General features: G+C 42.5%; 3 long non-coding RNA genes across 4 annotated transcripts; 1 reads left to right on the top strand and 2 right to left on the bottom strand.

Annotated features, from left to right (window-relative positions):
- Window positions 1-22,545: 22,545 nt before the first annotated feature.
- LOC143420740 (uncharacterized) lies at window positions 22,546-32,032 on the bottom strand. 2 transcript variants are annotated; one of them, XR_013100444.1, is made up of 4 exons: window positions 29,888-32,032; window positions 27,430-27,792; window positions 24,006-25,694; window positions 22,546-23,680 (listed from the first exon to the last, which is right to left on the bottom strand). It is a non-coding gene; the product is annotated as an uncharacterized LOC143420740 (long non-coding RNA). The 2 variants fall into 2 exon arrangements; XR_013100445.1 differs by lacking the exon at window positions 27,430-27,792.
- An 18,921-nt stretch (window positions 32,033-50,953) lies between these two features.
- Window positions 50,954-56,027, top strand: LOC143420735 (uncharacterized). The gene is made up of 3 exons (XR_013100440.1): window positions 50,954-51,230; window positions 54,939-55,061; window positions 55,656-56,027. It is a non-coding gene; the product is annotated as an uncharacterized LOC143420735 (long non-coding RNA).
- LOC143420738 (uncharacterized) lies at window positions 54,144-62,671 on the bottom strand. The gene is made up of 3 exons (XR_013100443.1): window positions 62,616-62,671; window positions 54,465-54,508; window positions 54,144-54,170 (listed from the first exon to the last, which is right to left on the bottom strand). It is a non-coding gene; the product is annotated as an uncharacterized LOC143420738 (long non-coding RNA).
- Between the last annotated feature and the right edge of the window lie 9,418 nt (window positions 62,672-72,089).

The raw sequence follows: 72,089 nt of genomic DNA, 5'->3' as shown, positions 1-72,089 counted from the left end.
TAGTTGCAGTGGATTGAGCTGTAGTTTCATCCTCAGGTTTCACAAGAACTTCTTGCAATATTGCTCTTTTAACATTCTGTGCTTCTCTCCTCTTCTGAGTCTGCTCCAGCCACCACTTAGCAACTGCTAACTGCAATTCCTTCCTCTGCTTCGCTTTACCTGTTTTACCTGCTACACTTACAGCTATTCTTTCTACCAGCATTTTACACTTAACTTCCACTAATGTCCCTTCAAATCCATATTTCTCACACCAACAACCTACATACTGCGTGCTGCCTGGTAAAACTTTCTGCATAAATTTTACATCTCCTTCTAAGGCAGACTTACACATTTTATTCTCCATTACAAGACAACAATCAGCCACACTCACGCAGACCACGTCTGGCCCGCACACACACACAACATAGGCCTATCGCTTGCGTCTGCACGCACAGCTAGCGCCTGCACGCACAGCTAGCGCTCTCTGTTGAAAACTCTCAAACGCCCCATATGGCGGAGAATTCAACCTTCGGACACTCTCTAACGCCCCCAAATGGCGGAGATTCCGGACACTCCTCACGGCGGAGCTACCGAACCTAGGTTATTTCCACGCCCCAAACGGCAGAGAAGCCTGTGTCTCTGTTACGCGGCTAGCGCGCTTCCGTTACCTGCGGTCAACGCAGGGTCACGTAGCCGCTCTCTAAGGCTTCTGTACTAACTGTTTGTTTACGTTCATGGGAAGAGTCTCTGGATCCCGTCAATCGTCATCCATCCCGAGGGGAGTTCAGGCGCAAACTTCCCGGCCTGGTGACAAAGCAAAGTGAAACACCAGGGCTTTACGTCAATCATCCCAGACGTTGCGGTGGCGTCCTCTCCCTCTCCTCGGTGGATGCAATGTGTTAGGCTCCGGCTCGGAGGACCAAATAAATGTTGGGTCTGTGTTTCCACAAACCCCGCTAATTCTAGAGACTTATTCATCATGAAGAAAACAAGACAGTCGATCGATCGATTACTTGTGCAAGGGAGGCCTCGTCTGTGTCCACCACGAAAATGACCCCGATGGTGGCCTCCTCTCGCTGCCTTTTATTGACAAACTTCAAACAATAGTTTACTAAACACCTCCCTTGCAACCCCCCTTTGGTTACAAAGACAAGGCACTGTATGTAAATGTATACACTGAGTGTGTATGTGTGTGTGTGCGCGCGCGCGCGTGCGTGCGTGTGTGTGTGTGTGTCAGACCTCCTGCTGACCAAAGGGTCGTAAACCCAGGAAGCTTACATCAAAAGAAACAGATCTTTCAGATAGGATGTATCTACAATAAAACCTCCCCCAGCACAGAGTGGTTGGAGAGGTGGTCAGGATCAAAGGAATGGCTTTGATCCTACTGCTTGAACTAATGCTGTACAAATTTAAGAAACACAATGGCAACATTCATCAGTTTTCAGTGAAAACGCCGTTTACGTGTGGATGAAAGGCGCAAACGCTCAGAAAAATCTGCGTTTTCAAAAATCCCGATGTAAGTGTGGGCGTGGCCTTACTCAGCTTTGATGCTGCCAACGTGGTCACTGGATAAAATGAAGTAACCGGTCAAGGCAGCAGTGGCAGAGCAACCCTTATATTCGGTTTCTCATGTTTAAAAAATACTCAGTTACAGCGTATGTTTAAACAGATGATCTTTGTAGGTGGGATCAACCTGCTCTCAGCAAGAAGGTCGTGGGTTTGAATCCATGTCTGATTCTCTCCTGGTACCCTGACATCCTCCCACAGGTTAACTGCTTCTTGCCTAATAACAGCTGGGATAGGGTTACACACACACAGTCCTGTTTTCATATCTCCGTGGGGACATTGATGTAATGCTTTACCTAACCCTAAAAACTGAATGCCTAACCCTAACCTTCAGCCCTAAACCTAACCACAACCTAATCGTACCTCTGACACTAAAACACCATGTTTAGTCTCAAAAACGCCTTCAAACTCTTGGCGACCAGTGGAGTCACGTTCCAGTTTCTGTAAACATGGTGCAAACACACACACGACCCTGAGCTGAAAAGATGGATGGATGTGTAAAATCCATATTGCTGCTGTTCACAGCAGGACTTTGTTTAGCTTCTGTTCAGAATGACAGGAGACAAAAAGCCCAATGGGTCATATATTGCACTTACAAATGAGAGGATGCCTCGCCTAGTCGTTGGCACAGGTTTTTCAGTTATCCTGATTTTGAATACATCTGTCTCTGTGCACCAGTTCACTCCTAGGACTCTTTCATCTGGTAGTGCATCATGTCTTGTTACCACAGCTGGAGTTGGTATACGGCGAGCTGTGAGAGGACAGAGATGGAGAACGCACATTTAACTCTTTAACAGGAGATACGTTACGACTAACAGACGACTGCTGTCTACATGATGTCTTTGCAGCCCTTATGCTACATGTTACACAACTTTTCTTCATGCCAACAAGACTGAGGTGCCACATAGTCGACACATACAGCTGATTATGATGCATGTTTTACTATTGCTATGTTCACATCATCTGCTTGGCTTTATCACTGAAAGCCTGGAGATCCTCTGACGTGTGCATGGCTGATGTGAAGTATGATTAGTCCTACATGACATCAACAACAGAGGCAGTGAAAGCTTTGTTGTTAACAGGTTGTAGGTAAAGTCAAATGTCTACTTCTACACTTGTGTTGGGTAAAGTTCTTTTCCCTGCAGCAGATTTATATCTGTGCTTTCACAGGGCGTGATGTGGAGCTCAGCGCTGAGGTGCAGGTCTCCTTGGAGACGGCATCCTGGCTGAAATATTATCATGCTTCCAAAACATTTCAGCTTTTATTTTGAAAGAAACAAGACTTGAAAACGAATCCCCTTCTTCCTCTTGGTCTTTGTTCTTCAGAGGAGTGTCACCTGGACAAACTCAGGGCTGTTCTAGAGCCTTTCTTATTATTTGACTCCATAGAAATAAAACTGAATGGAATCAAACAAAAACTCCCAAACAGCTAAAACACTTTGCTTTATTCTCTTTTTTAACAAATACGTTGAAGTCCATCCACAACAACACAGCTGAGATCTCCTTTGTAATCAAGTGTTTACATCCTTTGTACAGATCTGCATACAAAACAATCATTTACGTCCCACAGAAGTCTAGTTACACGTAACTATACAAGAACTGGTAAATGACAGAAACATGAGACACATGATCACAGGTGATAACAAAAAGAGAAAGAATTCATGTGTTAGTGATGTTTTTCAGCCCTGATGGCTCATGTTGGAGAAACAAGCTGAGGTACGTGGAAAGTTCACACACACAAGTGGGCGTGAGCGCACACACAGAGAGAAACACAACTGAAGCATCTGTTTGCTGTTTCTGCTTTCATCATCTCTGCTGCTGTGTCAGGCTGGGGTCTCTCAGTGACGTGGTTGAGGTGAAGTATGACGAGTATCCCTGATTCAGTCCATCGAGACAAAGGGCAAAGAAAGCTGTTGTTAACAAACTCTATGGTGATGTGGCGTTTAGCTCTGACTCTACGCTCTGCTGAATCCTTTGAACCTGCTGATCAGTAAAGCTCTACGTGCTGCAGCAGATTGACCTCATCTGTGTTCACAGGTGTGGACCTCAGCGCTGAGGTGCAGGAGAGTTTCATTCAGTTCTCCCTGCAAACAGCATCCAGCCTGGAAATACTGTCATCTTTCCCACAAATGGTGCTCTTATCTCAGAGAAGAAGTCTGATGTAAATAACTGCAATCAACAGTGATGTTCTGCACAGATCACTTTTCCATTTTGCTCTCTAGATGAGTCCCAGCTGCCTGACCTTGTGTCCAGGTGATCGTCTCACTGAGGAGCTTTTGTTCTGAAAATCTCACGTCCATCACCTGTTTCCTTTTTACTATCTCTGCTCTTTCTTTATTCACAATGCTCATAATATCACACAATTATATTCATCACCTGCATGTTTTTATCCAGCTGCTGTTAGAACCAAACAAATAAAAAGGATGAAAAGCCTGAAATCCTTTGATTTATTACATTTGAAACAAATATGAGAGCATCCCTAACAGCACAGCTGAGACCTTTGTTTTAATCAAGCCTTTGTATCGACACACTTGTAAAGATTCATATACAAAACATAATAGAATAAATCAATATAAAATACACATAATCACAAAAATGCAGCCATGTTGTGAGTTTGCATCTAAAACATGCATGTTTCCCTTTGTACAGGCAGATTTACAGCAGACAAAGCAACACGCTGATCGACTTTGACCGCTGCAAAAACAAAACACCCACCAAGTCTGAAGTCGATCAGAGGAACTGTTGACAGACTGACAGACAAACAGATGCTTGATTCATTAGTGCGATTAAATGTTCTTCTTTAGCAGCATCACTTCATGTGTTTGTGTTCCAGGAATAAAGGTCTGTTTAAACTGGACGTCTCCTCAGCATCACTCGTGCTGTCATGGTTTCAAAGCTGTGCAGAAAGAATCTGAGGGATGATACAGAGGTGACCAAAGTTACAAACATCCAGCTGTGCTGCAAATGTTTGCAGAGCTCCAAACTCTTTGGCTTTCTGCAGAGCAAGTATGGAAGAAGCACCTGAGCTAACTTCAGTTTAGACGATATGAGGAAAAATGCTGCTTCCCAAAGTTTCCTACAAGTATCCAGTTTATATTTAGAGAAGCGAAGGCTCTTTATCCTGACAACTACTCCCTGGTGGATCCCTGTCCTGTGACAGCAGCAAAGACTGTGTATCAGTATCATCAAAGCCACTTCAATAACCAGTGTTTAAAGCTCTCTAGCAGATGGACTTCAGTGGCAGCAGCCTCTGTCTGCTGTGTACAGAAGGTTCTCTGATGAAGCACACAGCAGATGCTGCACTACAACAGCAGCAGCAGCTCAGCTTCAGTTTGCTTCGACGCCCTTTTTGACCTGTGAAACAGCAGAAAATGAAACATTTCAACACCCGTTTGTTAGCGTGAGCTATTCTGCTGTTTTTCATCATTTCACAGGTGAAATAAAATCACATTTACTTCCTGTAGGAGTGATCGTGTCCAGCCTGACTGAGACCATGTGCTCCATCCTGCACAGGTAATAAACCTCTGACATGAAGGGCTGTCAAGTAGTTTTAGACAAATGGGGGTAAAAGAGACGCTAAAAGCTTAAAGAGAAACTACATTTTCTAAGAACTGTCTGACGTTCACCTCTCACTCTCAGAAAGTATACAGACTTTCTTTGATTCACTAGTGAGATAAAATGCATTTCTTGGACAACATGACTTTGATATATTTGTTTTCCAGGAGCAAAGGTCTGTTTATGCTGGCGAGTGATGCAGGCAGGAGGACTCTTTACACTGTGACTGACTAATCAATCTCTTCATCATGACTTCTGCTGTCATGGTTTTAAACCTGCGCAGTGGAGAAAAGAAGCTGAAAGAAGCTTCCTGCAAGTATCTGACGTGTTTTTAAAGAACTAAATCCTCCTCATCCTCACAGACACTCCCTCCTTAACCAGTTTCTTAAACTAGCTAACAGGTGGAGCGACACCACTACGTACCAAAGGTTATAAAGTTAACCACACAGCAGACACTCTCGGTGCGTCAGCTGTGTGGAATCAAGTTGTTCCTGCATTAATACACATACTGAAGTAACTGCCCTGAGAAAGGTGAACTGAAGCTTTGATGCTAAAGTTAAGAACCTTTTGTTCACACTTGTCACGGTCCCCATGCCTGCTCGGCTGGCCCTGTGTGGCTACATGTTATGTTTTGTCTTTTCTCTCTCTCCTCTCTCTCTGCTCGCTGCCTGGGCGGAGCTCATTGTGAGCTCCCGGCCTCCACCACCTGTAGGCAATCACCTGTGGCTCCTCACCCTGTTTGCTCCCGCTACTTAAGGCAGTGACTGAGAGCACCTCGCCGCTGGACTATTGAATAACGCTCGTCAGTGCTACTTTAGCCTCAGCCAGTTTTGAGCTCTGTCCGTAAAAGTTCCGTGCTAACCCTTGTTCTCTGTATGCAGATTTCTCGTGTTTTGGTTTGGAGACTCTGGACGCTTTTCCCGACCCCGCTCTGCACCCCTGGGAACCCTGGCCCCCTTCTCCCTCACCTGTATATAGTGCACCTGGAGTGTGTAAATAAACCTGTTTTTCTGAGACTTCAGTCTGCGCCGAGTCCTCCCTGCTCCTCCGTGACAACACTGGCAAGTGTTCAATGTTACCATTTATGCCAGTTTATTAATAAAGTACTTTTAAAAACAGCAGCAGGGCTGACAAAAGTGCAATAAAACCAAAAATCTATGAAACAGCAAATAATGAAATATTTTCATTTCAAGACCTTTTTATTAACTCTTCTCCGGCCTTTATAGCACATTTACTTGTCTTACACTCTTTCAGTTGATATGAGTGACCAATATCTAATTCATTAGCTCACTAGTGCTTTACTGTTATATTCAGTCTGCTGACTGAGATCAGGTGACATTAAAAAAATCGCTCGTGAATGAAATGTGAAAAGAAAAATCATTGTGATCAAAGCTCTCTTGTTTGCTCTGAGGCACTAAAGCTGCACAGGTAATAAGCTTCTTGGCTTTAAGTGAGGATTTCCATTCGTTTGCAAGCAAATGAAGAAACAAAAGTTTGTACGGACTTTAGAGCCCTGTTGTCCTCATGTGTGGACGTCACATTTTGGGATGTTTAGACCAAAATACAAAGTTTTGCTCCACAAGGACCTGATTTGCACTTACGAGGTCATTATCCTGCCTCTGTTCTGTCGACATTTAAAGCGAATATCCTCATATGTGGATCTCATTTCTCTCAGAAACAAAGTTCTGGTAATTCTTTGTTTGTACATGAATCAGGTCCCAAACAGCCCAAATAGCAAAGAGACTTTAAAAATGCATGAAAGAGTTCAGGTCTTAGGAGGTTAAAGCTCTAAAAGAGAAACTCCAGTGAAACAAGTTGAGGTGACCACGTGTGTCGTGTGTGTTGTTGTCACATGTTACTCTGCACGCCAGCAGGTGCCGACAGGTTAATCTGGCCCTGCTTTGTTTGTCCTTTTGGAGCAAAAAGCCTGTTTTTCTTGTGTTTTTAACTACATTTGATCATCACGTTGCTGATATCGTCTGATCTGCATCCCAACTGCTAAGTTTGTGTTATTTAGGTTGTTTCTTTGAATGTTTCTCTTGCTAACTGTCTGAGGTTCACCTCTCACAGAGTGAACATAATTCTGCCCTTGTAGGATTAATCTTTGTGGTTGCAAAACCGTCCATTTGTTTAGCAGAACTGACATGTTTCTGAATCCATCCCAGAGCCGAGGGTTTGTGTAAGTGGGTTTTTAGTGTGGGTTTTCGTGCTGGCAGGGAGGCAAAAGGTGATTTCAGTGTCTACTATATAAAGAGGCAGCAGCTTCCAGATCTTCATCTGTGTTCTCCTCCATCATCATTTCACTCATCACATGGCTTCACATCTCAGCCTTCTGGGAGTGGTGCTGTGCTCCTCATGGTTTCTGCTTCTGAAATCCCACCTCAGGCAGACTTTGATTTACAGGCAGCAACAGTCATCCATAATGGTTCTTATTTTACCGCCCATCTAGTTTCATAACCACATGTCCAACTTAGGGTTGCAGGAAGGGGAGCTTCAGTACATGTTCATGTACTGTGTTGTGTGATATACTACAAGTGTTTGTCCCATAAGTATTTGGACAATGAACTCTGCTGTAGCTGTGTCTCTGTCCAAAGTAAAACTATCAGGATGTGTTGAAGTGCAGAATCAGAGTTTTAATTCGAGGGATTTAACAAAAGAACTGCTTTAACTGCTTCCTGGCTGCGTTCAGCTGTTACTCACAGGGCACCACAGTGGGTGACTGTTCATGTGTGATTGGACACATTTTTAGGCCTGATGCCATTTCTGACACAACCCCAAAGAGATGTTTTGTCTCCTCCTGAGATTCAGCCGCTGAGCTTCCACTTGGTAGGCAAATGTGTAAAGAACTATATTCAGGGGCGTTTTTAGCCCGTTTTGGGGGGTGCTTCCCAAAATGGATCAAAGCACCCCCAAAGATTTCTTACTTTTTTGACAATATTTGGTGTTTGTGTGATACACTACAAAAAATATAGAAAGTATACAGTACTTGGTTGAGATCTTTTAACAACAGAAGTATAGATAACCCCCCTCCCAGAATGGTTTGTTCCAGCTCTCCCCTGCTCTGGCTCTGGTGCCCTTTGTGCCAGAGAGATGGTGGCTGAGACGCAGCAGAGCGGAGGTGGAAGTGCCTGGCTTAAAACAGGACATGTTAGCTGCATTTAACCTTCAGTTACTCTTTATATAGCTGGTAGGAGTCAGACCATGTTTCTGTTTACCTGAAAAACATTACACCAGGTAACCTGCTGGGTTAAACGTGTTTTCCGACGATGTTTGCTGCCCTACAATCCGTCCTGCTCTGTAGTGAAATCAGAGACATTTGACCGTCCTGTTGCTCCCATTGAAATGTATACAGCCTGTTTAAAATCTAAAACTTAAAACTGTCCGTAGCTGCTGTTGTTGCCACTGTCCTGTTAGAAAAGGAAGGAATGAGAGAAGCTGCTCATTTTGTCATATGTGCCGATATTAAACCCAAGGTACTTACCAGCTAACTGACTGGATTCCCATTAACCTTATAACTCCTGTTGTGTGTGTGTGTGTGAGGTTCATAATGGATATAAGGACGTCTTTTCAAAAGAAGCAGCAACATTCAGGTAAAAATGAAAGAACAAATGATCCGTCAATAAAGGATAATGTTGGATCAGTGTTTCAGTATTTATGTCTTTTATTTGATGTTCATGTGTTTGATTTTTTGCCTTTTGGTTGAAAGTACACTGAGGGAGGACTTTTTTATTAGTGATTTCAATAGTATTTTTTCATATTAATGTAATTTTTTCATCTAATACAATCTATTTGTGTAGCCACTAAGACTGGTGGACCTAAATCTTCACCTCCAAGTCCGTTCACATACAAGAGGAAGGGGAGTGAGCGGGTCAGCGCTCAGGGCACAGAAACTAAACTGGCTTAAAACACCATTTATGTCCATAAAAAAAAAAAACACAGCCAGAGTCACAAATACAAGATAAAATTCCCCGTATACAATAAAAATATTGTTGCAACCCGCTAAAAACCCTGCCGGCAGAAATAACTATACACTATTAAAACAAGGCTAAAACATGTTTTCCATATGCTAAAATTACCCTCCCACAGTCCCATAATCCCACAGTCAAGTCACACATGGGCGAGTGGTCCTTATATGAAAGAGACAGGAGAGGAACTTCTCTTCCAGTATGGTAAGACTCGTCAGCAGCAGACCAGGGAGGAGGCTCCTATCGCAGACCTGTCTCCTGCTGACAGCGCGTCGCCGCACAGTCCCGCCCCACTCCACACCTGAACACGGACTCCCTCGTCTCACCGTCAGATGCAGGCAGAGGGGCATCCCTGCCCTGTTGTGCATTGCAGCCATCGCCACCCACTGTTGCTGTTCCTGCGTTGGGAGTGGATCGCCGAACGACTCGCGGCACAGTCAGGCCGCAGTTCCTTCCACACACGTGCGGGCTTGCACGCGTTCCTTTTTCTCCTGCTCACCTTTCGTGCGTCGCTCCCCTTTTTGTCTCTGCGCTCACTATCCCCTTTAACAGGTCAACCTGGCGGCTGATAGGCCACCTTGGGGAACGCCCCCACCTCACAGGTGCCTACAATTGTCTGTTTAGTCCACAGTGGATTAAAGGAACATGGTACAACATTAACACACATAATATAAATATGAGGATAAAACCATGCCGTATAAATATCAATAAACAAACATGCAATATAAATATCACAATAAAATCATGCAAATAAAATCAACACTATGTACCAATACACAGATTGATAAAACATAAAAACACAAATTTCCACTGTGTGACATCTGCGTGTGATTATCAGTTCAAAGAGGGAGAGAGGAAAGAGGGGAAAGAACAAGGTCAGGGAGAATCAGGTAAGGAAGCAGACAGGGAGCAGTGACAGTTACAGCAGAAACTGTTAAACTGCTTGAGAGAGTTGATCACCAAACACTGATAGATTTGCCAACCTCGAGGTGAGGTGACGTTAAAATAAAAGAAACAATCTGCAGAGCCATGTTAGTCGTGTCTGCAGTGAAGAGCTTTTTATACATTGTACCATAGGCACAGTTGCCTCCATTTTTATAATTGTTTAAATTAATATTTTGTACATTTGTACATTTCAAGGACTCTATTTTTGGAGTGTATGTTTATGTTTATGTATTATATTATACGAACACTTTAAAAGTCTGTCCAAAAATCACTCAGTTTACTTTTTACTCACTATGAGCATCATTCATTATTCTCCCCAGTAATTAAGGTCAGGATATGTATGTTTTTATTCCAATCCATTCTTCTTTTGCAGCGTTTAAATAACCTTGATCAGATTTGATGGTTTTGTTACAAACTTTTCAAAAACTGTTTGATTAGAGTTTTTTTTTTTAATTGAATATTGATTTATTGATTAGCATTCAAATATCTCAGTGAAAACAATAAAGATCTACCACAAAGCAAGAAACCGAGACAAGGCTAATCAAAAGGTACTGGCTGAAGCATGTTTATTAAATTGTGTTAAAATGTACAAAACAGTGATGTCATGTTTTGAGACTTGATGAATTTAAGAATCTTATGATTTAATAAAGACATTTGCAGACTTGCACAGAGAGGGTAAAATTAGGATGACTGATAACGGAGACGAAGACAACAGACGACGAGGACAGGAAGGAACAGGGGTTTAAATGCACCAAGGAGACAGTCAGAGAGAACTTGGTACAACTGGAGGCATGTAGGGATGCAGGGACTGACAGAGACGGGGAAGAAGTCTCATCGTGACGAGTAAAGTTTATCTTGCCTGGCTGGGCAGCTCTCTGGGTGCTCAGCACCCCAAAGCTCTGATCCTAGAATCGCCCCTGGTTGAGACGCATTTTCTCTAAACACCGGGTCTCTGTGGCTTTTAAACACCTCAACACGCTGCACCAAAAACTGGTCCACCCCAAGGATCGGGTCCCCCGACACAAACAGAGTAACATAGTGTACGCTGTTAAGTGCAGGAGGATTGTCAGGATTTATACATCGGGGAAACCAAACAACCTCTGGCTAAGAGGACGGCACAACACAGAAGAGCCACCTCGTCAGGCCAGGACTCTGCAGTCTGTTTACACCTACAGGCCAGTGGACACTCTTTCAATGATGAGGATGTGACATCCTGGACAGGGAGGAACGCTGGTTTGAGGGCGGAGTCAAGGAGGCCATTTACGTGAAAAGGGAAAGACCATCTCTGAATGGAGGAGGGGCCTAAGGGTCCATCTGTCACATCTTACATGCTGTGACTGCAGCCATTCCCACATCTCTGTGAATGGGACTCATGGACATGGATCAGTGGTTGTTGATCAATGGTCATGAGAATTTGCATGATTAAGATGAAGGAACTGACCTCAGCCCCAGTGGGCTGGTTTCAGTCATTATGCAAATGTCCTGTTTATAAGATTGAAACCTGCAGCTGAGACTGAAGACGTCACCTGATGATGACGACACGTTTCTCCCACAAAACGCTGCGTCCAGATGAACAGAACCAACTTTTGGAGACTCGTCTCTTGTACTGACTCACAGTTTTGTGTCTCTTGCAGCTGTTTCATCGGGCATGTTTGTTGTGACCCAGAGTCCAGATGTTTCTGTCATGGAGGGAGAGACCGTAAGCATCACCTGCTGCTGGACAAGAAAGTTTGAAAGATTCAGAGTGGCCTGGCTGAAAAATCAAACAATAATTAAGAGAGAGACCAACGCAAATCAATCTCCAAGTGTCTGAAAAAGGAGGCAAAGACTCATCTTTGAACATTTCAAACATCAGAGGATTCAGGAACACACATCTGTAAAGTGACTGTGGAGATTCCATCTTTAACTGTGTCTAAAGGAAATGGGACCATCATCACAGTCAGAGAGAAGACGGTGAATAACAACAACCACACAGACTCCAGTGAGTGAACACGTTCAGTTTGGTGACCAACACGCCTCCAAAATATGTGAACATGTCACCTTTTACAGATTAAACGCTGTCACATGAAAGTCTAGTCTGTCACGTGTCTGTGCTGTTACCGTACACGTGGCAGCCTTTGGTCGTCTGAAGGGACGATTAATAAACATTGAATCCTCCAAACCAGAGCGATGAAACTACCTGAACGTCTGTCAGCTGAAAACCTTCAAACTTACAGACGTTTGTGACGACTGGCTTAGAAAAAACTTTACAAACTTGTTCAGCGTTTTTGGTTTTGTTTTAAATTTATGTGATGATTCCAAAAACACTGCTGATTAAAAATGAATGATTGACTTTTGACTGATTGTCTCATTTAATGAATTAATTAATACTTATCATAGTAAACTCCTCTGGGTTACCATAGTAACACGACCAGTAAAGATGCTTTGGCATGCAGACTGGAGCAGCAGGGATCAAACCACCTGTCACGGCTGCACAGCAGTTGTGTGGTGTATTGAAAAAAGGATCCAAAATGCAGGTACCGGCTGGGGTGCGAGTGAGTGTTTATTTACAGCGGTGAGAAGGTGACAAAACAGGAAGAGCAGAGCGGGGAGTAAACAAACCTAAACTGGGAAAACTAAAGAACAAAACTTAAACCAAACACTCACGGGAGGAGGAGCGAAATGCACAAAGAGAGATGGCAGAGAGATGCAGAATGAATACCAGGTAACAGAATAATGCAGACTGACATGGAACTAAACAGACGACGCGACAGAGAGCACAGGAAAACACAGGGCTTAAATACACGGGGAGTAATCAGGGAATGGGCCACAGGAGGGAGACACAGCTGGGAGCAATAAGGCTAACGAGACAGGGGAGAGGTAAAACTGAACACACTGACATGAGACATGAACTTTCAGAATAAAACAGGAAACTAACAGACACAGAATCAGACAGGACACTGAACATGACAGGCAGACTCATGAGCAGACACAATAACACCATGGACAGACAGAGGGAACACAGAGAAGTGGGAGCAGGCAGGCAAAGAACAGAAACCTAACAAATGGCAAAATCACAACAGAATACACACTCGGAATGAACAAAAGCATAAGGAAACACAAAACACTGAGTCCTCAGACTCAGGACCATGACACCACCGACCTTACTATTGTCAGGTGACCTGCTCCACCTCCTGAGCCCCACTTCTCATGACAAATGACTTCCTTTTCTTTTATTCTCACTGACACTTGAGGATTGATCATGTTTGATTAGAGCTGCTGCTGATTCTGCAGCCACAGGATGTGCCGAGGCTCAGGGAGGGGCAGCCATGTGACCAGTTCGGCTGAGAGAAAGAAGACATCAAAGACGTGCTGTGGAGGAGCCAGATATGAATAATAACTCATGATTAAACACGTAGAGGTGTATTAACACAAAGTGAGTGAAGAAGAAACACCCAGTGCATCATGGGAGTCCCCCAGCAGCCTACACCTATTGGGTGGATGTTACATGTACAAGATTCAAACTTGTGATTTGAACTAAATAATTTCATGTTTCTGTGGTGAACATAATTAAATCATGTAGCATCTGCATGAAATTCAGCAACTTAATTCTTGTTCTTGTTGAGATGACAGGATACAATCTAGTCAGAGTGGTTCGTTACCTGGACTCACGAAGTTCACAAGATCACATTAGATGTCAAACTGCAGGAAAATCACTGGAGTTTTCAGCAGCAGACAACTACGCCCACAACAACAGATTTCTTTGAGTGTAACTAAGGGAGGATTCAGGGTCACCTGGTCCAGCCCTAACTATATGCTTTAGCAAAAAGGAAAGTTTGAAGCCTAATCTTGAAAGTAGAGATAGTGTCTGTCTCCTGAATCCAAACTGGAAGCTGGTTCCACAGAAGAGGGGCCTGAAAACTGAAGGCTCTGCCTCCCATTCTACTTTTAAATACTCTAGGAACAACAAGTAGGCCTGCAGAGTGAGAGCGAAGTGCTCTAATAGGGTGATATGGTACTATAACAGGCGTCCCCAACTCCTGGACTCCGGTCCAAATCCAGACCCCAAGAGGATTTTGTCCGGATCACAAAGCAGTTTCTCATTTATTGCGTAGTTGGATAGTTTCTTCCTGCCGGCTGCCGTGGCTGACTTTTGAACTGGCGCGACACGCAGCTATGCAGGTTAGCATCATGCTGGTCCACTCTCCCAGCCAGCTGTTGGCAGTAATGCACCACCAACTGCCAATAAAACGACAAAGAAGAACAAGCTATGTGGGTATGTGAGTTGATAGGTTACTATGTTGGGAGCTTGCTGAGTGGATGAGTAAAAGAAGATGGCTTTGTCAAAAATACTTATAAAGTTATCAAGAGTGGAAATCTGAAGAGCTGTTATGAAATCAAACATAAGAACTTCAACCAAAGCTGTGCGCCTGGGTCTGACGGTAGAACAAGAAGAATAAATGAGGTATGAGCGGCTACACGGCTGATAACAGTCTGTGACAGCACAACAGCATACGAGTGTTCACTGTGAGCACGGTGGACTTTAGGAGGACACAAAAAGACTTTCACTGACTGGAAAATGATAAAGAGTGAAAGGAAGCTGCAGCAGAAACACTTTTTAGTTTGGAAGAGAAACAATGTAACACTTCTAGATGGAAACAAAGTAAAGTGCAACAATTTACCTTCAATAAAAAATAAATTACATCCTTAATAAAACTATAAACATTTGAACCGTTTGATACTGAAACATAAAATGAAATAAACTCCATAAACAATCAAAATGAATTCAAACTGATCAGCAACATTAACTCAGGAGCACAATATATGAAACACTTTAACCTACAAAACAAAAACGAATCAAACAGTTTGTGCTGATTTCTTTCTTTGATCAAAATAACAAAGTCAGCATTAATGGCTCCGACGAGCACGTTTTGCAGTGCACAGCTTTTCAAAGCAGCTTTGAAGCAGGATCCTGCAGCTCTCAGCTCCTGCTCAGTGTTTAGCTGGGACCTGGACTTGGTCTGCAGCAGCAGCAGAGAAGCCTCACAAAGATGAGACTAAAGGAAGAAGAACGCCCAGAGCCTGCTGCCCTCAGAGTGGATACTGCTTCTCTACACTCAGCCAGAATCCACTCAGTGTCTGTGATGTGAACTGCAGTCTCAGTGTGGAGTCAGACGTCAATGAACTGGTTCTGCTCTGCAAAGCTGAAACCAGTTGGAGCTGGTCATGCTGGGAACTGTTTTCATGGAAGTCCTTTTAAAAGTATCCCATCAGTGATGAAATATGCTGCTTGATATATGGAGTCACTGAGGCGGCATCATCGTCAGTAGTGTCAACAAATTCATGCAGGTTCTCCAATGAATCTGTGTCTCCTTCATCGAGTCTCCTGCCCCACACTGCAAGCTTTCCAGTGACAGAGCTGATCTTGTGACCTGAGGGAGGTTTTTATCTTTCCCTTGAAGCTGTAGATTTACTTCATTTCCAAATATGTCACACAGGTAGGCCAGTTTTGCCAGGAAGCTCTCATCACTAACTCTGCGACTTCATACTTGTGCTCCTGCTCCAAAAACATCTGATCTGCTCTCTGAGCACAAAAACTCAGGACAAGACTTTTCCTGGTGACAGCCGCCTGGCTTCACTGTGAAACAGCACAGCTTGATGTTCGGCTACATCTCCTCACAGACAGCAGAGACACTCTTGTTTTTACTGGTCTGGTCTTTATAAAACCGACTAAACCAATAATTTCAGTCATAACCTCACTGAATTCAGAGGAAAGCTGCTCTCAGTGTGAAACACTCCAGCAGAGGGCGCTGTTAAGTCCTTATTGTAACACAGTTACTGTGTGCAGTTAGACTTCATACATAATCTGCACTTATTTCCATCAGACATGCTGTCAGTAAATGATTGGTTTCTATTGATTCTACTTCCTGTTGACTCGTTTGATGACAGTGAAACAATCACAGCTGATTGTGTGATGATGTAAACTGTCACTGTTACATTCAGTGTGTGTGACATAATGTTAGTGCAGGCTGATAACAGCCTGGTTCTGTTAGAAACACATGAACGTGTCCATAGATCAGTGTGTGTTTAACATGAGAGCTTCAGCCCTGCTGATGTGTTAAATAAAGACATGCAGGAAAACTGATGAGACTCTGAAATAACTCTTTATATTTATAATGTAACTCTGCATCAAAAGAACAACAAAGGATCCCAGACAGGTTTCTGTGAACAAAGACCATTCTGATGTTTCTGTGTTTCTAACACTTTGACATTATTAGTAAACAGACTGCAGTGAGCAGCATTTATAAAGAGCTTCTATATAAAGATATGACAGCTGTTTGACAAGTTTATCACTCTGTGTTTGGACCTGATCAGTCCAGCTGTTTACTTGAAATATGTTCATTTTGGGGTGGGTACAGTTTCCTCTGCGGTGGGTAGGGTGGGCTGCCCCGGGTCCTGTGGGGCTTGGCAGTGCTACCGTAGGCCGCGGTCTGGATGGACCTGGGCTCCCTTGCCTTGGTGGGTACCAGAGGACGGGGGTGCCTACTGGGGTCAGCGGGGGAGCTGGCCCTAGGGAGGGGCATCCTCCCCTCCCTCCTTTTCCTCCCCATCCCCGGCTACCTCCCTCTTCCCGCTCCACCACACTCACCCATACAGGTAGGGCCTTGGGGTGCGGGTGTGTCACAGGAGTGCAGGTGAGACATCCCCCCCCCCCCGTCCCCTTCTGGCCACCTGTGCCTCAATTTTATCTCACAACTTAGACATCCACATTACTTACACTCTCATAACACACACATATATATAGGGCCTTGAGGGTGGGCACGTTAACGGCGTCCAGTGGACGGTCTGTGTACTCAAACCTACCTCTGGCGCTGGTGCCCACCTCTCAATTTTAAATCCATGTAGACATTGAGGGTTCTCGGGAGGGGCCATGCTAACACCTGCTGCTCTCTGGCAGCAGCACCATTTTTTAGTTTTAAATGCACTTTAGAGCAACACGCAGCAACACTACACATGAGCGGGAGGAGGGAGGTATGGGGTCTTCACACACCCCCGTTCTCTGCTAGCCATCGGGGCGGGGGGGCTGGGAGGAGATGTTGGCTGTCCGATTGGCCTCCCTGCTGCTGCGGAGCCTGGGACGGTCTGCTTGCCTCCACCCCGGGGGGAAGGGTAACATCTCTTGGGTCTGGGTTCTGCTTCCCCCTCTGGGGGCGAGGGTACCTGGACCCGGGGTATAGAGTATGTTTGGGGAGTGTGATTGTGTGTACATGTCCATTTATGTCAGTCCTTACGTTGGGTGAGTGCTGAGTGTTTGTATATGTGTGCATGAGGGTGGGAACGCATGTTTGTGTCTGTGTGTGCCTGTTTGTCTGTGTCTATATGTCAGGTCGGGTCTTAGACTCCACCTCTCTGGGAACTCCCAGGCCCTCCAAGGCCTATCTCCCCTCACCACACTCCCTGTTGGTGACTGATGCCCTCAGGGGTCGGTGCATTGGTGGTTCTTGGTGTCCGGGGCTGGGCGCTCAGGTATGTACCGGCTCACTCCCGGTGGCTACCTGGCGGGGCCTGGCGCCTGTTGCTCGGTCAGGCCTCCTCCGGGGTGTGGGGGGCCCTCGGGCCTCCGGCCTCTGGGCCTGCGGCTCGGTTCACTCTGGCACAGCCGGCTGCCGGCGGAGCCGTTGGGCACGCTGGTGAAGCCCCCTCTAGCTTCTGCTCGGTGGCTACTGGGTGACGCCTCGTCTGGGGATCCTCAGCCCTTCCCATGAGGGTGGCACAGATGCCCCTCCGGTTGTCCTCCTTGGGCTCTCGCACTCTGGGGCCTGGATCTCCTCCATGCCTGTTTCATGCCCTGGGGGACGGGGCTATGGCTCGCTACATCCTCTTGCAGACCATTACATGTGGAAACCATTTGAATACAAGCGCGCTGATCCACACAGGTGTGCACACGGGTGTTCACTGCTCGTAGACTTAAATTACACCTTTCTTGGCTGCTACTTCAAAGCACATTGTGCGCTGTCTGTCCTGCGTGCTGCACAACACATTATTTGACCACAAGTGTCTGTGAAGGTTCTCAGTCATCCAGGTCATCGTAGTCAAAGGAGCCTCTGTCAGCTAGAGCTGGGCGATAGAACGATAACGATATGTATCGCGATATAACTTTTACTCGATAGAGAAATTAAGCTATCGCGATAGACCTCGCCGCTCTTGTCCTCTTAAAAATAAAAATAAAAAAAAGGTCAGCCAATCCAAATTAAGTAGCGCAGAGCCGAACCAATCACAGCCGCAGCGTCACGTCACGTGACTTGTTACGTACAGCACAAGTGCCAAGCCGCACGTGTGTTTGTTTGGGAAGCAGCCAGTGGGTAATGGAGGAAATGAGTGTGCCGACTAGAAAATTCAACCGAGCGTGACCGAAGAGAAAACAGATGATGGTTCCAATGCCGGAGAAATTCTCGAACAGAAGAGCCACAGAAGCTCCATAGTGTGAAGGTATTTCAGCTATTTCAAGTCTGACAAAAACAGAGTAGCGTGCACTGTAAATTGTGCCGAAAGCAAGTCTGGAAATACAATAAACTGGTGCATGCGTCACACTGTGCGCCACGTTATTGTTTCGGTGAAATGAATTTCTACAATACTGTTAATTCTACTCTCTGCAGTGTTTAAATGCTTACATATACACACAGTTACTGTCCCTCCACACATACGACTCGGTTCTGCTTCTATGCCCCAGCTTTGTTTACTTTTTCCCACCGAGGCTTCTAGACTTCTGATTGGCCAACATTTCTGCACGGTTAGGAATCTAGCTCCACCTGCTGCTTTGGCATGTTCATAGCAGCGTTTTCCTTCATTTCTGCCTTTATGTGTGGACGGGATTATTTTTTAAAACGAAAACGGAAAATCTCCGTTTTCAAAAACACCCGTGTACGTGTGGACGTAGCCTCAGTCTCTGACTGGAAGCGCTAATTCGTCATTCGGCTTTTGTCAGACTAAAGTAACTGTTAAAACTGTTTGAAAAGCTAAGCTATACAACAAGGAGAGATTGAGAATTTCCTTTTAGTTCTCAGTTTATTTGATATTGACAAAAGTTAGTCATTTTTGTCTGTTCTTCTGTAAAACAAACTAAGATTTATTTTTAGAATTAATATTTTGTTTCTAAGTGGAATTGACAGTTTAGTCTGTTTCGTTTGTTCTATTTTGAAACTTAAACACTTTAGCGGCTGCCTTTTGTGTAGTTTGCAATATTTGCCTTTATTTATCTGAAAAAGTCTCATGTTCCTTAAGTACATCTACCCTGTTGAACTTATTATGGGAAATAAATATTTAAATCAAAACAAGCTGCTGATTATTTCACATTTTACTTGTGAGCAACGGCACATTTAAATCTTACAAATATAGTTATTTGGCTTATATCGTGATAGATATCGTTATCGCCTGAAATGAAAAAAACATGTCGTGATATGAAAAAATCTCATATCGCCCAGCTCTACTGTCAGCAAAGAGGCACAGAAAAGAAGATCAGACACCAGCGAGGGAGGATAAGAAGGACAGACGCAACAACATTGTCATCCCCTATGTAGCCGGTGTATCAGAAAAACTCAGGAGAGTTTTCTCCAAGCATGACATCCTGGTGTATTTCAGACCCAGCAACACGCTCAGACAAAAACTGGTTCACCCGAAAGATAAAACGCCAAAACACAGACTTAACAATGTGGTGTATGCTGTACAGTGCAGCGAGGAATGCCCAGACCTCTACATTGGAGAGACCAAACAGCCACTTCACAAGCGCATGGCACAACATAGAAGAGCCACCTCCACAGGACAAGACTCAGCAGTCCATCTGCATCTTAAGGACAAAGGACACTCCTTCGAGGATGCCAATGTTCACATTTTGGACAGAGAGGACAGATGGTTTGAAAGAGGAGTGAAAGAAGCATCTATGTCCACTGTGAGCGACCATCTTTGAACAGAGGCGGGGTTTACGAAACCAACTCTCTGCCATCAATAATCCAGTTTTGAGATCCCTTCCCAGACGCCTTAACGCCCACTCACATCCTGGGCCATCTGATCTCAGGAATTCGCATGATAAGGTGGGGCCAGGTTTCACAATGAACTCACCCGAAACTCTGGCTGATTGGGACCCACACCCAGTTTCACACCTTGGCTCAGGCGATTAGAGGATCATCAGGGGGTCCTTTTGTCCCTCTGTGGGGGGTCACTCCCACTAGGTTTATATCTGGGACTCTCCACCATTTGACCTTAGAACTGAAGAAGCTTCTCGGATGAGAGGTGAAACGTCTTCAAGCAACTTAAAGAAGTCCAGACGCTTTTCTTTGCAAGCTCCTTTGACATTTGACCACAAGCAATCTTTTCTGGTTTGACGCCGTCTTTGTAGCCAGAAACCAGCTCTCTCCTCGGCTTCCTCCACTACACGCTTCCCCACGCCAGTCTCCTCCGTCACTATAAAGGGGAGAGTCATGAGCTCCATCACCCTCACCTGTGCCGTCCAACGTCCCGCCACCAGCCTCCACTGCAGCAGGCCAGAGACCACACCCCTGCCACAATAAGTAAAAGTATATCCTTGCTGTACCCTTAATGCTAAATGTGCTAAATTAACCGCTGCCTTTGCCCCTTTGGGATTATTCTTATGTCACTGGGATGTTGACCTTTGACCTTCACATTAGAGAGATGGGCAGACATAATTAGTGTATGAATTTTAAAGTAACAGGTAATAAAGAGAGTGTAGCAAATGTAGTCAGGTTTATTACTCTGTATCACACATGAGTGCCCGAGGGAGGCGGGGCTGACTGGGGAGACACAGGAAACAGAGAGACAGGGCTGACTCGACATGAAACGATGAAACGTGGGACACGGGAACAGAAACTAAACACAGGCTGAAATGAACACTGAGGGAGGGAGAACTAAGATTACTGAGAGCCTGATAAATAAGAAGAACAAAAACCAAGAAAAACAAGAGTCAAAGAAAACCAAAAACACAAAGCATTGGGCCAGGACCCACTGCTGTGACATTTATATGTGATAAAAACATTAAAAACTGCTCAGATGTTGAAATCTTTCTACGTATACTTTAGGTTCAGCTCTGCAGCCTGGCATTTGGTTAAGCATGATTCAAACATTTGATTTTGTTTAACTGGTTTTAATTATAGTTACTTTTTGTGAACATTTGTTGCAGCATTTAAAAATACATCATTTATTTTCAAACTTTTGTTTGATTTAGAGCATCATATTTGACCAACGTAAATGTTTTAATTTCATATAAAATAACTGAAGCAGTGAACTAAATATCTGAAATCTTTCCTTCCTTAAAAGTTATAATCCTACTTAAGTTATAGTGCAAACGCTTAAGCAACAAATATACTTGATGCTAATTAATTAATATTTCCCTTTGATGTTGCAACTATGCGGTCACTTCTGTCTTTAAACAAAATAATATTTTCCAGTTACAGAAATCATAAAGTCCAAACTAAAGTGCTACTGTTGCTATATGCATTTTATATAAATCATGGATGATGGTCCTGACATGAAGGAAGAGAAAGTTACAGGTTGCATCCTTTGACTTTGTCTCCGTGCCTTTGGGCGATTTTCAGAAGGACAGATGTTTCTGTTCAATTCTTAAATCAATTTTTTCAAACACAAACACTATTTTAAAGCTTCTAGAGAGTAAAATATTCATGATAATTATAATAACAATAATAAAAACAAAAGCTCTCAGATCCATCAAACCAAGCAGCAGAAAGAACAATAACTGAAGAGAAAACTTTAACCTTGTAGACTTCATTATGTTCCAGCTGCTCTACAGACGCTGTGACCTCGAACTTAAGCAGGTCGTAACATATGTGCAGCTCAATAACAGCTCAATGCTCTCCGCAGGAGTAGTCCAGCAGTAGAAATCAGTCCAATAACAAGGTGTGTAACATCTAGCAGGGTGACAGAAAAACCCAGGGTAACTTCTAAGGACCTCAACGTCTCTCTCACATTGTGTTTTTTAAACATGCTTCCATTTGTCACTTCAGTCTTTACTCTGAAATACAGGAAGAGAAATCATGGCTGAAACAATTTCTCATGAAACCAGGGGTGTGGTCCAACAGTCAGTTTGGTGAGGAAGGTTCCTAACTGAGAGAAGTGACCCAGAAGTATCTGTGTAGCAGCCACAATGAATCCAGACCATGAGCTTTATTAACTGATCAAAGTCTCTTCTTTCATCTTCTGTATCATTTAGTTTGCATTGGTAATGCCCATTATTGTAATGCTTTTTTAAGACGAGCAAAACTTTATTTCACTTTGGGTTAGCTGGGATAAGTGATGGATGGAGGGAATTTTACTTCAGCCACAGAAATCCTAAACAGGAAGGAGGAGCAGAGTTACAGTGGATCACTATCCAGCAGGGAAACAAGGTTTATTTCAATTTCTTGGCCATGAGTGAGATTTACTGAGTGGGCAAATTAGGGAGACGACACCATCAGATCCCGAGCCCTCCATGTGTTAATCAAGAGACGGCTGCTGTGCTACATCCATAAATAATGAATAAATTAGGAGCTAAAGCTGAAAGGACAGTTTATTTGTACCATCTTCACGTGAACACATTCAAGAACATCACAGATGAAGAAACATTAAAAATTTCCACACTACATAAAGCAAGAAAAATAGTTTTTCTTTCAGGTGGTTTCAGAAAAACAGAAACATCAAACATCTCCAAGACTCTCTTTGAAAGAACTAAAAACCTTTGTTCTCATGGTCCAATCATGAGTGAACTCCCCGATGAAGCCTTGTGTGCTAAAACATGTCAGAGTTTTAAAGGTTAAACATGAGTTTCCAAAACGTTTTGCTGGAGAACAATGAACTATTTGACTGAGTTTCAATCATTTACAGACGAGCAAAACCAGGACAGAGAAAAAAGGACAAAACTGACTCAGTAAAACAACAGAAAAGAAGATCCCATGTAGATCTGTATTATGTAGAAGTTCAGCCCAGCAACCAGTTCAGTTCAACACAAGTTTAAATGATTCTATCTGAACTCTGTGGAGCCTGATCTCAAGCTTTTTGAGTCTGACACAGAAACCAGAGGATCTTTCTGTGTCTTCAGATTCACTGTGATCCAGTGATGGGAGTGATTTCAGCCCTGAGTGATCGCGCTGATGTTTGCACAGAGCAGACAATGAGGTGAATGTTTGGGCACATTGGTAACAGTGAAACAGTTTATTAGTAACGTGGGATCGTTTGTGTTCAGAGTATGAACTGAGATTCCTGAAGCTCTTGTCACACTGGTCACAGCTGTAGTTTCCTTCCATGTGTGCACGTTCATGAAGGTTACGATGACCTGACTTTGAGAAGCTTCTCTCACAGTGTCTGCACTTGTGTGGTTTCTCTCCTGTGTGGACTCCTTTGTGTGATTTAAGCTGACTTTCAGTGGTGAAGGATGACCCACACTGATCACAGAGGTGCTTTTTAACCCCACTGTGAATCAGTTCATGTCGTTTTAACTCACTTGGTGTGGTGAAGCTTCTCCCACATTCTTTGCAGTATTTCAGTTTGTCTCCAGTGTGTCTACGTTGATGTACTTTTAGGGTCTTTTGCTGACTGAAAGTTTTTCCACAGAGGTCACAATGAAAGTCTTTCCCACCACCACAGTGATGACAGGGTTGAGAACTGGATCCATCTGTGTCGCTCTGCTTCTAAACAAAGACACAAAGACAGTGTAAGTCAGTCCTTCAACATTTGTATCCTGAACGTCGCCTGAAATAAAGAGCATCTCTGCAGACGTCCAACTACATTTGACTGTTTCAGTTAACACACTCAGTTTACTGGGCTGCAATAACTACAATACTACCACCATAATACTACAGTAATACTAAAATCATAACTGAAAGGAAAATCTGAATAATCACTCAGAGCTGCTTTTCCATGCAGTAGAATTGCTAACATGCTAACACAGTTTAATGAGCAGAGTTGTTCCAAACAGTCAGGCTAAAATGACAAGATAACAATATAAATACATACCTCACAGTAGCTGCACTTGTAGAGTCTCTTTCTGGTGTGGATCTGTTGGTGTCGTCTCAGGTGACGTGGAGTTTTAAAAGTCTTCTCACACAGGTCACATTGATAAGGTCTCTCCTCAGTGTGGGTAAACATGTGTTGTTGTAACTGTGCGTCTGTTGTAAAGTATTTGCCACACTGTTCACAGCAGTACACATCATGTCTGGTGTGAATGCGTAGGTGTCTATTTCGGCTCTCTCTCTGGCTGAAAGTTTTTCCACAGATGTCACAGCTGTATGGCTTAATTCCAGAGTGGGTAACTAGATGACTCTGTAAGCTGCTACTACGAGTAAAAGCTCTGCCACACTGATCACAGCTGTACGCTTTAACTCCACTGTGGATGAGTTGGTGTTTTTTTAGGGAACGCTTCAAGGAAAAAGACTTTCCACACAAGTCACAGCTGAACGGTCTCTCTCCAGTGTGGATGACCTGATGTTGTTTTAGTGAAGCCTTCAGAGTAAACTCCATCCCACACTCGTCACAGCTGTATGCCTTAATTCCAGAGTGGGTAACTAGATGACTCTGTAAGCTACTACTGTGAGTAAAAGCTCTGCCACACTGATCACAGGTGTATGCCTTAATTCCAGAGTGGGTAACTAGATGACTCTGTAAGTGACTACTGTGAGTAAAAGCTCTGCCACACTGATCACAGGTGTATGCCTTAATTCCAGAGTGGGTAACTTGATGCCTCTGTAAGTGGCTACTGTGAGTAAAAGCTCTGCCACACTGATCACAGCTGTACTTTTTAACTCCACTGTGGATGAGTTGGTGTTGTTTTAGGCAACGCTTCCAGGAAAAAGACTTTCCACACAAGTCACAGCTGAACGGTCTCTCTCCAGTGTGGATGACCTGATGATGTTTTAGTGAAGCCTTCAGAGTAAACTCCATCCCACACTCATCACAGCTGTATGCCTTAATTCCAGAGTGGGTAACTAGATGCTTCTGTAAGCTGCCACTGTGAGTAAAAGCTCTGCCACACTGATCACAGCTGTATGCCTTAATTCCAGAGTGGGTAACTAGATGACTCTGTAAGCTGCTACTTTGAGTAAAAGCTCTGCCACACTGATCACAGCTGTATGCCTTAATTCCAGAGTGGGTAACTAGATGACTCTGTAAGCTGCTACTGTGAGTAAAAGCTCTGCCACACTGATCACAGCTGTACTTTTTAACTCCACTGTGGATGAGTTGGTGTTGTTTTAGGCAACGCTTGAAGGAAAAAGACTTTCCACACAAGTCACAGCTGAACGGTCTCTCTCCAGTGTGGATGACCTGATGCTGTTTTAGTGAAGCCTTCCCAGTAAAACCCTTCCCACACTCGTCACAGCTGTATGCCTTAATTCCAGAGTGGGTAACTAGATGCCTCTGTAAGCTGCTACTGTGAGTAAAAGCTCTGCCACACTGATCACAGCTGTACGCTTTAACTCCACTGTGGATGAGTTGGTGTTTTTTTAGGGAACCCTTGAAGGAAAAAGACTTTCCACACAAGTCACAGCTGAACGGTCTCTCTCCAGTGTGGATGACCTGATGCTGTTTTAGTTTAGCCCTCACAGTAAAACCCTTCCCACACTCGTCACAGGTGTGTTTTTTCTCTCCCTTTCTTCTGTGAGGTTTGTCGGCCTCCTGAGAGCGCTGACTTCTGGCTCCATGTTGGTCCTGCAGTGACAGAGATACAAACAGTGGCAGTGAGTGAAATGCAGTCGTGGAACAAACTCAACCTTCAAACTCCATTAACACTAGTTTTAAACCTGAAGGTGGAGCGTGGCACCAAACACCTTAAAGGTCTCTTATCCCCACCTGCTGGTAGTTCTAACACATTACATCCAACCTGCTGTTAAAGATAATTCATGACTGTTCAAACACTAAAATCACACACACACACACACACACACACACACACACACACACACACACACACACACACACACACACTTTTATAATTTTGATTATTTTGTTGTTTCCTATTACATATTTCTATAATTTGTATAGATTTATACATAATTATTCAGTGATAATAAATCCTATGTTTGTTTATTCTAAAGGAACCCCGTTAGCTTCCACAACAGATGTTGCTCGTCTTCCGTCAAATACTCACATAAAATATTACACAATAAAGTGGATTCAAGATATCCACATAATTTCACTCTTACATCCACAGTGAGGTTTCACAATTGTTAAAATATAAGCAATCAATAATAATAATAATAATAATAATAATAATAATAATATTTCTCTGTCAGCCTTCTCGGTTACGAATCGTCTTCTGCTCCTCTGTCATGCGGCGTCCCACAGGGCTCAATTTTAGGGCCACTGCTCTTTTCACTGTATCTATTGCCTCTGGGTTCTATCCTTAGAAGGCATGGGATCTCATTTCATTGTTATGCCGATGCCAAATTTATTTGCCACTAAAACACAAGGATGGCATCTCCATAAAACCTCTATTTATATATACACATCACTCTATTTATATATACACATCACTCTATTTATATAAAACCTCTATATATTTCATATATCAGTCTACTCTTCATTCTATCAGACACAGTTATCACAGCTCCTACATTTGCTTTTTACACATATAAGCATTGAGCCAAATGTAATAATGCCAACATACTGAAGGAACAATATTTGTCTCTTATATATGATACATCTATATACACACTGTCACAGATACTTGTCTGTGAGTGAAGTGATTAATATAATAACTATAATATTGGCCATATTATATTTACATTACCACAGTGAGGTGACTTTAGTCTCATGAACAACATCAGCTAATTGTTATTTACAGCTAATCTTAAACGACTGTTCAGCACAGAAATGAAGCCCAACAATCATGTTTCACAGTCCTGTGGTCTCAGCCTCAGATACTCATCAAATCACACAGAGCTCATGTAGAAACAAATGAGTGAGGTCTTCACTCACCCCGGTTCTGTTAGCCGTCAGGGCTGGCTTTCAGACTGGGGTCTGGGATGCGGGGCCTCCCTGCTACTGCAGATAAGGAGGTGGTCCGCTTGCCTCCACCCCAGAGAGAAGGGTTACATCTCCTGGGTCTAGGTGCGGCTTGCCCCTCTGAGGGTGGGGGTACCTGGACCTGGGATATAGAGTATGTTTGGGGAGTGCGACTGTCTGTGCAGTGTCTATTTGTGTCTGTCTACACGTTGGGTGAGTGCCGAGTATTTGGTGGTGCATATGGGGTGGGAATGCACGTCTGTGTCTATATGTCAGGTTGGGTCTTAGACTCCACCTCTCTGGGTTCATCTCAGGCCCTCTAAAGTACGGAGGCCTATCTCCCCTCACCACACTCCCTGCCGGTGGCTGATGCCCTCAGACATTGGTGTGTTAGTGGTTCTTGTCCACTAGGGTTAGGGCTGGGCGCTCATGTATGTACCGGCTCACTCCTGGTGGCCGATTGGCGGGGCCTGGTGCCTGTGGCCCGGCTGGGCTCCTTCCCGGGGGTTGGGATGCCCTCAGGCCTCTGGGCCTGAAGCTCGGTCCTCTCTGGCACAGCTGGCTGCCGGCAGAGCCCGCGGGCACGCCACTGCAACCCCCTCTGGCCTCTGCTCCGTAGCTGCGGGGTGACCTCTCCTTTGGGGCTCTACTCAGCTCTTCCCAGGAGGGTGGCACGGTTCCTCCCCCCTTTGGTGGTCCTCCTCGGGTCCTTGTACTCTGGGACCTCTTGATATCTGGGGCCTGGATCTCCTCCATACCTGCTTCATACCCTGGTGGACGGGGCTGTGGCTCCCCACACTCCCTAGCAGATCGTTACATGGAGAAACCTTTGGAATACAAGCATGCTGATCCACACAGGTATGCACACAGGTGTACACATGGGTATTCACAGACGCGGACTACAGCTTTCTTGGCTGCTGCCTCAAAGCACACTGTGCGCTGTCTATCTTGCATGCTGCACAATATCGCTTATTATTTAGTATCTACTGTTATCTACTGTTAGCTAGTTTATTGTGATGGTGCTGTTTTTATTATGTTGCTCTTTGTTGTTTGCTTTCTCTTCTGTTTTTTTTCTCCATACAGGTGACCCAGGAGTTTTGTTTGTGTTTTTTTTTTTTTCTTCCCCCCCCTCTCACCGTCTCTTCTCCCCTTTGGTTTTCTTTCTCTCCCTCTCTTTCTTTCATTCTTTCCCCCTGTCCTATCCCACAGTCATGTCTGTCCCGTTTGTAGCAACTGAAAATAAAATAAATTCATAATTATAATAAAGGTCAATCAAATGGACCAATATGGCAAGGCCATGATGATCCACTTGGTAAAATAAATCCGCCTGGCATCTTTCTTGGCCTCAAGACAACAATTCTGATGGCTAAAGATCCAAACGGGACACAAAAAATAAAATAAAAAGAAACAAATGAACTAAATATGTTCTCCTTCATTTCTGTCAAACAAAGCTGTATGAAACGTTTCCAGCTGTTAGTATCATGGTTGCTAGGCAACCTGGGCAGCGCGACGGAGGCTAGACGTCCCATTTCACGAGCCTACGAGCCTCGCACTTCGGCCTTAGCGGTCTTTGAGTACGCGGCCCTTGAGGACTTTAAAGCTGCAGAACCTGAATCGGGATACAGCCATGATGATCTCCAGCCTCGTGCTCGCCAACATTCTCACCTGAGTTAAGAAGACGATCACTGAAATGGTCTCAGCAGGTCCTTTGATGACAGCAATGAAATGCAGTGGTAAGGCTTTTTGGGGATTAAGTTCGTTTTCATGGCAAATAAGGACGATGCAGTTCATCTGATCACTCCTCATAACATTCTGGAGTGCAGGCAAAATGCTATTATAAAAACTTAAGCAGCAACTTCTCCAGGTTCCAATATTTATGCAATTCTCAAAGCTTTTGGCCACGACTGTATAACCTCTTCTGAAGTTTAGTGGATATTATACATGGTTATGCTCAGGATGTGTCGGCCAGTTTCCACTGGAAACGCCTTTTGGTTAAACTGTCAGCGAGGAATTTGCATTTGCACTGTTACATTTTTATATAACTTTAATGCACATAAACAACAGCTGCTTGTTTCAGTGAAAATACATTGATGGGTTTTGTGGAGCAGGGAAATTATTTTACTGCTATTGTTGAATAATTGTCATCATTACCATTGCATTAATAATATAATCTGGAGTTTATATTGCATTCAGATGTTGAAACCGTGTGTGTCTTTCAGAAAGACTAAGTTGCAGGCTGACAGGAAGTTGCAGGTTTGCAGAGTGTGCCTTTTGCAGAACTGAAACCGAAAGCAGAGTCTAAGTGCAGGTTATTTTGAGGAGCATTTGAGGACGAGACACAGACAGTAGGAGGTGAAGAGGTGACACAAAGAGCATGTGAGGTCAACACATACACACATATTAGTTAGACTTATTTAGAGGAGAGATCAGTTATGTCTCGACAAGAAAGAGGAACAATTCACTTTGAGACAAGAACGGAAAGTACCAGCCATAAAAATAGAAGATGATTTTCTGGGTGAAAAGTCATGGTGATGTTGATCTGATCTATGTATAAAATGTACCGGTGACGCATGAAGGGGCGTCAGTAAACAAACCCTGATGCTATAAAATATCTGTTCATGCTTTGATTAAGTCGAGGACTACTGGCTGTCTGCGTACAGAGTGTCTTCCCACACGTGTGTTCATTAAAATCATTGTTTGACCAAGACCTTCTGGACCAAGGCTGGTTTGTACTCTCCTTCCTCAATTTTGAACCTTAACAGTTTTTAATAAAGTTGTGCAGCTGTAAAGTATTTTGTCTGGTGTCAATTATATCATCAGCTACATCGTTATGGCAAATGTTCAAATGTATATGGTGATAAATATCTTTGGTCATATGGTCCTGCTCTGTCTGTCACCTTCTGTGTTGAGCTCATTGTTTCCTCTGTAGTGGCTGAGCTGAGTCCAAGTAGCTGAAAATGTTCCTCTGCTGCTCCGTCAGACTCTTCTCCTCCTGCTGATCAGCTGGGACACAAAACAGATCTTTGTTAGGCTCCACACTGCACTGAAGAGTCAAAGTGTCTCATATGTTCATCTGACAAGTAAAAGAACACATTTTTGTTTCCCGAGGTGGGCAACTTGTTGGAAACAAACACAAAAGCTTTGAGCACTGATACCTGCCATTGCTGGCATTGAAAGATGCAACGCCAGCAATGTCAAGACTCAAACCAATCATCAAGCAAAGACAACAGGGATCAAATGTACCGCATTTTGATCCGGGACATACTCTGCATGAAAACAAGCGCTCACTCTTCCTGCTCAACAAATGACAAGGGCGGAGCCTTATACCACGTGATACAGAAGCTGTGCCGTGTGATGCTAAAATTAGCAGGGAAAAAACAACGGAGAGCACGTCAGGGATGACGAGAAAGTGACAGGAGAAAATCCGTCCCGGTCAACCACCCAAACATCAATAACGGGAACCTTTTTTTTTTTTTTTTTTTTTTTTTTTTTGGCCTGTCCCGTTTGGCTCTTTTGCATCAGAATTGTTGTCTAAAGGCAAAGAAAGATGCCCAACGGATTTACTTTACCAAATTGACCATCCCAGCCTTGCCGTAATGGTCCATTTGATTCACCTTTTATTGTTTATTTTATTTTCACTTACTGAATACGGGACAGACTTGACTGGAGGAAAGAAGGGGAGAAAGAAAGAGGGAAAGAGAAACAGCTGAGAAGAGGGACGGGGGAGAAGGGCAAAAGACAAAAACCAACAGAACGGGCAGAGAAAAAAAAAATGCATATATCAATCACCTGGATCACCTGCTGAGAAAGAAAAAAGAAAGCAAGCAGAAGAGAACAAGAGTAATAGAATAAACAACATCACAATGATATATGGGAATATGACAGTAAATACTAAATGTTAAACATTATTGTGCAGCACATAAGATCAACAGAACACAGTGTGCTTTGAGGTAGGAGCCAAAAAGGGTGTAGTTTGTGGGTGTGATCACCCGTGTGTACACCTGTGAGCATGGACGCGCTTGTTTTTTGTTTTTTAAAAGGTTCCTTCATGTAATAATCTGCTAGAGGGTGTGGGGGGGCCACAGCCCCGTCCTCCAGGGCGTGAAGCAGGTGTGGAGGAGATCAAAAGAGAGACCAAGGAAGACCCACAGAGGGGCAGCCGCGCCACTGTTCCAGTAAGAGCTGAGGAGAGTCCCAGATGAGGGCTCACTCAGCAGCCGCGGAGCAGAAGCCAGGGGGAGTTGCAGTGACGCGCCCGTGAGCTCCGCCGGCAGCCAGCTGCGCCTGAGTGACCGAGCCCCAGGCCGAGAGGCCGGGGGCACCCCGCCTCCGAAGTGGCCCGAGCGAGCCCCAGGCTCCAGGCCCCGATAAGCGGCCGCCAAGGAGTGAGCCGGTACATACATGAGCGCCCAGCCCTAGTGGACAAGAACCACTAACACACCAATGTCTGAGGGCATCAGCCACCGGCAAACGCTACACAGTGCCGTCCAGCAACTATTTTTCTATTGTTGCACTACCTGCTCTGTACACGCAGCGTCGAGCAACGGTGGAGACGGAATTTCAAGCAGGACAACATTTTGCTGCAACAACAAAACGTGAGACATTTGTTGTTTTATGTTTATTTATTGTTATGAGAGAATCATGATCTCAATTCTAAGCCAAAAAAATCGTGATTCTCATTTTATGCAAAATCGTGCAGCCCTAACATTAACACAAAACTATTGTTTCACCAGAGAAACACACATGAAGAGAGAGAGAGAGACAATAACAGCTACCAAACAGTCGTCATAATTCGTCACACAATGAGAAAAGGACAAATCAACAAGTAACAATGACTAATTAATATTAAAATCTGTAACATAATGTATTGTTTGGAGTTTAGTCTGATTGGTTCAGGATGACCTGCCATTATCCAATCACACGTCTGCTTACCTGCATCTTTTCTCTTTTTTCTAACCTGAGCACCTGATGGCTTTGAACTTTTGTTGTCCATCTTCCATTGGTTTGAATTTTGCGCTCCAGTACAAACACAAATCCCCCAACCCGAGGATCAGCACAATTAACCTAACAGACCTACACCTTAGTTCACAGATTCACTTTGTCTAAGGTTGATTTCTGGGATTTCACACAACCCAGGATTCAGATCGTGAATCCATGATGGGCTTGGATTTACATCATTATAAATGAAATGTGCTCTACTTGGAAGCAGCCGGCCCCGCCCCTTTTGACGGGTTGTGTGAGACTTTAAATCATCAAACTGTAAATTATAAATTAAATTGTTATTGATCCTTTACCCCGAGTCCTAAAGTGTAGATTTATTTTCTTACTCTTCTTATATTTATTGTTTGTTTACTTGCACCGCTGTAACTGCAGCCTCGTCGTCTCGTCTCTCTATATGCTGGACTGTCTGTAGCGGAGATGACAATAAAGTTTACTTTGACTTCAGCAGCGCGCAGGCGCACCGAGGGCTCTCGCGCTCACTTTATAGAATTTAGAACAAACATGGGTGCAGATTATAAGTCTGTATCATAATATCTGTTTGTTGTTTTTATTTTGTTTTGCGAGTTGGTTATTAGATGCCGCTCCAGCCAGCCAGAGACTCCCCGCCGCCCCGCCCTCTCCTCCCTGTGCCGCCAGCAGCAGGCGCACCTCGCAAACGGAGGGCGCCCTTACTCCCAGCAAATGGCTGATAGAAAACCGATCGGTGCCTACGAATTTCCCAATATGCGCTGGCATGACGTCGGGGAAGCATGGGTACGACCGATTATTTTATTTTTTTCTTGCCCGTGATGCCCCCCCCCCACCACGATGCATTCTATTGGTTTGCACACTTACACACACCCAGCTGTGGTTTCCTGTTTTGCTGGACTCTGGAGAGCCCCGCCTTTAACGCTCTTCTCTCACAGAGAGCAACAGAAAACTTGGAAAAACTCCAGATTGACTGAACTCAGTTCAAAGTTACCTTGACACCTTTAGATGTGAGACGTAGTGATGGTCCGCTTGAAGCTGACGCTCCGGTGCGTGTGTCAGAAAGATCAACGCGCTGCTTCAGAAGCACCGTGTCGAGGCTTGATTCGTTTGGCCAGAGTCACGTGATCAGTGACGTCTGAAGCTTCGTTTAGAACGTACCTTTTTTAAATCGAACTTTATTGAAACACAATGAGTATACAACATACAAACAGATGAAGTTTACAAAAGAACAGAACATGAACATACAGAACCAGGAGTAAAAAATTATGATATGAGTAGGCGAAAAAAATCAACATATAAATATTGTTCTGAGAGGCTTTTTGTTGGTTGAGTCTGAAATTGATTGTATGTACAATTCATATCCTTATAAAACGGCAGAAATATGGTGTTTTATTAATAAACTTACATTTATGGATATAAAATAGCTAAAAGTATTAACAAATTTTTTATAAAAAACATTTATCATTCTTCCTGGGGAACTTAAAGAAACAGAATAAAACATTTTCCATCGTAAAGAAAACTCCCTTAAAATATGGACAATAACAAAACTGCTAAATTCTTCCAGAATCTCTGTGTAGAGGAACCAAAAGAGATGTGCCACAGTTTCTGGATGATCCCCACAGAAAGTTCAATTAGTATTTATGTCTCTTTTAAATGTTACCATATAGTGACTGGCTGGGTCACATTTATGAAGAATTTTATATGAGATTTCCTTCACCTTGTTCACAATTAGATATTTATGGGATCATCCAGACTGTCTTCCAGGTGATATCTGGAACATGTCGGTTCCAGTAAGATATTCTATATATGGGAGAGACATGATATCTTCTTGGAATAAACTACGTATTCTCTTATTGCTGTTACCAAGTTCCTGTGAAAAGCAGATTTTTCCCACTGCTGACTCAGCTGGATCAGGGAGAGTGACTGAGGCAGATATTGAGCTGTCAGTGTTTTTATATAACATTAAAGTCCCTGAGGGTATGGCACCAAGCACCATTGAGAATTCCCCAACACTGTTTGACAAGTTTGACGAGCATCTTGACTTTTGGTCTTTGGATATTAACAGTCCTGGATATGTGACTTCTTGTTTAACAGAAATGTTACAGAGAGCATTTGCAGTGCAGCCTTTAATTGCCAGTAATTCACATTTTTTTAGATTTCGACATAAAGCAGATGCCTCAGAGAAATCACTAATAACACTAAGGGCTGGACGGATTTGATTTGCATTCTTCAAGAAGAGTGTGGTGTCATCAGCTAGCTGGCTGATGATGAGCTCCTTATCAGCTGTGCTGATTCCTTGTATAACAGGTCAAATCTCGGGGTGGAGTCTTAATCATTTTAATTGAGCTATTGCCATTCGTGTACAAGGTTTTGATAGCTTTACAGAAAAATGCCAAATTTTTCCAAAGAGTGGAAAATAAATTGATGTTCAATTGTATCAAAAGCCTTTTAAAAATCCAGGAAGAGAATGAAGCTATAGTCAGATACCAAATCAGAGTAATCAAGTAGATCTAAAACCAGTCTCATGTTCTTAGAAAGGTGTCTGTTTCTCATAAAGCCTGATTGTGTCTCATCGATAATTGTGTCCAAGAACTCTTTCATTCTGTTAGCAAGTACTAAAGCCATAATCTCATAGTCATCATTGAGCAGACAGATGGGTCTCCAATTATCAATAAGAAGTAAGTCTTTGTTTGGCTTTGGAATAAGTGTTATGAGACCCTGAGTAAGAGTAGGAGGGAGGATGTTATTCTCTACACTTCCTATGAAAAGCTGCAGTAAGAACGGAGCCAGGAGATTAGAAAATGATTCATAAAACTCTGCAGTTAAACCATCTGTGCCGGGAGATTTGTTGGCCTTAAGTGCAGAAATAGGATTACAAACGTCCTCCACAGTCAGAGGGCTGTCACAGTGACTTCTATCTTCCACAACAATAGTTTTTAGGTTTTTAATATTATTGAGAAACAGCGTTGAGACATATATATATATATATTCTACTTTTCTAAATGATTGACTATTTCAATGGAGAACCTAAATGACACGGACCCGTGTTTGTTATTACATATCTCTATTTTGAATGTGACAAGTCTATCATTGCCTGTTATTCATAGGTATTAACAGAGTTTTTGGCCTTTTTTTCCTCTATAAAAGCTAATTGACTCTTTACAGTGGCCTGCTATGGTTAATAATAACATGTTCAGTCATGAGTGAAATCAAAGCTTTTCTTCACTTTAGCATTTAACATTCCCAACAATATAATGTGATACCTTAATTAAAACACAGCTAATAAAACACAATTTTCTTAATGCAAACATCAGTGACTCAACATTAGCAACCAAAGGGTTCAGTCTGCAGCTCACACTCATGTGAAGCTACAGCCTCCCCCTTTAGTCTCTGTCATCCTTCTGCTCCTGCACAAACAAAGCAAGACAAAACCTCCACCCTTCTTCTACAGGCTGGGTGAATTGTTGTGGACATTCACTAATCCTAAAGTCGGCACCGTTTTTGTCTCAGTATCAAGTCAGTTAAACTTTTAGTCGTCAGTCCGTCACAGTCCAGTCACATGCATACATCCACACACATTCATACCAGATATTGCTGATAATGGAGTCTCACGCGCAGCCTATTCGAGCCTCCATCACCAGCAAGATGATGTCATCATTTTAAAGGAAAACAGCTCCTTGTTTTTGGACTGGATTGACTCGCTGCAATCCTTTTAGGCTCAGGACTTCTCATGTGATCAATGTCACATATAAGTGAATTTTTCCCAAGCCCATTATAATCATGGAGAAAAACACTTTGCCACTGTTTCCAGTAAGAATATTTTATAGCGCTTTAAAGTTCAACCTCTCAGGTCTGGATTAAAGAGCTGATTTGTTAAATCGGGAACTCACAAAATACCAAAATATCACCAGCGGTGGATCACACCTCTCAGATGTTCTTATCTCAGTGCACTGTAACAAAAGCACAAACAAACGCAACCAATAAAATACTAATAAAGTAACACATACTGGGGCCCATTGCAAACATGTCCAAGCATAAAACCATCTTTCTCTCTCTTAGAGAAAGAAAACAATCCAAACCTCACTGATAAAATCAACCTAGTGTCAAGCAAAACCCAAAAATCAACCAAAACTTCACCAGAAAGTTTTCCTCCCTCCCGGGACAATATTGTGCAGGAATACAGGCACCGTAACTCCTTTTGCACTGACAAAAACATGTTGGATTTACTTGATTCAATAGTGGACACTGGTTGCACACAAAGGTTTTGCTTTGGCAGAAACTTAAACAACTGAGTTAAATCAACACAACCTTTTCATATTCAGTAAACCTGCATGTTGTGTTCATAAAACACGATTGAAACATGTTCAGATGGAGTAAGTTGAGCTCCTGGAACATTTTAATCCTTCAATTGAAATTGAATGGGTCTACAACAACTACCATCCTCCTATCTCTATCCTGGTTGCAGCAGGGCTGGGAAATAACCCTGAAGTGATAGGTTACCAGGCAGGGTACACCCTGGACAGCTCACCAGTCTATCAGATAGAAACACACAGCCGTTTACATTCATGGATAATTTAGCCCAGGACCTTCTTACTGTGGAGCAACAGCACTAACCAGCATGCCAACAATGGAGGAAATACAGGAAAGCTATGATTTCCTGTATTTGAGGCAGAATTATTTTGTTCTTGCCCTTGACAGGTTAATCCACAATAAATAGCAACAGCATGCATGTGGTGTGTGTGTCGTTGTCTGCCTCTTATAACTCCAGTGATTTTCCTGTAGTTTGAAATCTTATGCGGTGTTGACACAATAATTTGTTGTAAACCAGGAAATTCCCAACTGTGGTAGAAAGCACAGCTTAGCCTCAGCAAATGTTCAAAGAAAAGTCGTCACTTCCTGATTTCTGCTTCACTGATAAATATTGTCACACTGGGGTTTTTGCAAATGATATCAGTGAGCACTGTGTGGCAGCTGGAGTCAGACAACTGAAGCTCCCACAATCAAGACCACAAACAGCTTTCAAAGGAGATTTGAAGCTTTTCTGGCAGCAAGCTTCATGATTTATGGGACTGGAACTGGAACAGAAACTACCTGATCACCAATGGTGAGCTGGCATGGAATTATTTTTATGACATTTTATCAAAGTTATAAATAAGCATGCCCATTAACACATAGTGAGTGAGCATGTTGTCTTCCCACGCAGTGAACAGCGGACGCTAATGTTTTTGTCACTTTTTACAGAGTCAAACTCAAAGTAAGGTCAGTGCTTCCACGCTTTAAACGCTGCACGCTCACACTCTCTCCACACTCGATAGATTATCCATTGTTCATCTGCACACAGCTGCGGTTTTAGTAACGCAGTAACGCAGCATGCTTACGGGAAAGTAACAGTAATCTAATTACCTTTTTTGCAATAGTAATCCCTCACTTTACTCGTTTCTTGGAAAAAGTAATCTGATTACTTCCCATCTCTGGTTGGAGCTGTGCACTTGTGGGTTCAACCTTGTGTACACGTTTATCTTTGCTGTGTGTACTTGTACCTCTGAGTGGAAGCTGAACTCTTGAGTTCGAGTATCGAAGCATCAGCTGTGACGTTAAAGTCCAAACAGCTCGTTCATTTGACGTGCAAATGAACGAAGGTAACGCCGTTTTCATGTGGATGTGTCACTGAGACACTTTCCACATCCACAGCTCACAAAATGGGAAAACTATAGAAGTATAACAATGAAGAAGTTACTATGTTACGGGTCCCAAGGATGAAGACCTCGATGACAAATATGTTACCTGTAAAAGCAGGTGAAGAGCAGAGTAAGGAAGACACGATGCGTCTCTGCTTTCCTCCAGAACGTGTCTGAGTCTGATTTATTTCACACAAATAAATGCTATAAAAGACTAAACATGAGCTTTCAATATACTGTTCAGCTGGTTCCTCATTCACATCAATTACATTTACTTATTTCACAACATCAGTGAAATATACTCTTTTTAACTGGTTCACTTTCTCAAGTTCACACTTCTTTCCATAACAGCTACATCCTTTTATCATATCAATAAACACATCACATTGTCTTCTGCAGTGTCTTACTGGCTAAACAGTTCTATTCAATAACAGCATTGGTAAATACATTACATTTGTTCCCTCCAGTAATTTACTGGCAAAATCACTATTTAGTGCATCATGAAACACAGCTTGTTGAATCAACCCATGAATGCCTCTGTTAGCTACACAGAGTTGCTCAGAGTGCTTGTGTTACACTAGCTAATCTACTCAGTCACTTTAACAGAACTATTAACATTCACATCTCACAGAACTGATTTGATTGGAGCATTACAACACGTTTGCACAGAGCATAGGAGCGCACTGACTCTGCTTCACGAGCGCTCCACCTAACGAGCGGGCTCGCGGTGCGGTCGCGCGGGACACTCCTCTGGTTTTCTCCCGTGTTTACATATAAATAACTTTGGCGGACCGCCTTAACTCTCCCATTCACATTAACGTGGGTAACCATGGTGACAATAAACAACATTTTCGGTGCGAGCACCGTGTACCGACCTGTAAAAGCAGGTGAAGAGCAGAGTAAGGAAGACACGATGCGTCTCTGCTTTCCTCCAGAACGTGTCTGAGGAAGCAGCGGAAGGTGGGCTCCACTTACTGCACCCCGAAACCCCGGAGCAAGCACCAAAGTTCCGCCCTCACTGCTTTCTAACATAAAATGAATCCCTGTTACATGGATTTTCTATCCTCTTAAAGAAACGGAAAATAAATACATATAGCAATGAAAAATGTCCCGTTACATGAGTGTTTTACACAAAATAATATTCATGTGGTCATTCCCTCACAGGGGTGCCACAACTACACTGCTGTTTTGACAGAGACACAGTGTGTTTATCTAACTTGGCTGAAGCCAAAGTTCTCCAGACAAATTCAGTCTGTTTCTGCCAAGTGTGAACTCACTGGATGAGCGCCAGATACACAGAATCAAAAAGGGATAAATTACTTTTCTTATGTCATGTTCCCGTCACAAACTGGCTCAAGGAGAGGGGAAGCAGGAGTCCACAGCTGAAATGTTCCTATAAATAAAGTGGAATTTATTCAAACTTTACCAAAACTTCAACACATCAAATACAAGCAGTTCAGCAGGGAGTGGATGTGTGTTGCATGTGCCAGGTGGATGCAGAGAGAGGCCAGGGCCACGTTCAAACCTGAACACGCTGCACAGTGTTTTCTTCCATTTGTTAGGGATGAATGAAATGCTTCCTTGAAAGGATGTGTGCAGTCACCAGTGGGCGTGGAAGCATGTGCGCCCTCATTTGGTGGGTGTGCAAGAAAAGTCATCCTGTCACACAGCAATGCCTACATAAATCACACCACTCTGCTTAAAATAATAATGTTTAGTGAAGCAGGTGAAGCAAAGGGCTGCTTTTAATAGGCTGGGAGACCCAGGTGTGCTGCTTTAGCTGCTGAGCCTCTTATGACAGAACAGCGGAGAGTGGTAAGAAGGGAGGAGGGGGTCTGGCTGTGTTTGTGAACGATAGATGGTGTAACTCTGGGCATTTCTCTATCAAAGAGACGCTACGCTGTAAGGACATTGAGCTGCTAGCGGTTAGCATGAGACCGTACTATCTACCACGAGAGTTTACACACGTGATTATGATAGCTGTGTATGTCCCGCCCTCTGCTAACGCTGCAGCAGCCTGTGAGGTCCTGCACACTGTAACCAGCAGACTCCAAACACAGCACCCTCAGGCCCTTTTCCTGATCTCTGGGGACTTTAAAGATGATGTAACCATTTAATTATGGTTACATAATTAATTATGTAATTAATTATGCAAAAATGTGTCTCCAATCAAAGCTCTGTAACTTCAGAGGTGATGTTCATATGTTGACTAATGGTTTTCTTTCATTTTTGATGTACTGCAGAATATTTGTATAAAATCCAGGCCAGGAAAATCTCCTTCATGTGTTTCTGTGTTTTGTCTTCAGCTACGTTGACACAAAGGCCTCTGCTGTGACGCTCACACCTTTGATAAAGTCTGGAGAGTGTCAGCTTCCTGTTTATAGATACAAAAATATGTAATGTTGTGAACTCTGGCCGCAGCGGCGCAAGAAAAAGGAGAATTACGGGAAGCACTCACAACAGGTAAAATCCAAATAACAAAGTAAAGTACGATAAAATAAAAACCAACAAAAGAACAACACAATATACTTCCCCGTACTGTTACTGCTAACCTCTGTTAACCTAGTAACTCTTACCTTCTAACTGACAGCTGGTCAATAAACGAGCTCCATAAACGCTCCATATTCACCTTTACATGGAATATAAAGGGAAAAGAAGAAACACAGTGCTGTGTCAGCGTTAGACATATAGATATATCCTTGCTTTTAATACATTTGAAGGTGGGTGGGAGAGGTGCTTCTCCGCGTAGTCTACGGTCTCTTTGGGATCGCTAAAGCTTTTCCTCACATCACCATGGGTCACTAACAGCTTTGCAGGGTATAGCAGTCTGTACCTGACGCCGGTCATCCCACGTAGTCTTCCTCTCATATTTGCAAATGCGGCTCTGCGTTTCCAACAGAGGGAGGGAAATCTGGGAGGATGTTTATTTTAAAAACCCTTATACATCAGGTTCTTGTTCTCTGCAGCTTTCAGCAGAATTTCCTCACCAATGTGGTAGTAGTGCAATCTCAAGATGATGGGCCGAGGAAGATGACTTTGTTTGGGACGCTGGCGATTCACTCTATGTGCTCGATCGATGAGTGGCTTCTCCTGGAGAGATAGCGCCTCCGCCAACAGGTGTGAACCAACTCAGTCATCTTGGGTCCCTCTGTGCCTTCTGGTATTCCTGCAGTTCTTAAATTATTCCTCCTGGAGTGCCTCAAGAGCTCCACATCTCTCATCTAACTTCTTTACCTCCGCAGACAAACGCTCCACAGTGGCCTGGAGAGTGGCGATGGTGTCAGAGTGGTTCGAGGCACAGTCCTGCAGTTCAGTCAAAGTGTTATCATGCCTGGCCACGTCGCTTTTTATGTCCGAAATTGAGGGCTGGATGCTCTGGTTCAAGGATGATATCTCGCCTCCTATGGTGGTAGAAATCTCTAATATGCAAGTGTCCAGTGCTAGTTAGTTAGTTCTAGTTCTAGTGGTTAGTGGGGCTTTATTTGATGATTCTAGTGTGTGTTACATTGTTGTCATATTGTTGAGTCGCAGAGCTGTACAGTGTTACAGTTTCTGTAGAGTCTGGTATAAGGAACTCAGATCCCTCTGTGAATAATGTTCACTGAAACTGATCTGTAGTTAATGAACTAGTCAGGATTTACACTAGAGAATGTTTCTGCCATTACATGGCCTGTATTTGTAGAGCGCTTTACTCGTCCCTAAGGACCCCAAAGTGCTTTTTTGCCCAAGGACACAACGACCGAGACTGTCCAAGCCGGGGCTCGAACCGGCAACCTTCCGATTACAAGACGAGCTGCCACCTCTTGAGCCACGATCGCCCCACATATTGTTGTCTTTTGTTGCAGACACCAAGTGTTGAGATCCTGTCTCAACCTCCTACATTCTTCCAGCAGGTTACACATTATTTTTTGTATTTGGAATCAAATATATGTGTCAGTTGGGCCTAGTGCAGGGGTCAGCAACCTTTAACACCCAAAGAGCCTTTTGGACCCGGTTTCCACGCAAAGGGTCAGGGTTCGGGAAAACACTGGGAGCCGCAAATACTTTGTGACATCTAAAATGAAGATAACACTGTGTATATTGTTTTTACCTTTATGCTTTGTGTGAACAACTACAGTGTGTTGCTTATGAAATCCATGAAGTGCTACAGAGAAAATTACATTTGATTTATGTAATGAACACATTTTGAGCTCTTAAAGAAATATAACAAAGGAAAGCTGAACTCCAATGATCCATGTAGCAAACACAAACTGTTATATCGCCTTTGGGCTTTTGGAGCCTTGACCTGACTTTTAAAAAAAGCGCGTTCATGCAAACATCGTCGGGTCTGCCGTGATATGTTTACAACGGGACTTCTGCTCCTGAACCTCTGCGCACAGCGTCTGCAGGTAAGGTAACTTTATTTATACCCAAAGGCAAGGTAAATTTGCTTTACAGACAAATGACAGCATTTGACATCCCTTTAAAAACACACATACCTAGTAAATATATAAAGCTCACTGTGACACATACTTTAATATTTCGAATCAAAAATCAAAAACAGTTCTTATTTAAGCGCGAAAACAGTAAAGAAAGGAAAAAATCCACGTTTCCTATCGGTGGAAAAATGCACCATGTCAACCAAGAAAATTTCTCTAGATCCGCCCTTGGTCTTGCTGCCACAGATGGAGCTCCCACAGCCAGGGGAAGGAGTACTAGCAGTCCAGAAGCAGCGGCCAGCCAACCAATGCAGAGGCCGGCCACTTCAGAGAAAGCCAAAGACGGGACCCTGGACCCCAAGAACCACCCGACACCTGGGGGAACCCCGACCGCGCAACTAAGAGGAACAAGCCATCCCCGGAAAACAACCCTCATAGGAGCAGGCCAGCAAGTCTCGCACCAGTTGTGACATCACATCCTGTGTCGTGCGACATAATCGTTGTGGTGCGTTGATCAGTATCGCTTAATTTTTGTAACTTGATCCATTTGCCGTGGTCGTTGCAATCATGCTCATTTTTCCACCATTTTAATGATGATCCTGCACCGAAGCTCAGAGACACACGAATACACAGAGTGAGATGTTGAAGCAGTTTGAAAATGTGAATTTGTGGAGAGAAGTTTGCAAAAAACACCCTCAACAAAGTCGTGGCTTCCAGGACGTGAGCATAAATCTTTGCACAGATAATGTTCATATGTGGATTCCTGGTTTTCTGCAGTTAACTGTGACCCAAAGCGTATTTTTAAAGTGGTTCCAGGCAATAAAGCCTAAAAATAAATACATCTACTTCCTTTTTCTGTGTTCCAGCCTCAGTGACTCTGACACAGTGCTGTAATATTTACACCTCTGATGAAAACAGAGTTTGTAGTTGCAGAGAAATACTCGACTCATTTTGGGCATTTACGAGCAGGAACCTCAGAAAGCCCCTCGCTGCTTCACTGGTTAAGAAGCAAAGCAAACATTAGTTCACAGTGATGTTAATTAAGGCCCAAAGTTTAGGAACGAACGTCAGCACTTCACTAATGAATGTAATGCTGATTCATGTGCTTGTTTTGTAATGTGCATGTTGTGCGTTGCTATTTCCCATATTCTTTGGCACTGATAGATGAAGAGTCTCAGGCAGGACCGAGGCTGCCAGCTGCTGACAGTGAGCAGGGAGAGAGCAGCAGAAGCTGGGCAAGAGCAGGGCACCTTCAGCCCCCTTCATCAGTCAGAAATCATTTGGGTGTCTGTGTGAAATGTCTGATTTTTAAAATCTTTTTGTAGACATATTTATTAAATGTTTAACAATTATATAGAAGAAAGACAATGTAAAGAACAAAACATGACAAAACAAAAATGAGTTGAAGTTATGAACTGTTTCTGAGAGACAAATAACACCAGGATCCTTTTTGTGTAGCTGACAGCTGGTAACTGTGCAGGGGCGGGTCTAGCAAAGTGTTGCCAGGGGGGCAGGTAGGGCATTAACAGGGAGAGGGGGGCACAAAGACATACTTTTCTTTCTTGTTCTCATTTAAAATGTCTCACTTTTAATAAATAATTATCTGAATCTTACAACAAACGTTTCCATCTGATGTAAAATGTATAGAAATCCATTATTGTACATAGTCATTTTTTAGGGTCCCATCATAATTTCTTCAGAAGTAAGTACTGCATATGATGCCAGTGTTTCCCACATTTTCTAGATTCTGCACCAGTACTGTGTGTAAAATGCATCAAAAAGTCCGTTTGATTCTTTCTCACCTGTCTTTCTGTCTCCTTTCACTTTTTAAAGGTTGCCATGTTAGAAAACATATTTTGCCCTGCCGTGCTGTTTATTGATGTGGCAAATGAAAGGTTTATGAAAATATATCTAAATCTGTCATCAGTAATCAGCAATGATCATGTCTCACCTCTAGTCTCTGTCTTAATGTCAGGTTTTCACCGTGTGTTGTAGATGTTCAGGAGGTTAACTCGACCAACAGTCTACTTCCTGTTTAGAATACCAGGACAGGGAGGATGGTGCAGGTTTAAGTTTATTAGACTGATGCATGTACACCAACAAGACAGCGTCCATCACTGTGACAACAGCGTTTGTTTTCATTCAAAGGCTTCATGGTTTTTCCTTTAATACCTGGGGGGCCGGTCTCCAGTCAAAATGCCCGGGACCATTTTTTGTCCCAGTCCAGCCCTGGTCAGGAGTCACAGTCAAGTGTGAGCTGCATGGCCCCTCTATGAACATTGTGGCTTTCCTAATGGCCCCTGTTGAGTCTAATTGTTGAATGTTGTCAATGTGTTTCTTAAATTTTACAGGTCTTAGTTCAATCTGTAGGATCAAGACATTCCTTTGATCCTGACCACCTCTCCACCCACTCTGTGCTGGGGGAGGATTATTGTCGACACATCTCTTGTGAAGATTCTGTTTCTTGTGTGGTCAGCTTCCTGCCCTTTAGTGGCTTCACTGTGTTGTGCACGGTGAACCAATACAGGAAGTGAACCATATATTGGGTGTGGGGGAGATCACCATTTTATGGCTAAGGATGCTGTTAGAAACAGTTGGAAGTCACACACACAGAGAGACACACAAACACTAACTCACTCAAACAGCTGAACTACAATGATCCATGTAGCAAACACAAACTGTTATATCACCTTTGGGCTTTTGGAGCCTTGACCTGACTTTTAAAAAATAATTGGAAAAAAGCTCTATGCTGCTACAAAATGAAAAATAGATATTTGCAAAATTCTGCCCAAGTATGTATTTTACCTGGTTACTGCGTGTGGCGGGCGTGGTCTGCAGCGCCGCTGCAGGGGAGGCGGACGCACCTTAACGTCTGTGCTCTCTCTGCTGTTGTTGGTGTGTGTCGGGCTGTGCGCTGCAAAGCTACAGCCGGCTGTGTGCGCACAGCAACCGTGTGTGTAAAGTGGTCAATAAAGAGATGCTGAAAAGCGCGTTCATGCAAACATCGTCGGGTCTGCCGTGATATGTTTACAACGGGACTTCTGCTCCTGAACCTCTGCGCACAGCGTCTGCAGGTCGGGGCTGTACGAAGTCACTTTATCTCTACAGGACTGTAAGCTGTCGTCTGTGAGGCGTGAGCGTGTTTGTTTGAACACAGTTCACGGTGGAGAACAGCTGCTGACATAATGTGGATCCCAAGATCCATAACTGGCCTACCTGGGGCTGAAAGTCTCCATAAATGCAGGCGTTTCGGCGGCTACACCGGCTTCCACGAGTGTGACGCTTATTTTGAGAAAATAATAGAATATAAATGTATTTTTATATTCCAATATCACAATAATCTTCCAATGTAGAACTACAAGTTAAAAAAGAAGTAACATAAATCAAATCCACTTCAGCTAAATACTTCTCATTTATTTCCATCTTACATGCTGTGACTGCAGCCATTCCCACATCTCTGTGAATGGGACTCATGGACATGGATCAGTGGTTGTTGATCAATGGTCCTGAGAATCTGCATAATTAAGATGAAGGAACGGAGCTCCCAGCCCATCGTTCCTGCAGCTGCTTTCAGTCTTTATGCAAATGTCCTGTTTGTAAGACTGAAACCTGCAGCTGAGACTGAAGACGTCACCTGATGATGACGACACGTTTCTCCCACAAAACGCTGCGTCCAGATGAACAGAAGCAACAGACTCACTTTCCTGGATGATTGAGATGCATCAAGACTTCATTGTGTGTTACTTCTCATTCAGCACAGACACATTATTCCTGTTAGGTCATGTCAGCTGTCACTCAGTACAAGCACAACTGTGAACAACACAAACTTCTCTTCAATGTGTCACAGAAACACTAAGTGTGAGAGCCTGTATGACACACAGGACAGACTGTAAGCTCTGCTGGCTGCACAGCACTTTGTAGCAGTTTTCCAACATGTCCTCCACCCGTGATGTCAGTGGTGGGACCCCAGTCACAGCACTCAGCACCACCTCCTTTAAATGGATTTTATAGCAGTTCCTCCCGTTACTCGGTGCAACGCTTCTTAAATGTGTTTTTGCAGGATAAAACACAGCAGGTGGTGTAGAGAGGACGTCAGCTGACGGAGCAGAGGGAGGCAGACTGTGGATAAATGACAGAGTGAGAGGAGAGCAACCATGACAGAAGCACAGGTGTGGCAGATAGAAGTGGCTTTATAGACACTTATTGTCAGTCCTCGTGCATGCTGTGGAAATAAGTGTCTGTGTCATGAGGTGACATGTGAGCTTATCTTTGGTCAATAAAGCTGAACGACCAGTTTTCACTTTGCTTGTTACGCTTGTTTAGTGACGTCTGGGTTTCTGTGGAGCCCGAATTTTGATGAGTTCTGGTGAAATCATCTGAGATCATCTGAGCATCGGTGAAGAGTCAGCAGAGAAAGTGTGGGACAGAAGTTTGCTTTGGACACATGGACTGAAATCAAAAAGTAACAAACAGGATTTCCAATGGACAGTATGGAGAAGTGAAAGTACACAAAGGCTGTGCTGGAACACGTGTGTTACACTTTTTGACAGCTGAGAACAAAACACAATATTTTGCATCATCTCTGCAGTGTCTCTTCTTTCCTCTGCTGTTGTGCTTTTAGCTCCAAACTGTTTCAAATGGTTTGTCAGCAAGCTGACCTCTGACCTCTGCAGTACTAACTCCTGACCCGTACAAAGAGCGGGCGTTTCTGACCTTTGACCTGCAGCTGTATGTCTCTCAGTCTCAGTTCTTCTCTCCGTCACTGATGGAGCAGGTGTAGTTGCTGCTGACAGTCAGTCGTTTGTTTTCTCAGAGTGAGGCTGAAGTCTGAACTGTTCAGAGCATCAGGTCTCATCAACGTGCGCTGCTGTAACGCCGCTTTGTCCTCTGAGATCACCAGGTATGAAACCTGAGTGCTGACAGAGCAGCATGTTCCCCCTCATTCACCTCCACCACCACAGCCAAGGCATGCTGGGAAACTGAGGACACACAGACGGAGAACTGAAGTGTCTGCTGTGTGTTCATCTCAGAGTCCTCACAGGTGACACATTAGCTCCAGAACACCAAGCCAGGTGTTTGAAGCCTGACAGGGATTCTTCCCATCCAGAGGGAGGATTTAGCTGCACAACAATGAACATTAGTGTGTAGTTTAGAAACACAGACTGTGCCTGCACTGCATCTAGTGAAGAAAAGTGTTACTGCGAGAGAACCAGGCTCCTTTAAAGCAGCTGATATTAAGGTTGAAAAATCAACAATAAGCTGATGTAATCAACGTTTCACAAAATGGTCAGCAGCTAAAATCTGGAGCCGTTCTTTGGTGGTAATTAACAGTTTGTTCTTGTTAGCTAATTATGTCATTAAAGGTAGCAGCAGAAGCCTTGTGTTGAAAGCCCATTCACTCACACATTCACACAGTATGTGTGTGTCTGTGTTACACTGTGGACATCCCTTCTGTTGGAGCGCCATCTTGTGGCAGGTTTAAGAAATGTTCTTCTTGTAAATCCAAACTGATGCACCTCCATAGCAGACTGTGGAGGCTTTCAGTGACATGAAGACTTGATTTATACTGTCATATTCTCCTGTTACACAAAGCACAGCACGCTGAACATGGATGAACTGAAACTCCCAGCATCTGACTGAGGAAAAGCACAAATCATTCTCACACTGACTCCTGCTTGATTTTAGATTTGCTTTCAAATCCTCACACTTTCATATGAAGCACTAAATGGGCTCCAGACTGTTTATCTCAGCTTCCTGTCAAACACACTGCTGCTCACACCGAGGCTCAGTTTACTCCTCCAGCCTGGCTTAACCTGCTGTCTGTTAAAAACAGTCCCACACTCCTCTGTTTAATCCTTCTGATCAGACTCTTTGATTTTGTATTGTTTTTACCTGAAGTTGTGTTTTTGACATGGTTCTGTCTGTGAAATAAAGCTCACACACACACTGCTACAGTCCTTCATACACTTAGAAACGAAGCTGCTCCTTTCCTCAGTGCTGACACATAAAGAAGAGTTGGTTTTATATCCAACACGTCTCTGTTCCAGAAAACAGCTTCAGCAGCCTCTGAGTCTGAACTTGGAGTTGGTTATAAGCCACAGGCCTGTGTGCACAGCAATGAGGAAATATAATGCAGTAAGTGAAACATGGATGTGTGGAACAGATTATCCCAAAGGTTGATTCTGTTCATCTGGACGTTCTCAGTGAAACATTTGGTCTCTCGGTCAGGTGACTCCTTTAGTCTCAGCTGACTGCAGCTTTCCAAACCTTTGTCACTGGATCACTCACTTCATCTCCAACGTGTCCCTGACACAGACAGCTGGAGCCGTTACAGCAAAATCATTGATCATCGTTTTTAGAACATTAGCTGGTGTTGGTGGGCAGGCTAGCAGTGCTAATTGTTAGCACTAGTTCTGCTGCTCTCCCTTTGTCTCTGTTATTGTTGGTCTTTAGTGAACAATAGAAAGTGTCTTCATGAGACTGTTGCCTAATGTTCAAATGTAGATAACACCACCTGCACCAACCTGTTACACAGCACAACCCTCTGGTGTAGCTTTGGCTGGAGCACATATTGGCAGCTCCAGTGACATCACCACTCCATGGTGACATCATCTCTACAGACTGTGGCTGTTACATATCCTCACCTGGTAATAATAAGACTGTCCTCAGCTGCACACAGCTCCAAGATGAACAAACTGAAGTAAATACAAATTAGAGTTACGATAGATTGAAATCTTGTAATCAGAGCTAATTCTTAGTGAAACTCTCACAACATCATATCCTGATCCTGGGTTAGTGTCTCGGTCTCAGATCACAACATCAGCACAGGCTTGGCTTGGGTGAGGTATTGAGTGGTTCTTGTCCATGACAGCTGCAGGTACAGTGCCATCAGCCATGCTGCACCACATGTCTGCCCAGGAACATTAGTGTGGCTGAGTCTCATGTAAACATTGTGCTAAAGTGGTGGGAAAGTGGCTGCAAGCTGGCTGCACTGTGTCCAATACTCTCAGTATGATATCCACAAACCTCTGAGTGTCACAGAGTGGGCCTGTGCTCAGCTCACTGTGCCCCATTCAATTCTACTTGCATAGTTTTACAAGTAAAATTAAAAGTTGCTCAATGATAAGTTATTGTAGTAACAACTAAGTCCATGGTCATTATTTGTTAATAGTAGCTTAAAGCTTCTGCACCAATCATGGAGCAGCAGGTTTAGAGCATGTGGATCTACAAAAGTAAGTCCCAGTAAGATGGGCTGAGCCTTACATACTAGAAGAAACATGTCATTCCCAGCAGATGAAGCGCCCTTTAAAGCAGGATCTCACTTTAAACCTAAAGAACTTGCTATGAGCATGCAGTGCATTCATGGTTATTATTCATACGATTGTGGGGAGCTAATAAAGTGCAACTATCACATTACATTTTATTATTAAATTGTTGTTAACAATCCCTTCACTTCTGCTTATCTAATTCATGGTTGCAGGATGGCTGACAGCTTCCATTAGGCAGGAGGTAATGTCCATTCTGGCCACAGTGCAACCCACAATGTGTAACTGACACTATTATATTGCATTATGTCACATTGTTACATCTTTTTAATAAATGATGACAGTCAGCTGAATTTGCTGCCCCCTTGGTGGAGGACATCAGGATCAGCAGCTGCTGCTCCATCACAAACACCACAGAAGAAGAACAACACTGGATCAGATTATCTGGACGTGTTTGACAGGGACAGTGTTCATGTTCATGGACATCAGGACAAAAACAGACGATGGAAACCTGCCAGATTTGAGCTAAACTGCTCGTTTCCATGTGTAGTCCCTGGGAGGTCACATGACCAACAAAGACACACAAGCTGTGTCCCAAAACGTCGGCTGCATCCTCCGGAGGCCGCATTTGAAGGCCGATGACGTCACAGCCAGGCGACGAAGGCTGTCCCGATTCCTCGACTCCTTCAAATGCGTCCTTCATTCCCCCGAGTTTGAAGGATGGGTCGGGTGTGTCCTTCGTGGCCCACCATATCCCAGAATTCATAGCGCGGCCCAGCCAAATTTCAGCTGCCAACAATGGCGGCCGCTACTAAGTTTTAAAATTTAACGAGGGAGTACTACTTACTTACAATGAATTCCTTACACTATATAATTTTCCCGTCAGTGTTGGGGAATTCTCAATGGTGCTTGGTGCCATACCCTCAGGGACTTTAATGTTATATAAAAACACTGACAGCTCAATATCTGCCTCAGTCACTCTCCCTGATCCAGCTGAGTCAGCAGTGGGAAAAATCTGCTTTTCACAGGAACTTGGTAACAGCAATAAGAGAAGACGTAGTTTATTCCAAGAAGATATCATGTCTCTCCCATATATAGAATATCTTACTGGAACCGACATGTTCCAGATATCACCTGGAAGACAGTCTGGATGATCCCATAAATATCTAATTGTGAACAAGGTGAAGGAAATCTCATATAAAATTCTTCATAAATGTGACCCAGCCAGTCACTATATGGTAACATTTAAAAGAGACATAAATACTAATTGAACTTTCTGTGGGGATCATGCAGAAACTGTGGCGCATCTCTTTTGGTTCCTCTACACAGAGATTCTGGAAGAATTTAGCAGTTTTGTTATTGTCCATATTTTAAGGGAGTTTTCTTTACGATGGAAAATGTTTTATTCTGTTTCTTTAAGTTCCCCAGGAAGAATGATAAATGTTTTTTATAAAATATTTGTTAATACTTTTAGCTATTTTATATCCATAAATGTAAGTTTATTAATAAAACACCATATTTCTGCCTTTTTATAAGGATATGAATTGTACATACAATCAATTTCAGACTCAACCAACAAAAAGCCTCTCAGAACAATATTTATATGTTGATTTTTTTCGCCTCCTCATATCATAATTTTTTTACTCCTGGTTCTGTATGTTCATGTTCTGTTCTTTTGTAAACTTCATCTGTTTGTATGTTGTATACTCATTGTGTTTCAATAAAGTTCGATTTAAAAAAGGTACGTTCTAAACGAAGCTTCAGACGTCACTGATCACGTGACTCTGGCCAAACGAATCAAGCCTCGACACGGTGCTTCTGAAGCAGCGCGTTGATCTTTCTGACACACGCACCGGAGCGTCAGCTTCAAGCGGACCATCACTACGTCTCACATCTAAAGGTGTCAAGGTAACTTTGAACTGAGTTCAGTCAATCTGGAGTTTTTCCAAGTTTTCTGTTGCTCTCTGTGAGAGAAGAGCGTTAAAGGCGGGGCTCTCCAGAGTCCAGCAAAACAGGAAACCACAGCTGGGTGTGTGTAAGTGTGCAAACCAATAGAATGCATCGTGGTGGGGGGGGCATCACGGGCATTGGCAAGAAAAAAATAAAATAATCGGTCGTACCCATGCTTCCCCGACGTCATGCCAGCGCATATTGGGAATTCGTAGGCACCGATCGGTTTTCTATCAGCCATTTGCTGGGAGTAAGGGCGCCCTCCGTTTGCGAGGTGCGCCTGCTGCTGGCGGCACAGGGAGGAGAGGGCGGGGCGGCGGGGAGTCTCTGGCTGGCTGGAGCGGCATCTAATAACAACTCGCAAAACAAAATAAAAACAACAAACAGATATTATGATACAGACTTATAATCTGCACCCATGTTTTTTCTAAATTCTATAAAGTGAGCGCGAGAGCCCTCGGTGCGCCTGCGCGCTGCTGAAGTCAAAGTAAACTTTATTGTCATCTCCGCTACAGACAGTCCAGCATATAGAGAGACGAGACGACGAGGCTGCAGTTACAGCGGTGCAAGTAAACAAACAATAAATATAAGAAGAGTAAGAAAATAAATCTACACTTTAGGACTCGGGGTAAAGGATCAATAACAATTTAATTTATAATTTACAGTTTGATGATTTAAAGTCTCACACAACCCGTCAAAAGGGGCGGGGCCGGCTGCTTCCAAGTAGAGCACATTTCATTTATAATGATGTAAATCCAAGCCCATCATGGATTCACGATCTGAATCCTGGGTTGTGTGAAATCCCAGAAATCAACCTTAGACAAAGTGAATCTGTGAACTAAGGTGTAGGTCTGTTAGGCAGGGCTGTGCAGAGAGGTTTAAAGGGGCGGGTGCTCAAAGTTAAAAAGGGGCACATTGAACCAGGCTGAATAACAACAACACACTTTCATCAAGAGTCTAATATGGGCAACAAGGCAAAGCAAACGTAGCCGATGCTTTACCTGATGGGTACAATGTTGCTGTTGAGGGGTTGCTGTGGATAGTGCTGGAGGGCAGGCAGGGCTGGACTGGGACAAAAAATCGGCCCGGGCATTTTGACTGGAGACCGGCCCACCAAAAATGTGACGTCATTCATGGATAAAACCGCAAAGGATTCTGGGAACTTTTGGCAAGCGGTACTAGCGCATACAGGCTTTCAATTGAACTCAGTTACACAGCGATAAAAAGAAACACAAAAAATGGCAAGAAGCTGCTGTATTATTAACTGCAATAGCCGGTGTTGTGCCAAAAAGTGATTGTCTGCCAAAAACTGATTTCCGGTATTTGCAAAGAAACTGATTGCTCGTATTTAAATTGCTATAAGTAACTTGTTGGGCTATAATATGTGAAACATATGTCAAATGCATCCCTCATGGATGACATAAAGTCATACTGAGCTACAAACAACATTAGTGTAACAAGGTAGAAGCCGCAATCAGTCTGTGGCAGTGACTTTTATATAACCTTTATTTATGCCGTAAAAAAAATCTAATTAACATTAAAAATGTATTTTTAAGAAGTAGTTGGACAGCAGAAATGGCTCAAATATTACAAGTATTTTTCCACTACTAATTAATTACCGTTGAGCTCAAAGGTTATATTAATACACGGTTAACGAATGTGTATTTATGAAGACGATTTGTGAGACGAACAAAGGTAAACGTACCTTTGTTCGTACGATGGTCTTTCGGTGCATTTCAAGGTCCTGTACCCATCCGTCGGTAAACTGTACCTGGGCTTGTTGCAGTGAGCTGAAGTTACTAAACTTCATGAGTGTATGGACTCACTCCAAGAACCGTATAATTATAAATCTGAGCGTGGTGAAAGTTGGGCAGCACGCTAACGTCTTTTGTCCCTCTGTGTGCTCGTAAGGGTCTGACCCTTTCACTCCTTTGATTTTTCCTCGTATCTTTTCTTTGTCTTTTCGTCGAGTCTGTCTTTGTACGGACCGGCATTGTTCTCCGTCGTTTTGTACATACCTTTTTTGTGCGGCAAAGAAAAATCAAGAAGGTATTGGAACCGGAGAATGAACGTTTTGCGGTGCTGCAATTGCAAATGCTTGTATTTGATGCGGTTCTTGGATTGTTTTGTCAGGAGTTCCCGGCATGCAATGCGCAAAGTCACGTGGTCTGTCAATCGCTATAGGAAAAACCATAAAGCCTTTGCATGAAAACAACTGCTTTGATGTACACTGCCTTGTTGGTATATATGTATCAATCTAATAAAGTTAAACCTACACCATTCTCCCTATTCGGGATTTTAAACAGTACATAGCGGAAACAAAAAGACTGCTTGGTAGAGTTAACCTCCTGAACTATCTACAACACATGGTAGAAACCTGAAATTAAGACCAAGAACACTAGAGGTGAGACATGATCATTAATTAATATTAAAATTAATAAATGACAGATTTAGGGATATTTTCATAAAGTATTTATTTACCAAAACAATAGAAAACAGCATGGTAGCACAATATATTTTGCTAACACAGCAACCTTTAAATATGAAAGGAGACAGAGAAAGAAAGGTGAGAAAGAAGAATAAGAATAACACTTAATTGAGTTTTTGATGGCATTTTACACACAGTACTAATACAGTATCTAGAAAATATGGGAAAATACTGGCATCATATACAGTACTTACTTCTGAAGAAATTATATGCGACCCTGAAAAACAGGACACAAGTGAAAGGACAAAGAACTGTGAATGGCAATTGATGGACTTGCTCAGATGATCACAGTACTGGCATCTTTATTCCAGAAAGGAATTAGAGAAATCATATACACTAGTACTTACGTTGATGAACTTAAAAAGTTGAACGGTCTCGAACCTCTTAAACAAACAATGTATGATCAGACCCTGACAAACAGGACAGAAAGGAATAAAGATTAGATGAATATTAAAATCTATAAAGGACAGATTATGATTGAATTGTATCACCAAAGACTATTCACTCATCAATAAAAGGTCACCTACAACACTTCCACAGCAGCAACACTGAACATATCTTAAGACATGGAAACCTTTATGAAGTGAAAGGACAGACAGTGAAGGTTGAGACAGAATTGTACTTAATAGATTTTTTCAGACGATGACAGTACTGGTATGCTTACTCTAGAAAAATGGTTGAATCATATTCCATATAGTACTTACTTAAAATGAACACACTTCAGTCCTCCTAAAATGACTGACAGCATCTGAAATGAAACAATGACAGATTAAGACTGTAAGAATATATGTTTATAAATGCCTAATACTCCAATCTCATATTTATTCTGTCTATTAAGATGGACAAATTCTAAGCATTTACCAATCACTTGACTTGTTTGAAGTGAAGGTAGATACTAAACGTATTCATTTAGGCAATAACAATAAAGCTGAATTTAATATTAACAATAGATAATTACACAGCAAATTCAAAAGTGTTAAATTTTTTTGGTGTTAATAGTCTCCTTGCAAAAGTAGAGTTAATTTTACTCTAAGCAGAGTCACATTATTTTAATGTAACTCTGAGGTGTAAAATGATAGTAGTTAAAATCGAGTGTTAAAAATGAGTGTTTCTCTGTCAAATCTGGAGGTGTTACAATGGAAACATTAACTCTTGACCTCTTAACTCTGAACTCCTAGAGGGGCTATGACACCAACAGAGTAAATTCACAGACTCCGCCCTCAGCACGGCTCCAATCGAAGCTAAAGTGAAGCCGTTTCAGAATATTTTGCTCTACATATTTGAGTTGTTTGCCATGCTTGGTAAGTCATTTTTTCAAAGATTGTTTCAATTATTATTATGAGCTTTTACTTCTGTGGCTCTTTGGAGTTGAGACAAAGCTGTGTGAAAGGCATTAGCCATGTTGCTCGCTGATAGCATAATATTCTGTTTTAGCTAGCTGAAAGGTATTGTTTGCGGGCAAATACCACAGCCTTGAAAAAAGCTTGCATGTGAATTTTCAGTCAAACGTTTGGTCAAATACACCTAAAACAATGTCTAGAATGTGAAATGTTGGTATAATGGTGCTACTTGAAGCCTGAAAACGATCGCCCATAAAAAAATAATAAAAAAACGAGCAAACAGCAGTAGCAGACGTCCTGACTCGATTCTACGGTAGCATTTAGATCCCTCCAGAGTTTTGTGCACACGGTTTAGGTAAAAATGAAAAAGGTTGAGGTTTTACATTTAGTTCAGTATTACCTGTTGCCTGTGTCTTTGTCTTTTGGGAAAATACTTTACACAAGTAATGGCTCAAAGAGGATTCCTTTTTTTTTTTTTTACTGTGCTGCAATTGTTTACTGGATTATTTGTGCCATTAATTAGTGTCAACTAATTTTTATTCAATCTCCACACAGGATATGCTTGTGAAGATGGAATATGGGGGAGAGCAGAAGTGCGTTGAAGTTCCACAAAGTGATGAATGAAGGACATGCATATTGTATTGAAGAAATAAGTGATGAGAATGCTGTTATTTGCATTTACCATGTCAGACCTTTTGATAAACAAAATTCTAATGAAAGTGAGAACATGTACACTGTTACATCTTTCAGAAAATGTTTTGAAATTGTGGTGCACAGTTCAGAATAAATGTTTTTCAAAAACCATTGCATCTTTTTAGTAAATGTTTATTTCCAAAAGAAATTTCTAGAAGTTCAGAACAGTAAAATTCCCGCTTTTTAGAATGAATTAGAAGATAACTCTTACGTAGTTAAACTAAAATACTCTTTGAGAGTTAATATATAAACTCTTAACACCAAGTGTTAAATTATCAACTCCAGACAGATTTGGTGTTTAACACTAAATCAGAGTTAACGTACCAACTCTCCAAAAAGAGTTAAATTAACACTCTCTGGTGTGGACCCATATAGACACTTTAATAGTGTTGAAATCAAATCCGACAGTGTTAATTTGGACATGCTGGATTTGCTGTGTAGGAATGTTTTGCTCATTTTTATTTCACCTCACCAGGTTACAAAAGGAGCTTTCTCAGCAGGTCACTCTTCTCAGCTACCCTGTCAATGACCATGTCAGAGTCCAATGACATGAGAATGTCCTTTTCAGTGGCCATCAGCATAAACATCTCCAGCTTGTTTGCAGACAGGCTGCTTCGGAGTCTGCTTTTAATGAACTTGAGTGTAGAGAACGTTCTTTCACAGGCAACCTGAGTGAGGGAGAGGGTCAGCAGGTACTTGTATGCCAGCCCAAGGAGACGATAGGCATCAGACAGCATGTTGAACCGCCTGAGTATTTGATAGCAGCACAGTGGGCAATTTTTGCAAGAACCACAGCTTTCGGTCACAATTTCACTTTCTTCGTCCCATTCTTCAGATCTGTCCTTTGCTGTTCTGGTCGTGTACTCATCTACATGTGATGTCTTAAGCCTTTCCCACTGTTCAGCAAAACGTTTCAGTTCTGACTGAAGGTTATTAACTGTAGCCCTGCTGTCAAATTTAAGTAGACAGGCGCTGAGGTTCTGAAATGCATTACTTGGAAGAGAAACTGTTCTGACCTGGCTAAACTTCCTGGGGTCCAACCATGCCAAATCGGCAAGAAGAGGGCCATGTATGACAAATCGTCTGTGGATTGCTTCAATAACTGTGTCCAGGATGATGTTGTGCACTTTCACCTCATATGATTTCTCAGCATTGATTTGCAACTCATCTTCAGGCATCTCTCTGGCCATGCCTTTTCTCCTTTTGGCTCTCTTTTTAGGTAGTTCAGCCTCCACTTCCATGTCTGTGTTGTTCTCCCTCTCCTCTAGTTTTTGATTTGTCTGTTTCACAAATGTGTCTGCAGCTGTCTTCACAGTTGGAAAGTCCCTGGCAATACTTTTGAGGCCATCTTGTGTGGCAGTCACCATATGATGGGCAGAGAGAATGTCTATCCCCTTTGACTGGAGGTACTTTGACAGAGGAGTTGTTGCTCAAACACTCTAAGAAATATCTGTGCTGTTAACACAGTTTCATGCTTCAAGAGACACTCTTTAAAGCCTCGTGCTTTGGCACGAACAGCTGGCTTTTCTTTTTCCCTCTTTTCAATGGCTTCCATCGTCAGCACTACATCAACGAAGAGGCCATCATCTGGTTTTCCAAAATGTCCAAAGATTTTCTGGAGGGCATCATGCTTGGCCCACCACCGTGTCTCACCTATTGGACTGAGGCGTCTGTGTCTTGTGTTTTCGGTTTGTTTCTCCCACAGATTAACCCTGTGATGGGACTCCTTGATGAACACAGCTATGTCATTAAGTAAATTAAAGAGTGATCCACTTTCAATGACACTTTGTGTTGTGTCAGCAATCACAAGATTAAGTATGTGTGCATAGCACCACACATGCACATGAGTTGGAGACTGGGCAGTCATAAGTGCTGAAAAGCCTTTGTACTGGCCCTGCATATTTGAAGCACCATCTGTTGCATTCCCAATGCACATGGCCTTGTCTAGATTCAGATGCTCTAAAACTCCGGAAAGCAAGTTTACAAAGTACTGCCCCGTGGATGCTTCGCACCTCACTATGGAGACAAGCCTCTCCTGCACAGACTCAGTAACATACCTGATGATTACTGAACACTGATCATAACCTGTGATGTCTTGGGTTGTGTCTAGCTGAACAGAAAACATCCCAGCTTTCTGGACATCACTGGCGATGCTCTCTTGAAGGAGATGGCTAAGTGCATCAATCACTGAGTTGACAGTTGTTTTGGAGAGTAGGGTGATGAGAGATCCTCTACCTCTTGATCCACTGGTCTGATGCAACTTCTTGCTTTTTTCAATGCAGTCATTCAAATGTTCTCCAAGGCACATATCATACTTGCCTAATAACACAATCCGTTCCAGAAAGTTACCATGATCGATGGTGTTATCACCTAAAGTGTATGCAGCCTCATTCTCCACATGCCTATAGCTGAGTCCCCTCTTCCCAAGTACTTTGATCACATCCACTATACGCTCTAAAACTTGCCGTCTCTTTTTCACTTGTGCTCTGTGAGCTGACAACTGACTGCCAGCAAACAAGCTCCTGATGTTGCCTTTTGAGCACCTTAAGAAAAAAGCTTCAGCACAGGTCTGGTGTGTGTTGCTCTTTTCATGCTCCTCTGTGCGCAGATGTATATGTCGCCAGTCACTCATGCCTGTTATAAATGTGCTGGTGTCAGTCAGCCTTGCAAATGCCAGACACACAAAGCAGAACAATAAATGGCGTTCTTTGCAATAAGTAAGCCACTTCCTGTTGGTGCCATCTTTACAGCTGAACACCCTCATCACAACTGCACTGCTACTGTTCTGCTGTGGGTGGTAATCTAAGAAGGCCTGTAATATGGCAGGTTCAGGGCGAGCAAAGTAATCGATGCCCTGGCTCTCACTCTCCTGCTCTTCCATCTCTCTCTCCTGCTCTTCCATCTCTCTCTCTTACTCTTCCATCTCTCTCTCTTACTCTTCCATCTCTCTCTCCTGCTCTTCCATCTCTCTCTCCTGCTCTTCCATCTCTCTCTCTTGCTCTTCCATCTCTCTCTCCTGCTCTTCCATCTCTCTCTCCTGCTCTTCCATCTCTCTCTCCTGCTCTTCCATCTCTCTCTCTTGCTCTTCCATCTCTCTCTCCTGCTCTTCCATCTCTCTCTCTTGCTCTTCCATCTCTCTCTCCTGCTCTTCCATCTCTCTCTCCTGCTCTTCCATCTCTCTCTCCTGCTCTTCCATCTCTCTCTTGCTCTTCCATCTCTCTCTCTTGTTCCATCTCTCTCTTGCTCTTCCATCTCTCTCTCCTGCTCTTCCATCTCTCTCTCTTGTTCCATCTCTCTCTTGCTCTTCCATCTCTCTCTCTTGCTCTTCCATCTCTCTCTTGCTCTTCCATCTCTCTCTCTTGTTCCATCTCTCTCTTGCTCTTCCATCTCTCTCTCCTGCTCTTCCATCTCTCTCTCCTGCTCTTCCATCTCTCTCTCCTGCTCTTCCATCTCTCTCTTGCTCTTCCATCTCTCTCTCTTGCTCCATCTCTCTCTCTTGCTCTTCCATCTCTCTCTCTTGCTCTTCCATCTCTCTCTCCTGCTCTTCCATCTCTCTCTCTCCTGCTCTTCCATCTCTCTCTCTCCTGCTCTTCCATCTCTCTCTCCTGCTCTTCCATCTCTCTCTCTTGTTCCATCTCTCTCTTGCTCTTCCATCTCTCTCTCCTGCTCTTCCATCTCTCTCTCTTGTTCCATCTCTCTCTTGCTCTTCCATCTCTCTCTCTTGCTCTTCCATCTCTCTCTTGCTCTTCCATCTCTCTCTCTTGTTCCATCTCTCTCTCTTGCTCTTCCATCTCTCTCTCCTGCTCTTCCATCTCTCTCTCCTGCTCTTCCATCTCTCTCTTGCTCTTCCATCTCTCTCTCTTGCTCTTCCATCTCTCTCTCTCCTGCTCTTCCATCTCTCTCTCTCCTGCTCTTCCATCTCTCTCTCTCTTGCTCTTCCATCTCTCTCTCTTGCTCTTCCATCTCTCTCTGCTGCTCTTCTGTCTCCTCTGTCACAGACTTCTCCACTTTTGATGATAAATCAGCTGGTGCAACATGTAAGGATTGGCACAATTTGTTAAGATTTTGAGAAGTTTGAGAAACTAACCTTAAGCATAAAATAAAATTTACTATCAGTAACTTCATAGCACCCGCCCAGCAGTATATAAACTCCGTCATGCTAGTTACGCTGTACGAGTTATTCTAAGCGACTGTATAAAGTCACCACAACGAAAACAAACTACAACTAAAATTAGTTTCTATCTGACACAGATAGACAGCAGGTCATAACTTCTTACCTGAAGTTCAGTTCCTCTGCCACTATGACCGGCGGCCACCTCAGGTCTCTCCTCCTCCTGCCTCCCCTTTCCTTCATCCACCTGCTGGCCTCCACCACTTGCTGATCTTGCTAAATCTATGGAAGCTGTGCCATAGCTACCACCAAACAATTCAGTAATTTTCACACATTTGGCAGCGTCTGCCTGAAGGGCTTGTTTCTTTTTGGCCCTAATTTTTTCGTCACCTCCTTTCCTTTTTTTGTTCTCCATTTTCTTTAGTTCGTCTATAAGATTGCTAAACATGGGGGAGGGTGCATCCGACCTCCTCGGCTGTAATTGGTCCAGCCCAGAGTCGATCATGACCAATTGGCCAATCCAACGCCTTTCATTGTTTATACCCTTCCCAAAAAAAAAAAAAAAAAAAAAAGAAATCGGTCGGCCCATAAAAACAAAAAATCGCCAGCGGCCCACCGGGCAAGTGTGTATGCCCGATGGCCAGTCCAGCTATGAGGGCAGGGCTGTGTTGGTCTGAGACTGTAGACAGTAAAAAGTCCACAGGAGAGATGGTAGCTGATTAAACAAGTGTCATGAGATAATAACTAAATGCAAAGATTGGTGACAGCGCTTGGAACCATAAGGCAACAAAAAACTGTGAGAAATAATTTAAGCTCTGCCTGTGAATCACTCTTTGCTTCTCTTCTTCCTTCCATCCCATCATTTCATATATCACTCTCCAATTGCTGTCTATGTGAGAACAAGGCACAACTTGCTATTGCAATAAACTATAATCTAATTATCCACACCTAACAACTCTTGCACTTAATCTATAATAAAATGATGACAGAAAAATGTTATAGCCCTGCCTTTAGTAGCCTCACACAGCTCCTGCTGTTTCCTCCTCATGTCCTTACCAGGCATGTCTGCACAATGTTATATCATGAGTAATATTTTTTTTTAAATCCATCTAAATAAAACACACACATGCACGCACACACAGGGACATTTTAGACCTTCTTCAGAATACTGTATATACTATGGGCATCACTGTGCTGATCCAGAATCCTTACATTATTATTCATTACTAGAGCTACAATAATAAAGCAAAGAGGAGGGGGAAGTAATAAATATGAAATAATGTATTTATGATGATTCCATTTGTTTCACTATCCACTCTGTGCAGGGGCAAAGCTTATTACATGTTTAAACTGTAGAGATACAATCATTTTACTGCTGTAAAATCCAACTTTTGTCTTATTTAAAATATAAATCTAATATAATCTGCTTCTTAATGTATGTTCTTTAAAATACAGCGTGTTTTTAATATATTATAATTATAATAATGCATAATTATGTGGACATGCATATTAGATCGTTTTTTAGTGAAATATAATCCCCCTAGAAAGGGAGGAAAAGCCCGGAAACTTACTTTAAAACTAAATATGTTCTAAATACTTTAAAACTAAATATGTTCCCTAAAACGGTGACAGAGCTACAGACCCATGACAGCCTTACACAGGTAGCCAGCAGCTGTGACCAGCACTACCTGTGCAGTTAATAAAAGGACAGGTAATGTTTGTCGCGCTGTTGCACACACAGCACGCTCGTTTGTTTCAGTTCGTCAGTAGCAACAAGACAGCTTACCAACGTGTACGTAATAAGCTGATACTCCTGTGTGCTACACACTACAGTGTGCGCTGTACACCTACTTACTGGTTGTGTCGCATCAGTCTGTGTCTCTGAGTTAACTTGTGTTTCTCCTACAGCTCCGGACCGCTATAAATGCACGTGCTCTTTGTGAGCTCGTTCCCGGCTCGTAACCAGCGCGTTCTGCCATCAAGGGCGATCATTGGTTAAATGTGATCATGTGACTGATGCAAGCCAGATCCTTTTATTTAGCAAAACTGTGATTAATAGTTAAATATTATTGTTGAGAAGCACAGACAGGACTCCGCACGCACACACACATTAAAAAAAATAAATAATAATAATTTAAAAAAAAAAAAGTTGCCTCAACAAAAGGGCACCTTGGGCACCCATCAGGAAAGGGGCGGGTGCTCAAGCCCCTCTAGCCCCCCCACTCTGCACGTGCCTGCTGTTAGGTTAATTGTGCTGATCCTCGGGTTGGGGGATTTGTGTTTGTACTGGAGCGCAAAATTCAAACCAATGGAAGATGGACAACAAAAGTTCAAAGCCATCAGGTGCTCAGGTTAGAAAAAAGAGAAAAGATGCAGGTAAGCAGACGTGTGATTGGATAATGGCAGCTCATCCTGAACCAATCAGACTAAACTCCAAACAATACATTATGTTACAGATTTTAATAGTAATTAGTCATTGTTACTTGTTGATTTGTCCTTTTCTCATTGTGTGACGAATTATGACGACTGTTTGGTAGCTGTTATTGTCTCTCTCTCTCTCTTCATGTGTGTTTCTCTGGTGAAACAATAGTTTTGTGTTAATGTTAGGGCTGCACGATTTTGCATAAAATGAGAATCACCATTTTTTGCTTAGAATTGAGATCATGATTCTCTCATAACAATAAATAAACATAAAACAACAAATGTCTCACGTTTTGTTGTTGCAGCAAAATGTTGTCCTGCTTGAAATTCCGTCTCCACCGTTGCTCGACGCTGCGTGTACAGAGCAGGTAGTGCAACAATAGAAAAATAGTTGCGGGACGGCACTGTGTAGCGTTTGTCTAGGGTGTTGATCGTTTTCCTAAATCCCTCGTTTTGCACAGTATTGATGGAGCCATATCTTTGGTCAGGTGATAAGTGATAGCCTCCGTAATGTCTTTGTGCCTGCGGGAGTTCGACGTGTATAGGGAAGCGCTGTATAAGGTTCCCGTTATTGATGTTTGGGTGGTTGACCGGGACGGATTTTCTCCTGTCACTTTCTCGTCATCCCTGACGTGCTCTCCGTTGTTGTTTCCCTGCTAATTTTAGCATCACACGGCACAGCTTCTGTATCACGTGGTATAAGGCTCCGCCCTTGTCATTTGTTGAGCAGGAAGAGTGAGCGCTTGTTTTCGTGCAGAGTACGTCCCGGATCAAAATGTGAAGTTTTACAAATCACCACTTCTTTAGTGAATATCATTTCAGTCTCAGACAATCTCGTTTCTCTTACAGAGGTTGAATGCACCTTCTGCGGATGGCGGTACCACACAGTGTGCGTGGACTTCCCCTGCACAGAAGGCAACTACAAATGCTGTGAATGCTAAATAAACAGAAACAAATGATCCCTGTTGTCTTTGCTTGATGATTGGTTTGAGTCTTGACAATCCACATTGCTGGCGTTGCATCTTTCAATGCCAGCAATGGCAGGTATCAGTGCTCAAAGCTTTTGTGTTTGTTTCCAACAAGTTGCCCACCTCGGGAAACAAAAATGTGTTCTTTTACTTGTCAGATGAACATATGAGACACTTTGACTCTTCAGTGCAGTGTGGAGCCTAACAAAGATCTGTTTTGTGTCCCAGCTGATCAGCAGGAGGAGGAGAGTCTGACGGAGCAGCAGAGGAACATTTTCAGCTACTTGGACTCAGCTCAGCCACTACAGAGGAAACAATGAGCTCAACACAGAAGGTGACAGACAGAGCAGGACCATATGACCAAAGATATTTATCACCATATACATTTGAACATTTGCCATAACGATGTAGCTGACGATAGAATTGACACCAGACAAAATACTTTACAGCTGCACAACTTTATTAAAAAGCCATCAATGTATTTTCACTGAAACAAGCAGCTGTTGTTTATGTGCATTAAAGTTATATAAAAATGTAACAGTGCAAATGCAAATTCCTCGCTGACAGTTTAACCAAAAGGCGTTTCCAGTGGAAACTGGCCGACACATCCTGAGCATAACCATGTATAATATCCACTAAACTTCAGAAGAGGTTATACAGTCGTGGCCAAAAGGTTTGAGAATTGCATAAATATTGGAACCTGGAGAAGTTGCTGCTTAAGTTTTTATAATAGCATTTTGCCTGCACTCCAGAATGTTATGAGGAGTGATCAGATGAACTGCATCGTCCTTCTTTGCCATGAAAACGAACTTAATCCCCAAAAAGCCTTACCACTGCATTTCATTGCTGTCATCAAAGGACCTGCTGAGACCATTTCAGTGATCGTCTTCTTAACTCAGGTGAGAATGTTGGCGAGCACGAGGCTGGAGATCATCATGGCTGTATCCCGATTCAGGTTCTGCAGCTTTAAAGTCCTCAAGGGCCACGTACTCAAAGACCGCTAAGGCCGAAGTGCGAGGCTCGTAGGCTCGTGAAATGGGACGTCTAGTCTCCGTCGCGCTGCCCAGGTTGCCTAGCAACCATGATACTAACAGCTGGAAACGTTTCATACAGCTTTGTTTGACAGAAATGAAGGAGAACATGTTGGTACTAAATGTGGCTCAATGCTTACATATATGTGTAAAAAGCAAATGTAGGAGCTGTCTGATAGAATGAAGAGTAGACTGATATATGAAATATTCCTTTATTGGGTGAGAAAATCAGACCATGTCATAACTGCTGTAAGTCACACAGAATAGATATCAGAGCCTTAACCCTTTAGAGCCGATCGGAGCGGGCACGCTCTGTTTTGTGTAACTATTTTTAAATCCCAGTAGCACTGAAACCACGTAAGCTAGCGCAAAAAAATTTTTTTTGCATATGAAACCGGATGAGTTGTACTTACATCTTATGCCATCAGCTTGTCCTCGGTCACGGTTTCCTTCCACATAAAGCTTTGCAAAAACTGCATAAAAAGCGCTTGCAGGAACAAAAACATAATATTCCAGAAACACGCTTTACCGATCCGATCAGCTGTTCGTAACGCTTCCTACGTTGGAATAGACATCAGCACGAACTTTTGCATTTCCGCCATTACCTGCCCGAAACCGGAAGTGACGTCATTTTCGCGGAAATGTATTCTTTTTTGCCATCAGAGCCCCAGGGTCTATACTGGTCTTTTTAAAAGTTATCTTTGACTTTATGACTTTCTGTGTCGTTTCTGGGATGCTTAGGACTCATATTGCACTGCTGGAAATAGTTTATTTTGATGCATATGCTGCTTTTTTGCAAATTTGCAGTATAATATTTATTTTCGTTTTTCCTGCAGTGTATAAAAATTGGTGTATTTCAAAAATAAAACTATGAAGACACTCAAAATAAATTTCCTGTGGTGGGAAACTATTTTGTGCACCTTTTTTGTATTTACAGTTTTGAGGGATAAGCCTCTTAAATTTCTCTAACTAGAAATATATGTTAAAACAGCAAAAACGATTTTCAATTTTTTTGTAGTTTATTGCACTTTTTTGCAATTTATGTAATTACTATGCACTTAATACATACATATTATTAAAATCTGGGCTATAATGGTTGTATTGATGTATAGCAAATTGAAATGCTCCCAAAAATGGCTCCACAGCATGTAAAAATATAATATAAGCTCTGGCGGACTTGGTTCTATGGTAGGTCTTAAAGGGTTAAACAGGGTGACTTCTGCTAAATGGGTCAAACTGGGCAGAAAGTCTACAAACACATAACATCCTTATAGAATATGATGTAACACTATAGATCAACTTAGCTCAGAATATATAAAGCATATAAACAGTTACAGCAATATGATGCAACAAACACAGCAGCTACTGATCCAAAATACTCAAAGCTTCATAGAACTGAAACCAACATTTATTTTTAGCTCCATTCTGCTGCTGATACAGACTTTAGGTTTCTGAACGTTAAACTTGTTGCTGCCTTTCATAGTGTGTAACTTGAAGGCCCTGAGTACTTTCTCCCACACTGAAAACACTGGGATGATCACATTATTTGAACATTACCTAATAAGACTGATTCAGCACAGACAGTTATGTTAAACTTTCCTAGCAGTCCTTCACAAACAGGGAACAGTCTGTCTATTCTCTCCATCTGTCAGCTGCTGCTGGCTCTTCCTCCTTGTTAAGAAAAATACTCTAAAACACTTCTTCAGTAAAGACTCAGAGAAGAGAAACACACAGAACTTCTTGCTAGCAAGGGCAGTCTCCAGAACTGAGACTCGCACTAAGAAACTGCGCCGGTCTTTATTTATACTTCAGTGAGCGTTTGTTCTTTACATTGGAATGTGGAGGTGTACGTGTGTGTGTGTGTGTGTGTGTGTGTGTGTGTTGCTGATCAAAGGGTCATATAACATGAAAGCACAAAAGGAAACATCCTTGGTCAGGAAGAGGGTAATCTCCCCCTCACCCTAGATGGTTCACCCTAGATAACACAGTGAAGAAGTCCAGCAGTTCATCTAGACAAAAAGGCACTTAGACTAAAACAGACATAGCTATGTTAAAACAATAAAACAAGGATTAGACATTCTTTCACTATGTCACCAACTAGACACTAATGATTACATGCAGTATTCTACCATATACAAACTTATATTATTAAAAGATTATACTGACGTCTAAATACAATTTCCTATTGACACTCCCTCCTGTTGTCAGAAAAACTTTTAAGTGAAATATCAGTTTGTAACATCTTGTCGTACATTTTCTGTCACATCGTCATTAATCACACAAAGTCTTCATGTTCCAACAGGTCAGAGTCATCATCATCATTTGTCACGGCTGTATATGCAGCAACAGTGGAAAATATTATGCGGTTAATCATGAGTTTTAGACATGGCAATATAAACGTTACAAAGACACAAAATAAAAGTAAGAATATCCCAACTCCAATGAGTAGCCTTTTTAGCACCTGTAACCAGGAGCCAGTGTAAAGCCAAGAAAACCAGTCACTCGGCATCCATCATCCGTCATCCAATCTGCCAGAGTGGTTTCACGAATCGATTTATCTAGTGGCTCGCTAGTAACTGGTAGCGGAAAAGGTCTCCCATGTATAATCTCAAATGGGGACAGCTTGTTGCTTCCTTGTGTTATTCTCATCCACATCTTGACCAGGCCCAAACATTCTGGCCATGGTCTGCCAGTTTCTTCCATTATTTTCCTGAGCCTTTGTTTTATAGTGCCATTTGTTCTCTCCACTAATCCTGCACTCTGTGGATGGTAGGCACAATGATGTTTCAAACTGAAACCTAATTCTACAGATGCTTTGCTGATCACATGATTTACAAAATGGGTTCCATTATCTGATCTTATCAGAGTAGGAATTCCATATGTTGGAATGAAATGATTGCATAGACACTTTGCAACTGAGATTGCGTCTGCTTTTTTCACTGGGTATATTTCCGGCCATTTTGAGAATACATCTATAATTACTAGAGCATATTTTGAGCCCTGACACTCATTCAATTCAATAAAATCCATGTGGATTGTATGAAATGGATGAGGTGGTGTAGGAAAATGTCCTCTTTTTGGTCTTAAATTACCTTGGGTATTATGTTTTTGGCAGGTCATACATGTTCTCACATATTCTTTTGCTGAAGTTTCAAAATTTATAGCATAAAATTGTTGGGTTATTATAAAGGTCATCCCTCCTGTTGAGACATGACTTAAACCATGGCTCACTAGAGCGGCGTTAGTTAACAGTTAGGTATTCTAAACTTTCCTAGCAGTCCTTCACAAACAGGGAACAGTCTGTCTATTCTCTCCATCTGTCAGCTGCTGCTGGCTCTTCCTCCTCCTCTTCCTCACACACTGCTGAGTTTGTCCTGGTGGATCATCAGGGCTGCAAAGCCTCACAGATGATGTGCAGCAGTGGCTCCCTCAGTCTGTCCTCACTCTGGACACTTGCAGTCGTCACACATGGAAATCAAATGTGTGATAAGCTGCAGGATTCAAACACAAGTGTAACTTATAAACACATGTTCATACTTTTATTCCACAATCAGAGAGAAAGAAACAGAGAGAGAGTGCAGGACAGACAGACAGGTGACAGTCTCAGGTGTACACACTGCTACACAACAGCACCAGAGAAGCAGGATTTAGTGTTTGTGTTATTACGAGTGTAAACAAGAAGAGTTCCAGATGGTGCAGTGGACACATGTGTGACTGCTGTGATTAAAGCATCTTTCTTTCAGCTTAACGAGTGAACCGTCAGCTCGTTCAAACACACGTTAAAGTGCGTTTGGCTCGACACCACCGAACAGAGGCAGCAATATAACACAGCTAACATTAACAGTGCAGTGGATCCTGCTTGTGCCGTGATGTTCAGGACTGCAAACCGAGCAGCATCACTGACTTTCAGCTTGTTGTGTTTGTGGATATATGACTGACTTTAATTATCCACAAAATCATCACATTCTCTGTCAGATTAAGGTCGCCTATTGAACGGCGTATATTTTAAAGGCTTTAAAACCAAGTTAACGCTGAAAGTACAAACATCACTAATGTCACATAACTTTGCCGACATGTGGCCAACAGTAATGTTTTAATGTTCTTCATTATTAAACATTTGCACATAAATAAGTGACATAATATTCAGAACTTACTTTTGAAAGTTTACTCTTTGGCCGCTCCACTTCTTTGAAGTGTCTCCCAGTCCCAATGCACTTGTTAGCATGTTTTGGTTCGTGTCTCCCCAGAAACATTTCCGTTGTGTTGTGTGTGCTTTTGTAGCGTTTTTCTTTTTGCAGCGTTTGTCTTTTTGCAAGTGTTTTCTGAAGTTGCAGTCCGTTTGGCCTCTCAGGGCCACCGTATATTTGACACATTTAAGGAAAATACTAATAAAATAAAATAAATGTTCCCTTTAGAAATTCCCCTATAAAATAGTTGGTTTTTTTTCAATCACTAATCTTAGCAGTAGGATTTACATGAAAAGAGAAATAAACTAAGTTTGAGTGAAAATGTAAATTTCTTGAACTCTCTGGGCAACCGATTCAGTGACTCAAATGACTCAAAAAACTTGATTCATTTTAGTGAGTGACTCATTCAAAGACTCGATTCAGTAAAAAGAATAGAAATTACCATCACTACAAGCTTCATTTTAAATTTATGTGAGAAGTCACATGAAGTCCCAATTTACACATATGTGCTGGTTCCCATTTTAGTAAGATATTTGTTAAAGAATTGATTTTCTGTCAGCTCACTAATAAGGCAAAATGGTAGCACTCAACATTGAGATTAGCATTATGCACAACAATGTGCATAATCTGAATGTCTCAGTTGTTTGTTTTAAAATCCATTGTTCTATAATTTTAAAAAAAAGTGGTCCAAAAGGATTTTTCTGCTCTTTCCATACACCAATACTGTGAACATGTGTGTCAAAATTTGATTTATATTATATTATTTAAAGAATTACACATTTTTCACAAACTGAAACAAAATCCTTTAAGTGGAATCAATGTCAGTGAATGAAGCACAAAGGACAGTGTTAGTAAAGTCTGATTTATTTATTTTTTTCATGTTCAGGGCATGAAAAAATAAAGAATCACAAGTTTACATTTATGCACAGGAAACATAAAATCAGTATTTTTCAGAAAGTATTTCCAGCAGAACCATTAACAGAATATGAAATCCCTAAAATTTTCCATTACTTCCTCAAAATTTAGTGATGATTTTCTAAAAACATTTGGTGGAGAGTTTCCATTTGAGTTACCTGATCTTTAATGATTGGATGTAAAACTTTGGAGTTAAAACCTTAGTAGTTTAAAAAATAGAGGATTTTGGCTTATTAAGGTAACTTCAGCGTCAACCCTGTTTTTTCTGGACTGCAATGCTGATTCACAATCTCAAATGCATATTATCTGCTACCATCTATCTATTATCAAACTGCATATTAATCACATGTCCTTTTCACATGTCCTATAACAGCGTTAGATTTTACTGGCATGTCTTTTATAGTCTTTTTAGATTTTTCATCACCATTTGCTAACATCTCTGGTGAGGATGTTAATAGGATCATTTTCTGTGGAAGAGGTGGAAACCCTGGGTTAACTTAGCAAGTTGATAACTGTTTATCCCGATCATCAGTGTTAGGGTAAATAAATCCAGATAAATACTAATGAGAGGTGAATGTGTGTGTGAATGGGTGGATGACTGGATGTGTAAAGCACTTTGGGGTCCTTAGGGACGAGTAAAGCGCTCTACAAATACAGGCCATGTAATGAGAGGTGATTAAGCCATTTCTCATTATTTGCCCTACAAACAATCAGATCTCTCATTTGCACAATTACTTTATTCCCTGTTGTGTACGTCAATTTTCAGTGTTGCAACACTGGAGTTTGTCATGCCCAATGTAATGACAACATCATCAGCTGTGTGTTTCAGATCATGACCATCAGCCTTTCCTCTGACAAAACCTCTCTCTTTACTGTAATACATCTTATGAAAAAGATCCCCATCACACTTTATTTCCTTGTCAAAGACTCCGACTGCGAACCAGTTAGAGTACCGGGCGTAGTCAAAAGGAACAGAGAACATAACGGCTATTTTCTTATCAGCTCTGTTTTTAGATTGATCATAGAGATGGTAAGTGAAGACTCCAACAGATCCACACGTTGTGCCACCAGTCTTAGAGAACAGACTGTTGTCAGATTCATATGGCCCAAGTTTTGTTGGCAAAGGAATTAGGCAGCATCCACTAAGAAGATGCAGGCTAGTCAGAAAAAAGAAAAAATATGAATTAATATTCTTATTCAAACAGGACCTGAACTCCTCATAATGAGTCAGGTGGATCATTTTTTAGAGTAAGAAACTGGCACAGGGTTATTGCTGCTGAGAAAAAAACATTGTGACAGACAAACTGCTCACTTGATTCATTCTGTTTGTTAATGGTGACCTACAGGCAGTATCTCAGTCACAGTAAAAACTGATTCACAGACAAATATGTAAGTTCAGATAAACAACTCTAACTTCACGTGCTGATGTGTTAAATGTGTGTCATTGTTAGATTGTTTTCTCTGTGTTTACTGCACACAAACACGGGTGTGATGCTGCTTAGGTCACTTATATTTCATTTTATATACATTTCTCTTATTTTTAGATCATCAGCTGTGCAGTTCAACAGCACTCACCTGCATGAAAGGTCAATATGAATGAGTTTGTAAAACAAAGTGAAAAAATATGATATTTTTTCAGATTTTTTAGATTTTTAATGTGTAGAAATTTAGAAAGATCCCACTTTAGAAACTACCACTGTACACTGAAGAACAAATGTATAGTCACCTGGGGTTACAAAGGGTGTAGCCCTCGGTCTTGTTTGTAATATGAACAGCAGACTGACGAGCACCCATGGTGTCTGTAAACTGAAAAACAAAAAGAGAGAGAAGAAGGTGTTTCTGTCTGTGGGAGTGTCTATGTTTGTACATCAGTGAACACAAATTCTGAGGACTCCAATAAACATTATACAAACTCCATTATAATTTCCACTGATCATGTTACAGTCCCTGAGGTTAACCCTGTGGGACCTTACCAATAAGAGAGGCCTTTTTTAAAAGGTTTCCTTCAAAGAGCACTGTAGCTTTTTTCACTTAGATTTTCCTTTTGTCATTTCATGCCTTGAACATTAAAAAAAAAACAGTTTAAAAATGACCCCTCAGTGTCTGTGAGCAGCTGTGACATAAGTCATGTTCCCACAACGAGCGCTCCAAACACACAGAGCAGAAAAATGATGGAAAAAGCGGTGAATCAGAGAAAGGAGCATTTACATGCAAAATTAACTAATAAACATGAACTTGTCTCCTTTTCAATCGAATAAACAAAGTCAGATTCACAATGATGAGATGAATTCAGGTGAAAACAATCAGCAGTGTTTGTATGAGCAGTCCTCACAGTCTGACTGAAACTAGATCTGTCTGTTTATACCCTGAAAGTGAAAGTAGAACATCTGTTCATGAACTGAAGGAAATTTGACAAAAACGATTTTTTGCTTTTCCCTTTAACTGCCCCATTTTTTCCTCATTTGTTTTTTCCTGATATATATTTTTTTTAAAAAAAGGTTTTTCCTCTGATATTATTGTATCTTAGAGCTTTACCTTGACAACGAGATATTTAAAACAATGTCTCCTCTCACCCCTGCGGTTGGTTTATCTTTCAAACTCGGGTCATCTACCCGAAACCTGGGAGCTTGAGGGTCCTGTGCAGTATCTTAGCTGTTCCTAAG

The sequence above is a fragment of the Maylandia zebra genome, linkage group LG2, assembly GCF_041146795.1.
Source record: "Maylandia zebra isolate NMK-2024a linkage group LG2, Mzebra_GT3a, whole genome shotgun sequence".
NCBI classification, from domain to species: Eukaryota; Metazoa; Chordata; class Actinopteri; order Cichliformes; family Cichlidae; genus Maylandia; species Maylandia zebra.
This window is presented reverse-complemented; position numbering and strand designations above follow the sequence as displayed.